At 38.2% G+C, this 72,089-nt stretch overlaps 2 protein-coding genes and 1 long non-coding RNA gene across 3 annotated transcripts; 1 reads left to right on the top strand and 2 right to left on the bottom strand.

Annotated features, from left to right (window-relative positions):
- The first annotated feature begins 29,705 nt into the window (after positions 1–29,705).
- LOC140237338 (transmembrane protein 59-like) lies at positions 29,706–54,359 on the top strand. The gene is made up of 6 exons (XM_072317274.1): positions 29,706–29,869; positions 33,088–33,202; positions 46,918–47,018; positions 47,956–48,163; positions 48,954–49,201; positions 51,493–54,359. The coding sequence occupies exons 1-6, from the start codon at positions 29,711–29,713 to the stop codon at positions 51,682–51,684; spliced, it is 1,023 nt and encodes a 340-aa protein (XP_072173375.1). The 5' UTR covers positions 29,706–29,710; the 3' UTR covers positions 51,685–54,359.
- On the bottom strand, positions 39,300–40,909 carry LOC140237339 (uncharacterized). Its single transcript, XR_011901834.1, has 3 exons — positions 40,555–40,909; positions 39,971–40,124; positions 39,300–39,378 (listed from the first exon to the last, which is right to left on the bottom strand). It is a non-coding gene; the product is annotated as an uncharacterized lncRNA (long non-coding RNA).
- A 7,816-nt stretch (positions 54,360–62,175) lies between the features above and the next one.
- Positions 62,176–66,295, bottom strand: LOC140236767 (uncharacterized). Its single transcript, XM_072316697.1, has 2 exons — positions 65,867–66,295; positions 62,176–63,849 (listed from the first exon to the last, which is right to left on the bottom strand). Exons 1-2 carry the CDS (start codon positions 66,286–66,288, stop codon positions 63,597–63,599), a joined length of 675 nt encoding a protein of 224 aa, XP_072172798.1. The 5' UTR covers positions 66,289–66,295; the 3' UTR covers positions 62,176–63,596.
- Positions 66,296–72,089: the final 5,794 nt, after the last annotated feature.

The raw sequence follows: 72,089 nt of genomic DNA, 5'->3' as shown, positions 1-72,089 counted from the left end.
AAGCAAGCTAAACTTCATAAATATGGTATTTTTCTGTTCTATGATGTCAATATACTCTAAGCACGCACTACAAAATGAACTTTTCTTACAGAAAATACCAATACTCAAATTGACAGCAAGTTCTAAAATGGTCACAACCAAATGTAATGATACAGAATATGATGATGTGTAATAGAATGAAAGAACATATCAATAATAACATTGGGCAGAAAGGTTTATCACTCAAAATAGATCCATTTTTAAAAGCAAATGAACTCTCAGCTGTCTCACCTACACTGTATATGTACAATGTCATACTATTTCTATCAAGTAAAGGAAATTATTCAAAAGCTCTAGCCTCCTGGGCTCATATCACTGGTAGCTGGGCTGACCAACAATCACTGTTCAATGAAACGGGGGAGAGAAAAGAGAACCCAGGGCGTTGGAGAGTGTCCATGCCCAATTTATGAATCTTTTATGCAAACATGACTCATGCTTATTAATATACGCCCTGGGGCAGATGGCACGGCAACCATCCATTGATGGGACCAGTGATGCTGTATCGGAGGATGGGCGGGGATGGGCAGGGGTGGGGTGGGGGATGTTGGTTACCTCAACTCCACCGCTGTCCGAAATCAGTGGAGCATTCCAGCAGATGGAGCCAACACATTCTCTTCTCCCCAAAACCCAGGCGTCACCACGATGCTCTGATACCTCTCATTAATGTCCGTATCATCAGCAGCAAACGTGCCCTGAATTTCTAATGATGTTGCTAATGAGCTTTTTTTTTTTCTGTAATCACTTAAAAACAATTTTTGTCAGATGAAAGCAAGCGGCAATCATTCAGATGAATCCTGGGGGACCTAGCAACCATACCAAGGAATGTACGCTGACTGAATACACACTAAAATGTTAGCTGCAAAGTTGTGGAAATGATGGTTTAGGGTATCCCTTTATAGAAAAATCAAAGAGGACATGTAATTTTCATTGATGAATTCTATGAATGTTAATCAAGAGGTTAGTAACAATGTATTGGAAATGACAGCTGTTCAGAGAATAAAAAGCAAAACAAAGCAAACACACACACACACACATACACATACAAGCAATTTATGAATAAGGATGATGCATAAATCTCTCCTTCCAGAACATAATTCCTGCCGTGATGCCTTACCAAAGTCTTTACCTTCTTTCTTTTTTTTAGGGAGGGGGGAGGAAGGCAAATGCATTAAACTGTAACTTTAAATTGATACACTATACTTCCTCAGAAATGCATACATAGTGATTTTTTTTTTCCTTTTTACCTGATAGGTTGTTATCTCTTCTTTTATATTAAATACTAATTTCCTCACTTACATCTCCCTTCCTTTCTCACCGTCTCTACAATACCCAAATGCACATTGAAGGTACATAACCTTTTCAGCTAACAACAACAACAACAACAACAACAACAACAACAACAACAAAAAAGTCATTTTTGGAAAACTTAATGTCCATCTAAGATTTTTAACAGCTTGGAAATATAGTTGAAAAGGTAGAAACATACAACTTCTTGACATCATCATGTGATGTTTGTGTCAACTTTGGCTATTTTTCCCTTTATACCAATCAACATTAGCACTAAAGACTACTCTATATGGTTTGATTGCCACAATTAAAAAGGCACAATCAAATTACAAAGACAGAGTTATCAGACATACTCAGCAGAAAATTGATACAATCATTCCAAAGCCATCCAATCTCTTAACATATCTAGCAATGAACTCTGGAAAAGCTTGAAAATTTGTTTGTAAAAAGAGACTGAAAATACATAACTCCTCTTCTGAAATCATAACTATCTGACAACAAGTTCAATGTGCCACATTTACCAATTCTTTCAGCAATATCATAAGGCAAACTTTACAATTCGAAAACATGTTTTATAAATCTCCTCTGTGATTTAAAAAGACCTAGCTATTGAACAAATGACAGCAGAAATTTTGAAGCCATAGTGAAGTTGTCAGGATTGACCAACCAAGCTCCTCTTAAATCTTCTTGAGAAACACTTTCTTTGAATTACTGTATACGCTGTTATTTTCACATACAGATGTTTTCGCGAATGACGAGGTCAGACATTTTCGTGAGATTTTATCGCGAATCGATGCCGACACATACGTTAATGCTCTATTAACGCAGTGTATGGAGTCATTTTGGCGTGTTGTTAAATTCGCGATCAAACTGTGATTTGCAAAATTTGTGATCAAACTGTGATTCGCAAAATTCGTGAAAATTAAACCCTTGCGAAAATAACAGCTTATACAATACTGTCATATGACAATCTTGTCTTCATGTATCATAAGTTCAGCCATTCTTTCATTGTTATTGAGTGCCTTTTTCATTGTATAGACCATGTAATGGATGAAACTATTACTTCACTTTATAAGATGCAAGCAAAGGCAAAATTCACCACAGAACTGACTTACACCAATTGTAACGAAAGATAATCTTATCCATTGATCTAAAGTAACATGAATGTTTCTCTCCATCTATAACAGATTTAAAATAGGCAAGTTTCATATCTTTTTATTCTCACTTATTGAATATCTGTTAATATTATCCCTGCCAACATCCTTGCATACCATGTCAAAAGGTATTTTGTGATGGTCATCCAAATATAGTTCAAGGAATTTAAAGACATCCCAAGACAAGAAAAATCATCAAAGTCACAGTGAAGGCCTTTATTCTATGAATCTGGTTTAATGTGTCATAATCTCAGGTAAAAGTTAGCCTATTTAGTTTGACTGACGGCATCAACCTATGCAATGACAAATGAATTAGGAAAATAATTTAATGTCACTCACCTTAAAATGCTCAGCAAGCAGAGTTTGTGAGATTAAGTTTATCCACAGGAAGTTCCATATTATGAGTAGGACCACAAACCTTGGGGAAAATCAACAAAACATTACTCTATTTGACAGTATTCCAAGACAAGCACACCTCATCTGTAATGTTCTTTAAATCAATCTGCAGAATATAGACAGGTATATCCAATGTGTCTGTAACTTGTGGTTCTCTTTGTTCTGCAAGATTTGAGTAGAATCTCATGTAGATCTATGCAAACAAGCACTTATATGTCCCCAAAGTTGCAATTCTGTAAGCACAAAATCACCGCACATAAAAATCCAGGAGCGTGCACATTTGATGTGAAATCAAATATTTGTCTTCTCACACGACAACCTGTTCCAATATATTCAAAGCAACGTTTCCTCACTTAATCTCCAGAAGCGCTACAAATCCACGCGAGATGTGATGTCAAAGTAAGATGAGGAGGAAAATTGAAGCCCCTCAGCTTCCTCCAACAAAGGCATCGACTGAGCGAGATGCGAGTCGTACGAGATGAGGAGAGTGAGTGGAAAATAGGAGAATGGGGACCACATGTCTACCAATCCCTCGTCACCAGGATGCGATCCGGGGGTTACAATCTAATGCGGGTGATGTTGGCCAGGCCACCGCATCCCCAGCAAGCCAGGCACGCTATTAAGCAATCCAGGCAATCTTCGATGAATGAAGGGATGAATGGAGAGCACCGGAGACAGAGTACGCTTTCATCCATGTGGATGTTGGAGGAAAAGATGCCTGCCTCCTGGACATTGTGTCCCCCTACTCCTTTTCAATCAGTGCAAGCATCATTGTTTGGCTCATGGAGAGACACATTTGATGGTATCTTGACTCCATGAATGGAGGTTGATCACACGCACTGATATGAATCATTAGAGAGGGGGAGGGGGGGAGATGCTGGCAAGAAGAGATATTGATTGATGACAGCGGATGGTTAATGTGGAAATTATGATATGATGATCATATAATGATGATGATAATGATGATGATGATAATTGTGATGACAATGATAATGATGATGATGATGGAATGATGATGGTGATAATTATGATAATGATAATGATGGTAATGATGGTGATAATCCTGATATAGTGATGTAAATGACGTTGCTATGATGAAAAATACATGTATGATGCTGCTCCTGATGATGGTGACAACGATGAAAATGATGGATGGTGATGATGTAATGCCGATAATGATAGTCATGACATAGTTATAATGCCAATGATGATAGTCATGATATAGTGATAATGGCCATGGTGATATTATGATGATAATGATGCTATGAGCAACAATATGATGATAACCATGGCAATAAAAAGACTTTTGTCTCTAAGAAGGGATGTTAACATTCATTGTACTGGCCTACACTGACTGATCCAGGGCAGAGCTCTCAAGTCATGTTTTCAGCTTAGTGCAAGTCTGCATGAAATCCCGCTGGCTTACATATCATGCATACTATCTATATAAAAATACTGCAATGCAATGTGCAACTCTTTATACAGTGATACATGATGGTATTCAAGCTCATTTATAATGAAGAAAGGTGAAATAGATAGACTCTAGTAAATGCTTTATGGTAAGAAAAAAACAACAGCAACAACAAAGTGAAAAAGAGTTGATTCTTGAAAGTCTGAATATTGATCTTACAGAACATGAGGAAATATTGTAAAACACCCAAAAGTCTTTAATTCTTTACAAGCAGTCTGTCAATAAGACGGAGTAATCCTATAACTGTACCTTGGACAATCTCCTAAAGATAAATCATTTGCAAATAAAAAGTAAATTCTATTAGTTCCACAAAATCATATTTATATCTACTTTCATTTTCTGTCAATGTTTGGTTTCAAAGAGTTTATCATTTTCCTAATTTGCCAGTCCACATGGTGATTATTAACTGAAAATGTTATAGTTGATAATGGAGGATAGATTCAGTGAACATATCACATGGAAGTAATCATTACTTCCAATGTTACATGCACTTCCCAATGTCCCTACCAGACGAGGCGTTCCGGGAGACAGTGTTGCTTTTGAAGAGGAAACTTTGTTTCTTGACTGCTCCAGCCTAGACTTGAATGACTGGCTACTAGCTTGTCAAGTGGGACAGCATCTTATGAATTATTCACCAAACTGTTTCCCACTTTTATGTCACTAAGATATGACAACAGGGGTTGAAATGGAGTTAAATTTCTCATTCCTTTATTCAAGCTTCCTGTTTAAAGATAATATAAAGTTTTGGTACCTCAAAAGTTTCCCTGAATTTCCTTGTCTTAGTTTGTGTTTCAGGTTAAAGTACCTTTCATATAACTAACACTGTGAGACTTACATGCCCCAAAGTGCTCTCATGTCTTAGTAATCATGCAATTAACTGCGACCAGCAGCCCCATACGCATAGCGTAATGGGGCTTCGCATTGTAGCATTCAGGATCATGACAGATTTAGTATCGTGGGTAAATATCAACTTAAAATCCAAAAATTTCTTCAATTTGAAGACTTACTAGTTAAGTTGAAGTATTGAAAACAGGCTTCGGGCAACGTTTGGTTCTGCCAATAGTCCCTTTCTGTTCGAATTGATGACTGAATGTGACTCAGTCGAGAGGACCTTGGGAGAGCTACATACACTGAATACTACGGCCAGCGCATTCACATCACATGCGCACAAATTTCAAATCCATGAACGGATAAGATGTTTGTGTGCGCATGCGCCAGCAGTAGTATGGGGCTGCTGGTCGCAGTTAGCTATGCGTATGGGGCTGCACGCTGCTGGTCGCAGTTATCATGCAATAATGGTTTCGTACAATATGTGTACTACCTCGCCGCCGTATGGCGGCGGCTCTGGTACGAAACCATTATTGCATGATTACTCAGACATGAGAGCACTTTGGGGCGAGTAAGTCTCACAGTGTTAGTTATATGAAAGGTACTTTAACCTGAAACACAAACTAAGACAAGGAAATTCAGGGAAACTTTTGAGGTACCAAAACTTTATATTATATTTAATTGCATCAACCACTGTTCCTCCTTTTCTCATTCTTTATCTCTGTTGTCATGGTGATATGATTTAAAGATGCTCTTCTCCCACTCTTCTCTTCTATTCTCCCATATTTTACTACCTCCACTAAAATGGAGTTACATTTCTCTTTTCATCATTCAAACTTCCTGTTGCTTGCATTCACCTTTGTCACTCTTCCTTTTCTTTTTTCCCTTCTGTTGTCATGGTGATATGATAATGGATCAAACATGCTCTTCTTCCATTTTCCTTTTATTCTCCTGTATCTACTTACTCCACTGAAGTGACATTAAGTTTTTTCTTTCCTCAATTCAAGCTTCCTTCTGCTTGCATCCATCTGCTACTCCTCCTTTTCTCTGTCTTTCTCCCTGTTGTCATGGTGAGATGATAGTGATTTAAAGATACTCTTCTTATAATTCATTTTATTCCCCTGCATTACCATCTCTCCTTTGTTTTCTCAAATGTGTTATTTTTCTTTCCTTCTTCATTTCTCACTCTTCATACATCATTGATGTGTACCTTTCTTATGTCATTCTGCTTACACTTCACCGTTTCCATCATGATGAGAATCTTTGTAATCTAGTCCTCATGAATCTCTCTTCTCCCTTCATGCCCTCAGCCACGCTTGTGCTCTTTTGCAATTTTAAGTCATCTTTCTGCTTTAGCACCATCCAATAAGTAGGCTCAATTATCTTTTCTATATGGAATCAACAATTTCCTCCTGTAAACCTTTCATGAAGGCACTGACTTTCCCCATCCCCCTGCTACAGTGACATCACACTACTCTTACTCCATCTAATTTTGATCTTCTTAAGATGTTCTTTCCTAGCTGGAAATTTTATAACTGCCATATTTTTTTGAATGAAGAGACAACAAAGAACATCCACTTTCTATTTCCTATTGCAACCACTGACTATTGCCCCTAGTATAGAAGATGGAATGTGTGCCAAACAAACATTCTACTACATAAATATTTAACACATGAAACATGACTTGTGTTCAAGTAGCCCCACATGATTTACACACACACACACACACACACACACACACACACACACACACACACACACACACACAAACCCTCCAGTGTTCAGAATGCCTTACTTGTTCTCGAGACTGACCAACACAACTATTTCATGCTCATTAGTCCCTGCCTTCCTCAAGCTCTTTAAGACAAATCGTTTCTAGGATAGCATCATCCTCGAAATCACTTCCTTCCCCCCTCTTCAGCCGATACCACCAACATTCAATCACATCTCGTTAATAAGACCTGCCAGTGTGGGAGAGCTGGGCAAACACATTGATCAAATACTCATCACTATTCTCCTAATCCCTCGACTGGGATCGCATCAGGTATGAACACTGCGTGGACCCATCTTATTCTAAAATCTGATTTAGGTCATAAGATTCAATCTCATTAACTGCTAGTAATGCACACTATGAAGGATATTTAAAAAAGAAATTAACAGTTTGACTACTACACGTATAATGTCAATATGTCTAATGAGGTTTGTCATTCCAACTAACTTGAACTAATTAATTACGCATGATGTTGGCAAATGACATGCATTTTACTACGATGTCATTCTTCATCAACCAGAGCTTTGTTTAAAAGAAATGAAAGCAACACTTAAAGGGACAGAAAAAGAAAGAAAACAGCAAATAAACTGTGTTTGAAAACTGCTCAAGCATTTCCAACAAATATGCTATCACTGTTACATATGCTGCTGATAGACTTCAAATTCAAATCAAATTTCATTTCCAGTATCATGAATTCTTTCAGATACAATTACATCAATTCATTTATTGATTCATTCATTCAGTCAGTCAGTCATTTTATTTATTCATTCATTCATTCATTCATTTCCATTTCGAAACATGACAACTAAATCATATACATAATATACATCAAAGCAGAAGACAAAATGAGCTATATAGTCACCCAAGCACAGCCTATTATTCATGCAATGAAAGGCAAACTGAATTGGAGTTAGAAACTTTTAAAAAAAACTTAGTTGACACATACTTGGCATGTCTCATAATCAGCTATTGATGTGAAGTATTTCTTGTGATTTTGAATTAATTTTGTGTCAGTGTATCATGTTATCACATATCACAATTTTATGCAGAAGTCCAAAATCCTCTACTTAGCCCAGGAGATAGAGGACAAAGAGACACATTTCATAGAATGTACTTAAAATCACTAATGTTTCCTATGCAAATGGTAGCTAGTAATCAATAAACATTCCATGACATCAGTACAATCTACTCTGTTACTTGTGAATTATTCCGACTTTAGTACATATGAAGTTCCATAACTGATTTCACAGTCAGCTCTCTCATCATCATTTTACACTTGCTACCATAATTATCATTCATCAATCTTATCATCATTTCTACCACTGCTGATATGATTTTTCGTCATATAGGCCTATGTATAATATTCAGCATCGTCCCAAGCAGTTGTGTCTAGTGCACTCATCGTGCATGCATACAGCATTATTTCCAGTACCCATTGGTATCTCCTTATGACCATCACTATCATCATCACTGATCTAAATTAAATTAGATGAGACTTTTACCTGCCTAGGAAGAAAGCGGTCATGATGAATGATACGACAAGGGGGATGAGGAGGCGGAGGGTTGACTCCAGTGGCCGGTGGGAGGATGACCAGGATGATGACGAATGGAACCAATCATTCACAAAACCCATCTTCTCAGATGCGCCACCCATTGATTGGCGGACACCAGCTGATACAATCCTAGAGTTGCCTTGGCAAGGACCGAGATGTTGCTAACTGTGAGAGGTGGAGAATGATGGAGGGAAGAAAAAGAGATAGAGGGAAGAGGAGGGAGAGGAGGGAAATAGAAACAAGAAAGGAGACATTCAGATCCATAGGCAGATGAATATGAAAGCAGGAGGGGGGATGAGAGTATGGAAGAAAAATAATAGGGAAGTTGAAAAGTGAAGGGATTGCTGAGAAAAAAAAAATAACAATGCTTTATATTCAAACACATGATTTTTTTTAAGAGGAAACAAGTGAATTTTAGCATATGTGACCCTGCACCTCAAAACAAACAAAAAGTCGCCAGACATGAATTTCTAGTTAAGACCATATTCTGAAAGAGCAGACTTTAAGCTTTAAAATGATGTATAACTCATATCAAATGGACTCTCCTAACCTATTTAAATATTGGAAAGAAAGCACAAACTCAGAAAAAGTGTGAACTGAGAAAAGAGGCTCTGAAGTACAGTGTCTATTCAAGCGCTTAATCTTTACCAAACCGTGCTGGCTGTGCGATGAATGGGACAAAAAACAGGAAGTAAACCACCAGAGTAACAACAGTGATAGATTATCAGATTAAACTGGAATTAAGCATGCCTCATTAACACATTCTGTCCATAATTGATGCCAACTTTCAAAGCAGTAGCATTATCCTTTCAAAAGTTATTGGAGTTGAAAGTGAAGAGTGTGGACAAGGTTTTTCAGAAATGAAAAAAGGATTCTAAAGACACACCTAATCACACTATTCTACCAAAAATGTTCGAGATAAACTGCTAAAAAGACACACTTTCCTGCCCGTTTTATGATACCAAATTTTAGCATAATGTAAAAGAAGACCCGCTCTTTCAGAAAATATGAAAAAGTCAAGTTTGGCTAGGTTGACCCATTTCACTTATTTTCAGTCCTCACGCAAAATCAGTGTGTGCGACTTTATGTTCGTTTTGAGGTGCACGGTCACATATAGTGATGAGATACATGGGAAAAAAGGAGAAGAAGAGAGAGGCGCATTGCTATCTCTGAAACTTCATGTGAAAGAATGAGATGCAGGTTTAAAAAAAAAAAAGCATAGGAATGTAGTGAAATAAGAAATGTGAGGGAAAGATAAAGCAGTAGTGGTAACTACCCAACCTGTAGGTAAGATAGATGAAGGGTAAGAGAGATAGATTGCATTTAGTGGAAAGAGAGGGAAAGAGATAAGAAGAAGAAGAAGAAGAAGAAGAAGAAGAAGAAGAAGAAGAAGAAGAAGAAGAAGAAGAAGAAGAAAGAGATATTTACATTTGGTGGAATACTGACTGGAATTTCTGCTAATGTGGGGCAGTTCATTTCTAGGCAAAAACATAAATGCATTCTACTGACTACTTCATATTCTAGCGGTCTAATGATCCCATGTCAGTTTAGAGTAAATTAAGGGTTGCTACTGTCTTTTACTTCTCATGCTAGTTTCACAGTACGCATTTTATTAAGATTTTCAACATTTTGTAATTCAATAAATTTATGCAGAATGAATGTATGTATACCTACCAGTACATATTTTCCTTACAAAGATAATTTACATGTATTATATTTGTACATGACGTGTAGCATTATCTTCAGTAAGTTATGAAAAGAATAACTTTTGTGATTGATAAAACAGACATGATTTCAATATTGAGACAGAGATCTCAAATCTAGACAATATTTGGGTGTGCCATATCCTCTGAGGAGCGTGCTCGGATCAGCCGTTTCAGTTTGATACTGGTTCGTATTTGATCTACATCTACTGTGGAACCGAGTGCGGCTTAACCTAATTATTTCCCAGCTCATCTGAAGATCTTGGAGCCTAATCCTGCGGGGCAGACTGAAGTCTCTATGAAGGCATGTGTGCTGCAGCTGCCTTCTGTCCCAAATTCTTTTCTCCTCCTCTCCATTTCTTGACCTAGAAAAATGATACCCAGCCCCTGCATCAATAACAACTCCCACAATCAGCTCCCGACATAAGAACAGATATGACGAGCAAAAGGAAAATTAGAATGAATTTGATCTCACTCACACCGTTAACGTGCACATTACCTGCATTAAAGCTTCTAAACAGACAATTTTTGCCTGTGTTCCTTTTCTACAGGATGCAAATTAACAACAATCCACCGGCAATATATGGTCCTAAGAATTGTCTTTGATATGGGAAACGATTCTAATCACATTTGATTTTATTCATGCCAATGAACCAGCAAAAAATTGTTTGAAGACAAAGTGGACATGCAGTGATCAACATTTATGCAACTTGACTCTTGACTTGAAGTGGCAGTAGTGGGGAGTAGAACTGTAATGTATGATGGCATTTCCTAGCAGAAATGTCTGATACAATTCATTTGTCAGTGTTTGTCTCTCAAAACAGTGTTTTTCCTACGATACTTTCATTAGAATGTTTCACCTGTCTTAACTTTCCTATAATAAAACACAGAGAGAATGTCTTACAATGTAGCAGAGTATAAGAGGGTTTTCATTAATTGTCTATAAATGTCTACCATGGTAGATATCATGTTTTAGACATTGGTATACTATGTATAATCAATATGAGAACCAAATAAAAAAAAAAAAAAGTCATAGCTATCAAATCATAACACACGACATCACGGCACATTCCTCTCTCTGTTTTCCAGGACAGTGCAGGATTACAATCAATACGGAGAAATCATCTTTCCCCTCTTCCATCCATTCTTGGATTTTCCCTTGCTTGTGTGGCTGTCGTGAGCTCATCCATTATCTAATTCAGCATCTGCCTTGGACCCTAATCAGCTCAACACATCAGTTTATTGGATCATAAACCTTGTGAGTCACCCTCTAAAGACTGCCAGATACAGCGCGATGCTGCAGCTAGCTGCACAGGAAGGGGAAGGGGGGGGGGATGGGGTGACTGAAGTAATGGACGCAGGTCATGCAAGCTATACATCTCACTCACTAATCTGCCTCGGAAAATTTGATATTTGGCTAAGAGTAAGCTGGATCAGTTCCACTTCACTGCCCACTTTCTTGGTTTTAGCTATGAAATATTCACTGTACATATTCATTTCATTTTCTATTCACTCATATTCTCTGGATGCAAATTACAATCCATAGCTTCCAGCAATGAATCTTAACCCATTGAGGACGGTTTGATTTTGCTACAATACGCATTTCCCATAGACACCTGCCCGAGTATACTTGGGACTCGTCCTCAATGGGTTAACAACAGCCCTACATTCATTTGGCATTTCATATCTTCTTCTCAGTTTTTCATTATCATTACAGTCTGAAATTTCTACAAATCCAAAATAGGATTCTTATAAGATTACTTGCATCATCAATAATTCAGTTTCATTGTCTGGTCAACATGTACAATTGTACGTACACACACACTCATACACACATGCACACATGAATATATACATACATTTAAAAACTATGCATACAATGTTGATGTACATATGTTGATGTATGTAATTTATTTCGTATATTACATGAACCTTTTGTAAAAGTTTAGACAATATCATTTCATGATATGTATACTTTGTATTACGTTTTGATTTTCGTTGATTGGAAATAAACTATGATTGAACTTGAATGTGTACCTGGTAGATGTCCTTATAAAACCCATATTTGCTTGACATATAGGCCTATTCAATGTACTGGTAGGATTATAGAATAAATGAGAAAATATTCAAATTATTCAGTCTTTACGTCAGCAGATGTAGAGGAGGGCACGGAGGCCATTGCCCCAATTTATGGCCGAGCTCCAAGGATTTATAGTCCTTCACTCAATTTCAACTGTACATTCCCCTCATCACAAGTTTCCATCAAGTCTTTCTTTCCCCGGCATCAGCCCAGCTATGACTCACACCACAACGGATATGACATCAGTATAGCTGTATGTAAAATATGATGTATTACAGTAACTCGTACCATATCCAAAATTCAATCAAATATGGTACCTAACATGTACGCCACCTTGCCAGCCATTAAAGCAGCCATGCATAAATCATACAGAACAATTAAGATGTCTCCTCAACTCCATTCAAAATTGCCTTGTAAAATAGCAGTGTGTTAGTTCCACTGTAATTATGTCTAGGTATGTTACTTTGCCACCATTATCTCCCCCCCCCCCCCTATGATTTAAAACCTTTTAGCATGAAGGTCTTTCTTCTTCTTCTATCTATCTTTCTATCAATCTATCTCTCCCTCTTTCTGTCTCTCCATCATCTTCTTGATGTATGTACAGCTTTTTCATCAACAATATCTTTTTGTTTTGCTTCACTGTAAAGATGGATTCCATATGAACTCTTAAAGGCTTAAACTATGTGGAAGGCTAACATCCAAAAAGCATAAAGTAACATGGTCTGTTTTATCTTCAAAAGTCATATCATAGATCTAAAACCATTGGTGCCCATTGTTTTTGTTTTTTTTTTATGAATTTCAAACATGCTATAGTCTAATCTTGGACAGTATACGGATCAATTTCATGTCAAAATTGAAATGTGACATATATTAGATTTCACTTATAGAAGAAATATGCAAGGTATGTAGATTTTTAAAAAAATGAATTAGATTGATGCTTTCTCCAAATGAGCTCATGTTTTTGTTTCCTATTCCATTGTCCAGTATCCATCTTCAGTCTTATTCATGTCAAACATTCTTTGCAGCTACCCATGCTCTAATCCCTCCATCCTTCCCTCAATCTCCCCTCCTCTCCTTCTACCCTCCAATGTCCAGCTTTGTCCCATCTCCTCCCCATCCTTTCCCCGCCCCTTCACGTCACTATATCCTCTTCCACTGACTTATCTATACAAGATGTGTTGACCACATATGTTGGTGGGTGCAGTGGCGCCCTGTTTTCTGCTGGGCATTATGAACTTCTTAGTCTGATTCACCCCTCAGGCTTCATGAAATAAATCAGTCAAAGATGACGGGAAAGACAAATAATTCCCCCATGGTAGAAGAACAGCCAATCAATCCAAAGTGTGTTATGCATACTAATGGGAATGATGCACATAAAGGCAGCAAACCCCACAGTTATTAGGTTTTAAGTAGTAACAGTTCTTATACTTCCTCAATAAATTATCAATCTTTGTTGTTTTCGTTGTTGTTGTTGTTGTTGTTTCCAATATATTTTCCCCCCTGTTCCTACACTTTCAGAGGAGGGAGACCTCAAGTGACAAAGGATTGATAAGGGAGGTTAGTGACCTCAGCAGGAGTAACTTTTCCAATACTAGTACTGTATGAAACTCTGTGACCCGACATTTGCTCCTTCACAAGTGCTCCAGTCTTTATTTTCTCCAAAGGACTTAGGGTTAGGTAGGTTTGGTAGGGCTTTAGGTTTGGTTCAAAGTGAGGATTAGGATTAGAGTTAGAATATGTTTGTCAGTAGAATTTATATTCGGCTTAGCAAATTATGTCACGAAACCATGAAACTCTGATATATGATCAGTCTTGCTGTTGGAAGTTTTCCCTGAGGGGTATGAAAAGCTTTCAGTGAATACTTTCTGTGAAAGTGAGAAGCAAAAAGTACAGATGATTGTGTTTATGATAGTTTTCTGCAGATCAATGTAAGTCTGACCTCAATAAGAGGTATGACAATATATTGTGATCATGTCCATGTATTTTCTTATATCACAAGCTTCAAAACTTTGCAAGTTACTTATGTTTCTTCTTTTTTTTTAAAGGAAACAAAAAGAACACTGAAACGTTTTAGTTATGTGATATCATTATACACTCTTGTACAGAAATGAATGCTGAATATATCACATTCAAAAGATTATGGGGAAAAATGTGGGTTTGCGTGCTTATCATTTCTGAGAAATAAATGCTCACAAAGGTACAGTGCTCTTTCAAATCAAAGTCACCTGACCAAATGTCAGTGATTCATTCAAAATGAACATCTGGTGGAAATCAAAGCTGCATATAATGGAACACTAACTGCAACACATTTAGTGATATACATGTGCGCAAATGTACATGTACGCAAAAACCCAATGCAACCCTTTTTCATTAAAAAACCGTTGATTTTTATGATTTTGAGTGGAAAATCTAAATGGTATGGAGCTTTATCTTATGGATAGCAAGATAATAACAATTGCCTGACATCGTCACTGCTCTGATCTTTAACATGTGATTTGGGGTTTGGGACATTAAGTGTGAGTCACCTAGCAATCATGGGCATACATATTCATTTATTCATTCATTCTATAAATTTTTATTTTCAAGAAAGAATATCAGTATACAGAACATCTGGCACGAAGGAAAGCAGAATGCATATCATACATCCATCATCGAATTGACATTTAAAAAAAAAATGAAATAAATGAAATACATCAGCTGAGCTTCAGTTGGTAAAAACACTATATTCAACTACACACCGGAGGGTGTACCACTCATCCAACCTATCACCTTTAATACCCATCTTTCTTACACATGATTTTGCTGTCATGTTCATAAGTTTTTCTCATCCATTTATCCTTCCAAAACATGATGGCCTTTGACAACTCGAACATAATAAATTCAGTACTGTAACCAAAAAATAGTTAAAATAAGGGGAAAAAAAGCAAAACCTTGACAGCTGAGCTTTTTCAACTGCCCTACGCAACAAAAGAATCTGATCCCAAAATAAGTAAGAGTCTACAAGACTGGTGAATTTAAGATACTAGCTACTGATTGTACTACTATTCTAGACATAAGTGAAAATTCCACAAATTGTCAACAAGGTACAATAATAATGAACTGAAAACAAATAGAATTAATGTTTCTTGTATCCTGTTTTCCAGAACATTCAATTTGAACATATGCAAATGTACAAAAGGAAACTGTAAGACCAGAAACATTCATAGCATGAAATTTCGCACATTGGAGCCACATACTGTATACGCTATGTATTTCGCGGGAGTTTTATTTTCGCGAATTTCGCGAGTCGGGAGCTATTTGCGAAATTAACAACACGCGAAATTATTATCTTCCAAAATGAATCCCTTGCCTTGACGATACGAACATTTCAGTACTAGTGTACCATGTCACGGCTTACCGAACAGACCATACTGGCTAAGCTTGTTTACGTACCAGTACATATAGCACGTCCACGTCTACTTACGAATACTGTAGAGAGCCAATCCATTGTGCCACAACGTTACAAACACGCGGCGTGTCACCCTTGATTACATGTACCAGTACTAGCTCTTGCGTTTGCATGCCGCTACGTCTTTACAACTTTAGGGGCCGGGGCTTCGTACGCTCCAGCAGCTGGTTGCCGCTGAATTTACTCGTACCCCTCGTACCACTTGTCAGAAATCTAGCGCGATGGACTTAACCACTTCAAAAATCATAAATGTTGAATTCTAACTTACTAGTTCGCAGAGTTTGGTAAGTTTTTTTCATGCAGTGTATAACTAGTATCATTCTTATTTGCTAGTGACCTAGTAACAAGTTGAAAATTCACACTTTCTCTACCACTTCATATTTTCTCTGGTCCCCCAATCGCGAATTTAACCACTCGCGAAAATGTGTGACAGCGGCAATTCGCGAAAATTTATGTACGCGAAAATTATAGCGTATACAGTAGCCTTTTTCGTGGCATGAAACTGTTGTGAATTGCCACTGACATTCAATGCATTGTATACACAGGAACTTTTGCATGCATTTTATTTTCGCGAATCTTAGCTCCTCGCTAAATATGTGAAAGTTTCATGCAGGCAAAAATTTCTGGTTTTACAGTAACTACACAATGTAGCTATAGTCACCAAGTTGGTGATTGCTTGGGTATAAAATGTGCCTTGTTGATGAAGATTGGGTTAGGCAGTTGGATATATCAGAGATAAAATTAGTCCCTCCAGTAAAGGTTGATTGATATTCTGCCCCAGACATCAGTGATAGATTTATGTCGTTAGAATGTACTGCAAAGCAGCTTTAATAGTAAGCAATTAATTTTCTTCATAGAGATGTGCATAGCACGGAGCATATGCTACATTTACTGCAAATTACAGAAAATTATCATTTTAAATTTTTTAGCTCTTTCTCCCAACTTGCCCCACCCCATCTCAACTCGACTGTATTCATTTTTCCAGTACATTGGAGAATTAGCAGTCACGGTGGCATGACCAACACAAAAATCAAACATAGACTTCTTGACACCATCATACCATGACAGCTCATGTGGAGAGAGGAAAAATTGCAGTATCATGCCAAACAAGGATAAAATCCTGAGCAATGATTTCTTCATGTGACTCTCCGATAAACTGAACCTCTGTGCTAAACAACAGACTTGTTGGGTGGGGGGGGGGGGGATTTTTAGCATTACTCATCAACTTTCTATGCCACACTGAAACTTGGTTCTCTCTATGGCAGAACATAACCAGGGTCCCAATTCATAGAGTAGTTTTTCACCCTGAAATACATTGTTTGTAAAACAATTACAACAGTGACGACTGAAATACTAAATCAAAATGAAGCCATTTCAATTGAAAACTACAATTTAATTACTTTATACTGCTACTGAACTGCTTTAGCATGCTTTATGAAAGGCATCATAAATCAGGACATTTCTTTATGTTTCATTCAGAGCAACAAAAATCAATCTTTGATTCTCCAAATATCCTGTACACTGCTAAAGTTTGTTCCAGTTCAATAAGTGATGATACTTGCCATAAAACTTGCCAAAATTGAATTCATGATGAATGCCTCATGATTTGTGAACTACATTGTGTATAAATTTATGTTTTTGTTTTATGTTTTAAGTGTTTATGTGTAAGAATTGAAACAAATGGAGGGTCTAAATGGACAATAAAGATTGAAATTGAATAATTGAATTGAGTTACATAACTTTACTCTTTAAGTCTTGCTCTAACAAAGTTCAGAGTTCCTAGCATGGAAACTGACGAGAAATCCTAGGATGTAACACAGCCTCAACTGCATCAAAGATGAACTGTATTAGCCTGACTGTCTCGCCAAACATCAACCATCAAAGTTGTTTTCCCAGCAAACCTCATCCTGGGAGACATCAATGCCAGAGAATCTCGATGGATCCAGGGAAAATTTTGGTCGGCAGGAAACAGAGTCTGCCCAACTAGTCACGACAAAAACAAATGAAAACAGTGAAACTGGGGGAAGACCTTAATTTAAAGGCCATAAAATTTTACAACAACATGAAAAATACTGCCGACTTAAACTTTTCTTTGGGAATAAAAAGTATTCACCACATTACTGTGAAGGTAGAATTGACAGGTTTGCTCGAGACCAAAGCCTGAAATGAATCACAAAAAAATAATTCCCACAATGCCTTATCCTATGTGCTCTATGCATAAATTTGGACATTTTTAAGGGTACATGATATCTAGAAAAGTTTGTTTTACCTTACCCTTAGTGATTCACATAATCATGGAATGTGATAGGCCCCTTTACAGAAAATAATATATGCACTGTCTTGATAGGTAGACAATGGGCACCATTGTCACAAAACCTCAATATCCAAGGCCAGTGTGGAGCTTTAAGAGAGCCAACAGCATGTATTATTATCAAGTTGCTATTACCAGAAAGGAAGGGACTTCCCCTGGTTTAGATGGCTTTCACACAGCTTCAGGAAACCCCCAGCCTATCCATGCTGGCAACAACACTATTGCATCCCTGCAGTGTGTATCGCGGTCAAAATTGTGCAATAATTGTCCAAAAGAGGGTTATAGTATACAATGTTGCACAATAGCCCATAACCATTATTCCCCTCCCCCCCCCAAAAAAAAAAAAAAAAAACAGCGGAAGAAAATTTGAAGAGGAATCCTGCTTTGCCGTTGTTGGCGTAGTGTTCTTGGCACATTTCACTGATAACCCTGGCTGTACGAAATCCATAGAGAACTGTACATTTGAATCACTAGCTTCCAAATATTGGTAAACTGTGTAGGCCTCGGAGAAAGACAAAATAAGACTAAAATGTTTAGAAAAAACTCTGCTGGAGTAGAAATAGATAATTACACTCGATCTTTAATGCTCCCTTTAAAGGGCTTGTACAGTTTTGGTTGAGAACTAATTTCAGGTTTCTAACATTTTTTGTGAGATAATGAGAAACCTCTTTATGAAATATGAAAGAGCATGTAATTCTGTGAGGAATTCAACATTTATTTGATGAAAATTGGTTTTGAAATAGCTGAGATATCCAAAAAAGAGCAATTCTAATAAAGTGTGGGACCCACACTTTATTACGATTGCTTTGTTTTACTTTATTTTTGGATGTTTCAGTCATTCCAAACCCGTTTTTCATCAAATAAACTTTGAATTCCTCTTAAAATGGTATGCTCTGTACTATATCATAAGTGCTCTTTTGGTATCTCACAAAAAGTTAAAAGCCCAATTCTCATCTCCACCAATACTGTACCATCCCTTTAATGCTTTTGAGTGCCACTTGGCACAGGAAACCTCATAGCATTGTGTGTGCACTGTTCAAAGTCCCTGGCAGAGAAAGGGTTAACCCGGGCCTATCAAGCAATTAGAGCAAGAGAAACGCATGTCTAATATCTCCACTTAAAATACCTAAAAGCCTCTAATATCCCATAGCTACACTCAAAGGTCATCTCATCACCATTTTGCACATTTAGCATCTCTATGGATTTCATGTACTGTAAAAGTGGATATTTTCATGTGAGTAATTTTTCGTGCTCGACTTGGATAGAAGAATTTCGTGTGTTCTTAATTCCGTGGAATCAGGACATTAATTACAGGAACATACATGTATTGCATGCAAAAAATATTTGCGTACTTTTATTTTCTCATGGGAAGCGTAAAATGCGCAAAAATTTCCACACAGTGAAAATTTGTGAACTCATTACAGTAGTTAATGTAAATCATCAAACTAAATTCAGTATTATCGGTGTATCTTCAGGATTACTTTCTATACTGTGAAAAGTTAGAATATCATTCTGAGCCTTATTTTCGACACTTGAGCACCCAAAAATGTATACATTATCTAATCTGCACAAGGGAGGGGCGGGGTAGGAGGTCACGCATTGTCACTGGCTCAGAGCACGGACCCTAGGGTCCATGCTCAGAGTAAAGTGACAAGTGCGTAGGCCTACTGCATTTGCACACAAGATGGCGCTATTCATATTTGGAGTCTATGACAAGATGCATGCCAGCCAAACTGATAGTATTGGCTACTTTAGAATGCTACTAAAACAGCTATTGACCATTTAATAACTGTTCCTTCCAGCAAACTTCTACTGATCAAAAGATATATATATAAAAAACTCAGATTATAAATTTTATCATACGAGATATTCTTTCTTAGGGATTAAAAAGTCTATGCAGCAAAGAAACTGTCAGAACACTGATTGCTCTAGAGGATGAGTCCCGAGTAGACTCGGGCAAGTGTCTATGTCAAATGCGTGTTGTAGCAAAATCAGCCCTTCCTCAACGGGTAGAGGTCATCATTTTCCAATTAGATTGATTTACCTTCACACCCACATAGCTATTGTCTTTTGAACTCAACTGAGTCCTATACAAATAAAATTGTTGTCTTTACCCAAAAGTCCAAGGTATTCTCAATGATCACTTCACTGCACTTGCAAAGAGCCTATTGAATTGTCATTATACTGGTATGCAGTGACCACTAGACCACTCTATAGAGAGTTTAGAAAAGGCATCGATGATTTAAAGGGCAAACTTGTCAAAATATCAACTGGCAGGAACTTTAATTGATCTTACTTACTGAGGAATAATCAGTATTGTTTGCAACTGATTGACAAATTGCCCTACATCGACGTTGCAAAGAAAACATCTCGACGGAAGAATTTCATGAATTTGAATCAGTATTGTTATTTAGAAATGCATCCAGTAATTAAAGGGATTATATTGTTTTGGTTGAAACTTCAGGTTTCTAACATTTTTAGGCGAGATAATGAGAAACCTCTTAAGAAATATGAAAGAGCATGTAATTCCAAGAGGAATCCAAAGTTTATTTGATGAAGATTGGTTTTGAAATGGCCTAGATATCCAAAACAGAGCAATCATAATAAAAGGTGGTACCCACCTTTTATTTATGATCGCTTTGTTTTACTTTGTTTTTAAATGTCTCAGCCATTCCAAAACCGATTTTCATCAAATAAACTTTGAATACTGCTCTTAGAATAATATGCTCTGTACTATTTCATTTAGTGGTTTCTTGGTATCTCCTAAAAAGTTAAAAGCCCAATCCTCATCTTTACCAATACTGTGCAATCCCTTTAAGAATATGTTGTGATTTTTTTTTATTTTTATTGTTTTTAAGCGGGGGCAAACACCTTTAATGCCTGGTTCACAGTCACTCCCATCCAGTATTAGCAGTGATAACATCTTGGCATCTACAAACTACATCGAGATGTTAAAATCAATGACTATTGATAATGTCACAAATGTACACACAAGTAGTTATGTACATGTATCAAGGTTGTATGCATGGTTGTTTTAATGTGCACATTGTATGTACACAGGGTGACCAGATTAATGGAGAACATTCTATATGATATAGATATAGTACATACAGGCTGACCAGATCAGTGGAGAATTTTCTACATGGTATACAATGTAGCTACAGTACATGTATGCATGTGACAGGAAATACATTATAGTAGAGGTGGGCTATAGAGGGTGACATTTTCAGAACATGCTCATCACACCTTAGTTTGATGACTTTGTGCCTACTGACACCATTTTTGAAAAAAAGAACGAAAAAAATGCGAAATCCAGGGTGCCCCGGCCAAAATCGTTAAAAATCCAAGATGGCCGCCGTTTCGGCTTTAAAAAGACATTTTTGGCTATAACTCAGCTATTTTTTGGTCAATTGTGATAGTTTTGGTGTCTAACCCCATGTTTTAGGGGTCAAGGAAATGGAATATAATGACGATTTTAGTGTAAAACCAGATCTTCCACATGATACTAACTTTTTCCCCATATTTAGGGTTAAATTTTCCTTGTCCTTTAACCCCTACCCCACCCGCCATTTTTGCACTTTTTTCTGTATTTTTTTAAAGTCATGTTATCTACCATACTCTTAATAACAAGTTCTAGCTGTCGATCTGGTATTTTTTACCAACGATACAACAAGAAATATACAAATAACTTACATTATATGTGTATGTGTCATGCAGATACCGGTATGTGGCTGGTACATTCAGGATGCATGGTAACTGTGCAGCCAGTGCTAATACTGTATCTGCTTTATGGTGCCCATTGACATTTGGTCATTAGACTTTAACAATAGTCAAAGTGTACAATTCTACTGTAGGTGTACAATTTTGTAAAATGACTTGAATAAGCCTTCTATGTATATGCCAATTGTCCTGCACAAAGGTACTTGACTGGATGATATACATTGTATCTGCCGTCTTGCCTAGAAAACACATTTTTTACCATTAACTCAGTCATTTTTTCATCTTTTAGCCTAGTTTTTGTGTTTCTCCATCACCACTTGGTCCCTTATTTCTCATGGCTGCTTTTCCCTACCATGTATGGTATATTGCTGTACTTTTATAAAGCAAGAGTCCTCACGTTTCATGGGAAATTTGATAGCATTTGAGTGATTATCCAACCAGTTCTATGACAAACAAATGTTATGTACAATGTATGTTCCTCACATCTATAGCATCATAATGGTAGAGTCATCATCTCACTCTCTGTGACTGAAAGTTACAGTAGAACTGTACAATACAGTGTATGACTACACGTCTAAAGACCAAATGTTAATAAAGCAGATACCATAAAGTTTAGCCAGTGGCTTCACAGTTACCATGCATCCTGAATGCACCAGCCACATACCGGTACCTGCATGACACATACACGTATAACGTAAGTTATTTGTATATCAATTTCTTGCTGTATTATTGGTAGAAAACACCAGATTGATAGCTAGAACTTTATATTGAGAGTATGGTAGTCAACACGACTTGAAAAAAATACAGAAAAAAGTGCAAAAAATGGCGGTTGGGGTAGGGGTAAAGGACAAGGAAAATCTAACCTTAAATATGGGAAAAAGGTTAGTATCATGTGGAAGATCTGGTTTTACACTAAAATTATTATTATAATCCACTTCCTTGACCCCTAAAACATGGGGTTAGACACCAAAACCATCACAATTGACCAAAAAATAGCCGAGTTATAGCAAAAAATGTCTTTTTTAAGCCGAAACGGCGGCCATCTTGGATTTTTAACGATTTTGGCCGGGGCACCCTGGATTTCGCATTTTTTTCGTTCTTTCTTTCAAAAATTGTGTCAGTAGGCACAAAGTCATCAAACTAAGGTGTGATGAGCATATTCTGAAAATGTGACCAAAAATTGACCCTCTATAGCCCACCTCTAATTATAGCTCACTCAATCTAGAATGATTTAACCCATTCCAGAAAATTCTAGGAAGTGCTGGCTGAGTGAGGCACTGCCCTTGTAGCCCAATGTGATTGGTAGTTAATTTTGGCAATTATGTTATGCACATAGTTAGACAGTGAGTCATCAAGGATTCCTGGAATTTGGACTTGCTAGTAAGTTCAGGTATGTGGCCCCAGGTTGGAGAAAATTACAGAATGTACTAGAAAGGGGTGAATGGATAGTATTTCAGCAGGAGAAATTCTGAGGTAGGCAGAGTACCCAACACCTCTGCTCTGAGAGTTACGTCACTTCTGGCTCTGAAGCGACTTGTTATAGTCAGTCCTGTGTTACCTGCTGACCTGCTATACAAACTGTGTTTGTGGAGATAAGGCCTGGGAGACATTTTGCCTGCAGAGAATTAGTTTGCCTACATTGGAGATAGACTCCATATTTTAGTGTCAACGGACATTATTACGGCAAAGCTGTGACGGGCCGGATTCCTTGCTGGACAATAAAAAGTGAATCATCATTCAACGCCGCAACTGGACGTGGTCGTCATAACGTTTGGATTCTACACGTTTTGCTGTGGACATCTAACGTGGATTTTACCCCGGATTTATACTGTGGATTAATGCAACCTGTGCCTTTGGAGTTACGTCGGAGGAATCATTCATCGGTGCATCAAGGATCATTCATCGGTGCATCGAACATCGTATCTGAACATTTTGAAAGGACTACTTGATAACATAATATGTAAGTGATTCTATTACCGATTTGTAATTGTTTCTATTGATCATTATTGTACTGATGTGAAAGCCGATTACGAGTCTGTACCCACAATATCACTGTTAATAAACCGCCTGAACATTAGTTGATTGTTTCTTTTGTGCGATCATTCTCAGAGTGATTTTGGTCGTAACAATAACATATTCCACATAAAAGAGAACTGAAAATGTTGTTTACCCTGATGTGGTACAGTAGTGGAATTTTGGGTGCTGTTCGTTACTATTCCGAAGGTTCGATATTCCGAAGGTTCGTTATTCCAAAGGTTCGTTTATCCGAAACACGCAAATTCCCTATACCTACAGGTTCGTTAATCCGAAAATGAAAAAGGGTCCATTACAAGTAATCCGAACATTTGTGGCGTTATTCCGAAGGTTCGTTATTCCAAAAATTTGTTCATCCAAAAATGAAATTCGGAAAAACGAACCTTCGGAATAAGGAATCTTCGGACTGAAGAGCCTTCGGAATAACGAACCTTCGGAATAACAAGATGTAACCGGAATTTCATGCCTATTCCTTCGACTTCTGTGTCATTTCTCTTGGCTTAAAGACAGCTGGGCCTATCCCATTTGGGTACTGAAGTGTGATTTCAATATCTATGGAAACTGGATCAAACAAACTCACATATCATGAATATCTGTGAACACAATGGTTGCTAACAATAGTCGTAGATTCTACCTGGGATCCAAGCCACAGCCTGAATGAAATTACAGGCTAGGGAATCCTGAGAACACCGAGTGTGCAAGGTGCAAGTGTGTGTTACCGGTCCTGAATCACAACCAGACAATCTACATGTACATCGCACTGCCCTGCGTAGTGTAAACGTTAATCCGTCGCGCTGTCCTACGGAAAAATTGAAGAGAGGTCCAACAGTTAACTCATAGGCCTAGATACAATACTGTAGATGAATGAATTTCATTCAGCCTTTCGGTGTTCATGAGCCATTAGAACGTGGAATCTTGGAGAGACTCACCAGTAAATGGATTGAAGTCCCCAAGCTAGTAACTGTAATGGCTGTCAGATTTAGTCTTGACGAATGATGCTGATAATCAATGGTCGCGATCCGAGCTGCTCAGTTGCTCAGACTCGACTCTGCATCTTCGGAACAGGTGCTCGCGACCGAGTCGCCGGCTCACCTCGATCCCTGGTTGGCCATTGGACGGACGGTGGTGGCTTTGACTTGATAAAAATAATGTACTCTGAGGTTACCCTAGCCCGACCAGACGCTGTTAATACGCTACGTCGCGCTACGTATGTACAGCGGCGACTGGGCTGTGTATAGTTAAGGTTACCCTCGATATACTAAGTAGAAGGAGCTGTGATTAGCGCTTATACTTACAAACACATTTTGATCTTTCAGTACACCTTCTGTATCGATTAGTTTACTAAATGATTCTTATTCTATCTTTTCTTTACGTTTGAGAAGTGCACAACTTTTTCATCTACACAAACTACACATAACTCACTGTACTGTTTCACAGGTGAAGATATTTATAGGCAAACAAAAATTGCATAGCGCCACCTTTTGTCTCGTTGCGAAAACTATTACCCAACTTTGAACCAATCACAGAGAGGTGTTTGTGTAAAAAGTCGATAAACTCTGTTTTTCACTGATAAACTCTGCCTATGTATTCCTATGTACGGGTGCAAAAAAGTGCCCCCCCCCCCCCCCGGTTCCGCTGGCCCTGAGCATGCTTTTGGAGCCCGATATGTCGTGATGTGCATTTTCAAATTTAATTTGGAAAAACTGATAATTCTAACATAGCATTTATGATGAAATCATATTTCTAATTACCGAGGATAGCCTTTTAAGCGGGTGCCATCATATTATAAAGGGTCTCGTCAAGCATGGCATATTATAGAAACCCATTTTCATACCCGACTCAATATCTTGTTCAACGTAGTCCTCCCCAGAGCCGTTCAATGTCCGTAATTTCGCGTCGAGTGCAGATCCGAGTCTCATCATACTAAACTAGACTTCACAGATCATTGTATATCATCCGTTAATCAGGACAATGACATGCTCACCAGCAAGCATCCACAATTAAAGAAGTGCACATACCAACACACAATCGCTCGTGCATGCACCTCTCATCCAACATCATAGCACACACGCACACACACACACACACACTAACAAAGGAGTAAGCATTCAACAGCACACAAGAAAGTAAGCAAACACACAATCATCACCACCGTCTGAAACAAGATTTGAAGAACCAGATCGATGTTCCTTACCTAAAATGAATTATCTCCTCCTATCAAGATATCCCATGTAATGGCAATGTTGTTTATTACAACTTCCTGAATAAATTATATGTATAATTTACAGATCGATCTCCCAAACAATGTTAATGACGCTGTAGTTTTCACAGCGTAACAATAACATTGTCGGGTGCTGTTCTTTATTCCGAACGTTCTTTATTCCGAAGGTTCGTTAATTCGAAACACACGAATTCCCTATACCTAGAGATTCGTTAATCCGAAAATGAAAAGGGATTCGTTAATCCGAACATTTGTGGCGTTATTCCGAAGGTTCGTTATTCCGAAGGTTCGTTAATCCGAAAATGAAATAGGGTTCGCTATTCCGAAGGCTCGTTTATTCTAAAATGAAATAGGGTTCGTTATTCCGAAGGTTCGTTCATCCGAAATGAAATAGGTACCGTAACGAACCTTCGGAATAACGAGGTTTTTTTTTTTTTTCATTTCGGATTAACGAACCTTCGGAATAACGAACCTTATTTCATTTTCGGATTAATGAACCTTCGGAAAAACAAACCTGGCACATTTTCGGATTAACGAACCTTCGGAATAACGAACTGTAACCAACATTGACGTCCCCAGAGATAAGAAGGCTGTAGAACATTCAAAGCGACCAGGCATTTCGAAATGTTTAGTAGACCTTTTGAAAGACCACAATCTATTAAATAATTTTCTGAAAACTCTGATGATGTAAACATTACATGTTCTTGCAAACAAACAATTAATATTTCTAATTGAAATCATCAAAAGATCCGTTTTCAAAATCCACGAACGAGAAAGACGATGCAGAAATGAATAACGACCGAAAGTATAGCACGTCGAGGATAGATGAATTATATAATATTCTCTACTCATCAAGTTAATAAATAACCAAAACTGATGATGTTCGTCAATCCGAAGGTTTGTTAAACCAAAAATGAAACAAAATTCGTAATTCCGAAAACAGACTTGTTCGTTAATCCGAAAATGAGGCATGGTTCCATGATTTCGAAGATTCGATTGTCGTAAAGTAAAATAAGGTTTGTAAGTCCTAAAATGCGAAAAAGGTTTGTAAATCCGAAAGATAATTCTGGTTCGTTATTTCAAAGGTGTGTTATTCCAAAGGTTCTCCAGTCCAAAAATGAAAAGACTTAAGCTGCATACGCTTGGAATTACCAAGTTTATTTCGTTTTTGGATTAACGGACCTTCGGAATAGCGAACCTTATTTCATTTTTGGATTGAGGAACCTTCGGAATAACGAACTGTAAGCGAATGAAACAAGGCTTTTATGCTCGAACATTTATTTTTCATCTGCTCCTAGACAATTCCAGGCTAACTATGTATGCCAGCCTCTTTAATGCCACTAAGAAGGTAGTCAAAATGCATTTTTATTCCTAATAAGCAAGCGATTGGGTTTAAAACCACACTCCAAGCAAAGCAAACAATAGTAGCAATTCATTTAGGGCCTACATGCTCACGTCCTTCTTCCTGATTATTTCACTCGTTGCCATGGTTACAACATCGTCTCTCTCCCTCTGTAACAACAAACTATAGTGTAGATAGGCTCTCATTAGCAACACTGATGTATTGATATCACTGACAACATAATTATTTTTTACTTTACTATCAATATATCGCTTCATTTAACAAATAATGATATTGTAACAACATTATTGAGTTTTATTTTGTTGGATTGAAAATCAACACCAGTCATGTGCTGTAAAGACTGTAAAAAATTGTATTTATGTGGAGTTTGACGTGGGAATTATGTTTCTCATGATACTATTCTGTATTTTGTCATAATAACTAGTTTTGTGACTTTTCAAGTTGACTTTCATGCAGATTATCTTTAACAATGTTTGACGACTCTTCTAAGTTGATTCGTCAGTTAACTTTGCTCTTGGGGAATCACCAAGGGTCCGTGAAAAATGATGCTGGGGCTTTTTAGACAGAGAGACATTTCTTTTTGGACGACCGGCATTATAATGGGGGCATTCCATATGGGGCAAGACTTCGGAAATACCACTACCGATAAGAATGGTTAAAAAAGAAACCCAAGTAGATCATTCAATGATTTTGAAGTGAACTTTCAATAATATCTGAGGTCTTTTATTATTCCTGAGTGACCATTAAGTGAATTTCATGGTCTCCATTGTCTCTACAAATTTTGAAACGGTTCAAAATAGTTATTTGGCAGTCTGTCATGAAATGCTCTTTCATTTGTCTTTCATAAATCTTTCAGCGATCTCTCAATGAGCCCTTAAAGGTCTATAATACATGGCCTTTCTTTTGTATTTTTACTAATAAATTATTTGGAGAAGATTACAGATTAGTCTCTCGATTCATCTCTCGAAGATCTCAGGGAGTATTATGTCAGATGATCTTTCAGTGATCTCTCAATAATCGTATTGGTCTTCCAATGAACGTTCATCTATCATCAAGGTCCCACAGACAGAAATCTCTCGCGAATTTGCTGGAAAATTATTATCATTATTATTATTATTATTATTGGTCTTACAATGATCTCTCAAGGGTTTCAGAGCCATTCCACATGGATTATTTCTATCTGGTCTTGGAGACTGCATTACACTGATTGATCTTGTCAATTTCGGGTCGCCCACCGGTGTTTTCGTTATGTGGAATAAATTATAACCAGTGATCTTACAGTCATTCAATTTTTACACTTGTCAGGGCCGGCGAAGAGCGATGAGCCTTTTTTTTTTTTTTTTTTTTTTTTTTTTTGCGCTGAAGACCTTTATTTTTAGTTTATTTTTATTTCATTTTATTGCTTGTTAGCTGATGAAACCCGGAAGTGGCACCAAAAGTCTGAAGTGGGCCCCAACTTTTGAAAACGTTGCGCCGAGCATGCGTGTTACAATGTTCTACAAAGGTTCAAACCCGTAGATCAAGGAGACAGAGGATCCGGTTGCCTGAGGAGTCTCGTGTATTAGCACGACAACTGAGTCTGCTGCGCAGTTTGATGCGGTGTTTTGTGGAAGGTAATATCAAATTATAAATATTTGCTTTATCTATTCTCTGTACGGCATTAAAGTTGCATTTTTTTTTTTCCGGCGTAACTGTTAATTTTGTACACGAATGATTGTAAATCAGCTGCAGAGAAAATGTATCTACTAGTATTCTGAAATAATATTTATGAAGATGACACATAGTGATCTTTAAAAGGACTTGAAGGGGACGAAACTAAAGTTACCGAGCTGAAGCAAATCGTTGTTTACTTCTTGAGTTGACAAGAACTACATGCGTCTTCAATTAAATCTCCCAGAAAAGAGATTGTGTTTGATTTTAGGAAAATGACCCTATCACAGCCAGGTGCGAAAATTGAGATATGTAAAAGTTACAATTTAGTATCTGACAACTTCTGCAGTGGATAGTAAAAGCTTTCTTCGTCTGAAGAGTACAGACCTGTTATGTATAAAGCCCGGAATGTACTCTCTCAGCAAACTGAGATCATTGTACATTGATAGAACCAATAAATCAGTTATTGAAAGTACTGCACCATACAGGGCATCGGTGAAAACAGGGAGCTGACCTCCCTAGTGAAAAGGAGCGGGTTGCATAACGTACAGCAATGACAGTGCAGCTAGTAGCTAATTTGAGTTTCACTCAAACGTTTTCACCATGCAAACCGTGCATCGCACCTACATAACATTGTGAACTTTCACCTCCCTTCATGATGTAGACTCAGCAATCACAACAATGGCCACTTTTACGCAGTTCGTGATATGTTTGGGTATAGTTTTCAAGTTGTCTCTCGCAATCGACACGTCAAAATCTCCATTTGATGATGTTTTTGAGGACGTAACATCTTGTAGCGCATCATGTCAACAAACATACCCTCTTCACACATATCCAAAGGTATTATTTCTTCTGTATTTTTCGTGAGGTGTTCGTATCATTGGTAAGGACTAAGGTGTCGAGTGTCTTGGCATGTGGATGTTCACAGTGAGTGTTTTGCATTGTGTGTGCACACCCAAGGTTTACGTAAAAAGTGTAGGGCCTATGATAGTGAGTGAACGGTGTCGCAATCGCTATTGCAAGTTAAATTACTATACCTAATACAAAGACTAAGAATCGCCTTGCAAATCAAGTGTGAACGAATACAGGGCTCATAAGTTTTACATTATTTGTTCTTGCTGACTTTCACGCTATGTGCCTCTTAATACACTAAATTATCGTAGAAATCTAATGCCGATGTTTGTATCGTGAAATCGAAATGCATGCCAACACACACTCGCACACTCGCAAAAGAGGGTGCTATAACAGGGACCCCTACAACAGTTAGGCCTAGATCTACTACTAAATAGAAACCTACTTCAAGATAAAGTCCAAATTTACTAGTAATAGTAATTTAATGTGCTTTTGTATCCTTGTAGTTGTATTGTCTGTTACTGTACTCTGTAGATCCTAGTAGCTTAGTTGAGATAGAATTAGAAACTGTCCTATTGCAAATTTAATTGAACCAAATGGGCTGAAATCATAGGATAAACTTAATTTTCATTAATAGCTTATTTTATTATGAATATCAAAGTGAATTTTCATGAATTTTAACCAAATCAGTTGGAAGCGTCAAGTAGTCTCTCAAAGCAAACTTGCTCTTTGCGAGAGAGATCATGGCATGACGATGGCATACGCTGCTTGCGCAGTCTACGTGCATTGTAACTTAGGAATTAAAGTGAACCATTTGTTAACGGGACTCAGCGCGGGTGCTGAATGAAAGATGCATGTGTGTGCATGTCTGTCCGTATATGGTCTTGTGCAATCCAGTTGTAGATTTGTGAGTAGGAACTGCATTTCTCATTTGACATTCAACTTGCCATAAAAACAATGACAAGTAATTTTTTTTTGTTTTTTGTTTTTGTGCTCCTTGCCTAGTTATTTGAAAGATTTGTTGCCTACAATGTAATGTTATGCACTTGTCAATGTAATGACTCACCCCACTACCCCCGGACATAGGTGCGTCATTTCCTCGTTTGGTCCGTCAAATTTGTGACCCAGGTGTTCGTCATTTTACCAGCTTTGTCCGTCAAATTTTTGACCGAGGGGTGCGTCAAAATCCCATCATTGTCGGTCAAAATTTTGACCGAGGGGTGCGTCATGGTACGTCACTTGGCTATGGAAAATAACGCGCATTATTTTGAACCGAGGGGTGCGTCATGGTACGTCACTTGGCTATGGAAAACTGCACGCATTTTTGCACGCTACCAGTACCGGATACACGTACCGCGAGTGAAATTACAGTGAGCGCTTTCCCGCGGCAAGTGAAAATCAAAGTCGGGAAGCGTTTTGGAATAAGAGGGAAAAATGATTTAAAAGCCACCCTTCCTCCTTACATTTTCCCTCCAACAAACCCATGAAATCATGCATACTCAATCTCAAACCAGGGACTGTTCAGCGATGTAACAACTTAGTTCAACCTTTACTGTCGAACACCTAGTGCCTATTGCATATTGCGATGCAACACCAACACACATTGCTATCGAAGAAAGTTCGTTTACATTCCAATACAATGTGCGTCTAAATGATGTTCTGTGGTGACAAAGGCAAATTTTTGACAGTAAAAGAAGCGGCAGCAGAAGAAACTGCCTGCCGCATGCCATTTTCTGCTCGCGGGATAGCCCGACCAGCAGACGTACGCGCGACGCTGTTAGCTGTGCGAATCTCTACGTACAGCGACTGGGCTGTATGTAGTTACTTGTACTCGCGGGAATGCCGTGGCGTGGTGTGTACCTGCGCTGCAGCAGTATGCATCCACCGGACTAGCAATGGCCGCGCACACACAGCGCATCTGCACACTCATGTGATTGTCATGTATGGATTGCATGCACAGAATACATACTACTGTACGGAATATCGTAGAAGCAGCGTGAGTACGGTGAATGACAGTACGGTGCTTACAGGGCCATGGTAAGGGAAACTTGCCGAAACTTTTACAAATTATGTTTACGAACCAAAAGAAAATGAAATTGCTTGAATAAAACGTATACGTGGGTGCGTCAAATGTACCGAGGATGTCCGTCAAAAAAGTGACCGAGGTGTGCGTCACTTTCAACGTGTTGTCCGTCAAAAAAGTGACTGTGGTGTTCGTCACTTGCAGCGTTTTGTCCGTCAAAAAAGTGACTGTGGTGTCCGTCAAAAACCCCGTGTGGTCAGTCAAAAAATGACCATGACGCACCCATGTCCGGGGGTAGTGGGGTGCGTCATTACATTGACAAGTGCATTAGATGGCTAACTTCAGTTTTAGACTTTGCAGGCAGTGTACATGTACACCGCAATTAGATCGCTCGCAAAGAACGAGTTGTTGAGCGACAACATGAAAGTTGATATTGATATTGATACTTTTCGATTACCATTTTAGATCAAATTTACCTGAGTGATCACAAATACATAATGTAAGCTATTCTATACAAATGTATCCTGTGATTTTTGTCTAGAAGTGGGGATACAGTATCTACATGGATAGGAAAGTACACATCCATTAGTACCCAGGAGAGAAATAACTTTTTCTTTTTAATAATTTGTAAAGATGGGGATTGTGGGAGAAACACACCTTATTTTGTTTTTAACCACCTGCCTGCATGTACATGTACGTTGTATACTGTAAATTTACAAAAAAGGTGGAACCAAAACTACAATGTGTAGACCATGCCACAGGAAATTCCACAGAAATGTTCATGGTACAATACCTGGCCATAGCCTGATACTATAGTGATAGGACATACAAAATTTCATAAACTAGTACAACTGTATGTACATTGTTGTACATGTAGCAGGTTCAGTGTAAGATTGACACTGAGATTGTTATTGACTGAACACTTGGCAAATAGTACAGAAATAAAAACAATAAGACAGAAGAGTAAGAAAAAAAGATAAAAGCAAAAAAAAAAAAAAAAGAACTACATAACGTGTACACTGTTAATCTCATTGGCAGCGGTAACAATTGTACAGCTAGTCCTGAAAAATCAACTTGATGGAGGAACATGAGCATTATTTTTTTCATGCCTCCGCCCGAAGGGTGCCGGAGACGTTATTTTCTTCAGTTGTATTACTTTATTTCCTGCTCTTTTGTCACCAAGATGGAAGACCTGAGGGCCTGTCAGAGAGGCTGTCGGCTGTTTTCCATGTTGGAATTTGGAGAGGTGGACTATGAGGAAACGGATTTCAATGCAACAAAACTGGCATGCAAAGGAGGTAATTGGAAACTTTGATGAACTATGCAAATGTACAGTACAAATACTATAAAGATCAAGAGAATGATTTATTTGGAAGATAATGTCGTGGAGTAAAAATCACTAAACTCAAAGTGTACATCGACAACAACAAGAACAACAACAACAACAAAACATAACAAGGAAGAACAATTAGAAAGTTATTACCACTCTGAAAAGTTTGCCTGCAAACTGAAGTGCAATGTAGCATTCATTCTGGATATGGTTGTCTGTAAAAGTGGAAATTTTCGCGGTGTTAAAATTTTCGCACATTTCGCGCAACCAGTAGGCTAGCGCGAAAATAAAAGCACGCGAATATTTTTGTGTGCCATACATGTATGTTCAAGTAGTTGATGTCTTGATTCTGCAGAATTAAAAACATGCAAAACTCGTTTTACCCGGCCAATCGCGAAAAATTTGTCACACGAAAATATCCACTTCTACAGATCAGGTTGTAGGTAAGTATCGTACATGTGTTTGTGTGCACAGAATGATCATTTTCTGACCAACTTTGAAATGAAGTGTACAAATGTAAAGGAGTTGCTGGCTTCCTTCCCTACTAAGTTTCCAAGAAATACCCCTTGATTTGGCAGAATGCTGTTTTGATAGTGGAGACCACCCCTTACATATACAGTGTATGTGCATCAGATAGATGTAAGAATTTGAGACCAAACATCTATCTTTATTGGTAACTAGACATGTACATGTAGTGTACTGGTATTGTGTTCTCTACATGATTTTTGTACAATGTTTTCGAGTGAGCGTGCTGACAGAATGTAAGCTTTATACGCTGTACAAGTACTGTACATACCATCAATTACTCACTGTAACTACCTTGCTCTAGAGCCATTTAAGAACTCGCCCCTTTAATATCATGATTTTCATCATATAGTAGTAATACAGTGTTTGCATATTATTTAGCATTCAGCAGCTGTGTTGATTTGATATTATATTGTGTACCCAGTATTGTGTAACATTTTGTACACATTTGACTACCAGTGATTCCAGCATAATTTCTCATCATTGCCCTGTACAAAATGAACATCCACGTTTGCCGTTGAGCTGAGTTTACCATTTCTGTTTGAAGATGTTTTGCCATGTGTTTGAAGCAGCTCGACTGACCAAGTACCGGTACATTGTACATGTACATGTACTTGATATGTTTCCCCTGCATGTTGGGACTTGAATTATAAAAACTTCTTCATTCACACACTCAGAATTTTGCCACAAAATATTTTGCTTGTTCCTCAATCAAAACACTGCAGCAAGTCTCAGTTACACATGACAACTTTAAAGGACAAGTTCACCTTCATTAATATAAGGATCGAGAGAATGTAGCAATATTAGTAGAACACATCATTGAAAGTTTGAGGAAAATCGGACAATCCGTTCAAAAGCTATGAATATTTGAAGTTTTTGTGCAGTCACCGCTGGATGAGAAGACTACTGCAGTGTATGATGTCACATGCGTACAACAATATAATGATAATATAAAGAGAATTTCACAAAATTTCAACTTTTGAAAAAAGTACACCTTCCCTTGACTCGTTACTGACATATGTTATGGGTAATATTATTCCCATTGCCTTTAGAAAGAGGCAAGTCAAGTGCTCTTTTATTATGCAAAAAAAGTGAAAATATGTTGAATTTTCTTTACAGTTTCTTTATACTGTTGTACTCATATGACATCACGAGCCTTTCGGTAGTCTCCTCATCCAGCGCTTCCAACACAAAAATTTTAAAAATTCATAACTTTTGCATCGATTGTCCAATTTTCCTCAAACATCCACTGATGTGTTCTAGTAATATTGCTGCATTTTCTCAATCCTTATGTTTATGAAGGTGAACTTGTCCTTTAAGAAAGAGAAGGAAACTTTACCCCAAACTTGTGTACTCACAGCGTATAGTTGCATAGTCACTGCACTCAACACTACGCAGCTCTACACAAAGCCCGGTGTGAAACCCCCTTCACGTCTATTGTACTGTGTACATGCATGAGAATAAAATACAGCGCAAAAGTTAATGCACATATTTTTATCAGACCTGAGCTTCAATAATGGAATAGGTTAAAATTGCAAAACAGGAAATGAGATAATTAAGAATGGTATAATGCAAGGTGGAGAAAAATTGGCATGGCAGTAAAGAAGCAAGAGTGTGGGAAAACGGTCCAGTTCACAAAAACATGAAACCTACACGTGTATATACAGTAAAAGCAAAGAACATTGTATCCACGCAATAAAGCAGTAATGAGTACCCAGCATACACGTTAGCCTATCCGATAGGCGTCAGGCTGTATCGATACTAGACTGATCACTATATGGAGACAGACATGTGAGGGCTTCAGCCCGAGCGCCTATCATCACTCGTTTTCGAATCATTAGTTTTCGTAGATATTCTACAAAAAACTGGTACGTATGTACAAATGTATGTTGAATATGCATAACGCGTAAAGGCTATATTAGGCAACTCCAACAGCATAGGTAGAAGATGGTTGATAGCCAAAATAATTATTCTTTCAAATTCCCAATAAAGTGAAATTGTCAAGTAATAGTACAAATTAAAACGAAAAATTTACAAAACACTGAGACTAATGAGAATCAAAATGGCAAAGTAATTATTAAATCACGTACAGTGTAGTAGTTCTTATAAACCTACCCAAACAAACATGGATTCGTCCAAAAAATATGCAGTTGGAGATGATATTTGGTTGGTTTAATCGATGAGGTCGATGACCACATAAGGCCTGTCTTATGAATCATGCATAAAGGCGGACTCACACTGTGCGATTTTTACTGCGATGCGCTGCGCTGCGACAATGTGCGATATCGCAGCCTGTTGCACTCTGTCGCAGGTGCTGCGATGTATACCGCACACTGTGCGATTTGTGGCCTACGATTTACACCATGCGCATGCGTACATCGTACATTACGGCACCTGTTCATCATAAAGAACGGTCACCATGAATGAAGTCACTCGTGACTGTTTTTTTTTTTTCTTTTTTTTGCGACTTTGGTTTGAAAAGTACATGTATGTTCAAGCTTGCTTTTTTTTTTTAAATTCTAAAGTATCAGAAATTACTAGATATGAATCGAATAACACTGTATATTCTAAGAAATTAAGTTAATAATGATAGAAAAAAGAAATGCCATATTTTGGTATTAATTTGGATCACTGCCTGGATCAAAGTCCCCCCCCCCTTTTTTTTTGGGGGGGGGGAGGGGGGTTACGTGGTTGTAGGATTCTTGATCATTGGAAATAGTCATTTACAGCATATTATGCATATTTATGTAATTATTATAATGGGTAGAAATCACAGTAAGGGTGAAAAAGTACTGCTTGGTGGAGGTCTGTATTCTCCGAGTGCTTTTCTAAGGCTTTGATAGTGGAATTCTAGCATTGTGGTTTCTCAAACACATAAAATATTGTGCTGACATATTTTTCTGGTTGGCCCTTGAAAAATTCACTCTTGTTTTGTGTACGGTATGTCATTACCATCCAGATGTAAGGGAATCACACTTATTTACAATATATATTGATTCACGAATAAAAACGTGACAAGAATAAAGATAATGATATATTCAAGTCATTAAATCAAATCTAAAATATAGACACATTGATCACAATTAAAGTCAATTCAATAGTTTATTTATTTCCATCATCAAAAAAGAAAAAGATAAGATGGTACAAAGCAGTTCAAGTTGTCGATTTGTCTTTCTATATCGTGACGACAGCTGTATGCTTCAATTAGTACAATACAATTCTACTGTCAAAAAAATGCAAAAAAAAAAAAGGCAAAACTAGTAGGAAAAGCAATATCATAATTGTGCTGTACAATTCATATATACATACTGCAGTATGGATGTCATAGTTCTTAAAAGTATCACACAAAGTGACAAAAAAACATCAACTTCCATTTCTTTTCCACATAAACAATTAATAGATTCAGTCAACTTGAACATCTACAATAAGTTCAGCACAACGAGTTACCATTACAATTTGCATGAGACAACTACCTATGCCACTACAATTTCCCCCCCCCCCCAAAAAAAATGTTGCAAAAACAAACAAACAAACCTCAGAGAGGAAATTGCTGCAATCTAACATACTTTACAAGCAATGTTTACAGTTAGAGTTTGTGTACAAAGGTACATAAACACTTACTGTAAACATAGTGTATTTTGAAAAATGCCAAATTGAAATGATCATACCAGCATCTGAAGGGGTGCTTTGAGATGCACTAAATGTGCTACTGGTCCTAATCCAGATTAATCAGACACTGCATACACTGCAAAATACTGTGGCAAAGCAGTCATTTGAATTGAAATTCCAACTGTGTGTGAACCTTGTCAATTGTATACCTTAAAAATGTAATATCATTACAGGATATCTCATCTTCAACATTGTCCATTTTCTGTGCATCCCAGATTATGTTGGTGCCTACCTTAGGCATTCTTTACAAGAAGAAGATGTGCTGGTTAAAATGTGCGGAAGAAAAAAAAAAATAAAAGGTTCAAGGCTAGAGTACATGTAATTTGGTTACACATATTACTTTCCAGAATTGACTTATAAGCAAGAAATATACAATTGTGTTACCAATAAATCAGGAACATACAAATGAATGAACACTGAATTGCTTTGACTGATAAGGGTAAGTGGCAAATTGTAGCCTACAATGTAGCAAATACAACTTTAAGAACAATTTGCTGACTCAAACTCTCAGATGTTGATTCCAGTAATAAATGTTATCCATCGATACAGATAGAGGTATGATAAAAAACAAGCAAACAAACAAACATAATTTTGTGCAGAGGGGGGAGATCAGCAGTGATGTATGATTAAAATACCATGCAGCACTTATACGGTAGCATATATACGACTGCTGCATTCACATTGCTCTAAATTCAGAATTGCACATGTAACATGATTTCTTGTTTGCAGCTATAGTACAACTTATTGCAATGATACATGTGCCATTTTCCATTTTTCTAGCTCAAACATTTCTGGCAATACATGTATCATTGTCAGACTCACATTTCAATACGCTTAGACAAGGGCGATGAAAACACACTGTGCAATTCCATCATTGTGCAATGATTATTAAAAGCCTTGTTGATGTAGACTGGCATTATTAGGGTGATTAATAAGTTTACAAAACTAAGTTGTTCAATGGTCAAGTTAAACTAATATTAGACAACTTGCAATAAGCTCTCACTTCCACAAAGGCCTAAGGTGTTTTTACTCTGTGCAGTCCTGTGAGTGACGAAGAAATATGATGTCATGTCACTACCACTTTTGCAACAGTGCAAGTCATATACAACAACTTCAAGGTAAAACATCTCTTGAACTTCTGAAGTTTTCCATCGATTCAAAAGAAGTTTTGCTTACATGTTCAGCTCACTGCAAAGTGTGTTGCCATGGTAACAGCACTAATTGCCCTCAAAGTTATGTAACGGCTTTAAGAACAGCTTTCTTCCCCAGTTTTCGAGCCATTAAAACAATGTTTGGCCCACATGTTGAGTTTAATGTAAAGTTGCACAAAACATACATTTCTAAACAGTAGTGGAAAGAGTGTTGCTATTGTCTCTGAACATTGTAATGGCCCTCACAAATCAAACAAAAGCTTGTGGAATTTTTCCCTCTCTAGTTTTCCAGTGATACAAACAAAACATGGTACATTTGTTGTACATGATTTAAAATTGCAGGATACATTTTAAAGAGAAAGGGAAAGTGCATTGTCGGAGTAACAGTGCATAATCGCCTTAAAATCATGACAAAACCTTGCACATTGAAATTCTTCAGCTGTTTGATGGTATTTCAGAAAAAAAAAAGACTCACGGTGATTGCACGTAAATTTGAGTTTTTCGAGAGTAGCTGTGTTTGTAGTTGGTGGGAAAACAGAAATCAAACCATTGTAAGTTAACATCAAATGCATGTAAAGTTCATGGAAACTTGCACTGGTCCAACATAAATGAAAGAAACAAGTCAATGTGTCAGTTTCTTCAAGTTCCACCTTCACGACTGCCTGCTGTAGTAGCTACCACTTTCCTGCTTTTAAAAGTCACATTTTGTTTCCAGTAAGTCCCAGAGAGACAGCAATGTCATCCCACACTGATCTTGCAGTTACAGGTGTAAGTGTTGAGGTGAACTACATGACAAGGGCTAAACAAACACAACAAAGAGAGCAAAAGGGAGAAAATAGGGGAAATATTAATTGTTACAAAAATGCATAAGGTTCCCTGTGAAGCAAATGTTTGTAGTTTAGGATGCCTCCAACTTTCCGCCCATTTGCTTACAGTGTTTACAGCACTTGAACTACACACATTAGCAACTGACAACCACAGTTGAGTTATCGAGTTGAGTTTTTATGAAGTTCCTCGACCATGGAATTGACTGTGGAATTTCATTTTCTTGAAAAAGTAAAAGAACAATGTGGCATGTTTTTATTTCATACTTAGAGAACTTACGCCTGAATAATCCTTTCGACAGTGATCATAGATCTGAACGCACTGACAAAAAGAAGTATCCCTGGATGATAATTCTTTGAATAAAGTCTACTCAACAATGTTCTTTGAAGTATGTAAATCAAATTTGGGATTCTCAGGTACACCCCAAATACATAAATATGTTGCACTTGTCTGTAGAGAGAGAGGAAAAAAAAAAAACAACAACAAACATGTTTTTGTTTTTCTTTCTCTCTCTATTTTAGAGGTAAAGCAAACATTTTCCATTTGTGCATCAGCAGGGTACCTACTGCTGATAAAATTTTGGTTTCCTTTGCTTCTTGACTCCTCCTTATCTTCTTAGGTTTTGTTTTGACAGGTCCTGCTTCTCCTTCTCCTGCTCCTTATGTGTAGCATTTCAGCCTTTGACGCCTTGCTGGTAGAGTCTTTATCATCTTGTAATTCCTAGTAAATAGGAGAAAAAGAAAAAGAAAAAAAGCACACAAACATTACATATTGTATTGAATTAGAATGATGAAGAGGGATGCACTCCCCCTATGTCTTACAATGGATTCATTCTTTCAAAGAAATGTTTTCATTTATTTCTAGAAATTGCTTACAATGACTGTATTTGAAGTTCTATGAATAAACTATTCATCACTTTTAGGGTAGCATGAATGAAATTTTTATTTTCTTCAAAATACTGTAAAAGACAATTAAATTACACTTTTTGAAATAATATCTTTCTTGCTCTCAACTTAATGTGTATTTCTTAATTGTCAAGCCACCATTATTAAAAAGAAAAAGAAACTGATGTATTCACACATGCAGTCACATAAACATTTTGGAAAGTATGAAATAGTGTTTATTTTATCTTCTAACATATATACTGTACCTCGGTCTCCAAAATTGGTTAGGTATCCTCATGGCATGTTTGTCCTCAGAAATTGCAGGTAAGAGAGGGATTCATGTACTTCTGCAGGACAACCAGTTGCCAGCTGCTCCTTTTCTGCTCTTCCTTTTCAACATTGAGACAAGCCTCCAGTATGAATTCCTTAGAGATTTCATTTTTATTCAGACCTGTTTAGGGTGACACAAAGGGACAACTATTTTCAGGCATTTATGATAATTACAGTAGACTCTAAATTTACCATTTGGGTAAAAAGGACAACATTTGGGAATGAATCTAGAGTTAACAAACACATATAAAATTGTAGTGATAAACAAATTTATTCAACTATTCACCATTGTTGATTATTGGACAGGCCTGTACATAAGTGCTTCATAAATTCATATATCATAATCATAATTATTTCAGTCATTTACTAAGGTCTAAGGGCTTGAAAGCTTAACTAAATTACACTATGCATTACATATAGCAGGGCTGCCAACTCTCACTCATTGAGAGTGAGACTCACTCATTTTGGTCCTTTCTCACTCTAAAACTTTATTTCATTTGCATGCATTTCTATTGATCTCACTCATTTTGACTCCGAAATTATAGCATTGGCCTATGGGAATCTCACTCTCAAGTAGTTTCCAATGTTGGCAGCCCTGATATAGTGTACGTTTAGTACAAGTAGGCTATGTCAATATACATACATGTGTAACGCATGACGCACACAGCATTGTTTCCTACAGTCTGCAATTTTGGATAATTCATTATTGCCCTTGAATGATGTTTTACATTCTGCAATCAAACTGCAGGTACAGTTTGTACACCCTACAGACTGGGGCAGGGTCTTTGATGATTTCAGACTGAGAGTTCATTTTGATATACTTTGTTATGAAATTAAAGGGCAATTAAAGTTAACAGAGAGTATGACATGTACACCGGTACTGTACTGTATGCTATATAGCCTTACCAAGTGCTGTGCACAGCACGTTTGTGACTTGCTGAGGCAGCAACGACAAGGCTGTGTTTATTATCGACACAGATTAACAAATGACGCACTGCCGAATAATCAAATACTTTGTAGCACTAGTCTGCAGACCTGAGCATGAACATGTTACAGCCTCATACAGTAACAACTTTCAGTTTGGAGTGCATGATCAATCATTACATAAAAACTCGGACAAACATGGATAAATTTAATGTTAATCACCTAGTAACCTACATGTAGAGAGGGTCACTTCAGTGCATTGCATTTGTTTTGTGTGTGTGTGTGTTTCTAGACTACAATTTCTGTACAAATCTCCAAGAACAACTGATCAATCTAAGTTACCTCAGCTCCACTTAGGCCTTATTGTTAAAAATCTAGAGTGCTATACTCCTGGCTTAGTTAGGTAATTTCCATGAGACTAGACACTATGTCTACTCTAAAAAAAAAAAAAAAAAAAGTTTGGGAACAGTTTGTTTATTTTTTTGTCTAGGATCTGGATTCATACTGCTTGTAACTATAGCAATGGATCTCAATTACAGTGTAGGTCTAACTCCAACGGTTAGAGTTCTAATTCCTCTAACGTTTAATACAAAATAGGTCTAAGCCTACGGTTCTAGCGTTAGACCACAGCCAAGGGCAGGATAGGCTAGCACAGCTACTGACAATCTAGATCCAGTAGGTGCCTAGGCCTCAGTAATAATTGACACTGTATTTCTGTAGCCATCACTAGCTTAACCAGAGTAGGCCTACCGTACGATTTTGAAATCCATGAGCACATTTTGGCAAAGAAAAAAAAAAGTAGCCTAGACCCATCTAACGTTAGTACTCTTACGTACGTTAGATCACCGTAAGGGACTAACATTACTATCGTTTCATGTTGTAGAACGGGTCTAAAACTGACTGCGAGTAGTGCTAACGTTAGTGCATGCTACAACTGCTAGTGCTAACGGTTAGACTAATTAGGGGCCTAACTGTCTAGTGCTTAGGGTCTAGACAGATTAGTTCGTAGTTTAGTGAATAATCTAAATAAGACTTTGATAAGAAAATGTAGATTTCTAGAGATCTTATCACTAATAATATCAGTTACATCTTGATAGGCTAGACTTTCAATTATCAATATCCTTTCCTATCAACGTGTAAAAAATATCTGGATCTGTTTCTGTTTCTGTTCCGGTTCCGTCGGTATAGAGGTCTACCTGTACTCAGAATTAACTATACTCCACCAACGTTTTGTAACTTTGTGTTAGTACAGTATGGTTGTGAGTGCAGGGCAGGAAGAATGTTTCACATTTGAAGCCTCTAGAACCTAGATCTCTAGCTGTTAACTGTTGGTTATATACTGTTTTTCAACGTTATGTCGTTAGACAGAAACCACGTCTAACGTTATGTGTCTACTAGTGTTACTGTTAGTGTTCACGTCCACGTCAGTCGATCCAGTAGCAGTGCAATACTAAGCCATTATGGTCTAGACTTAGATCTAGGGCCTGTCCAGACCAGGGGCCTAGCCCTAGTTTATACAACGTGTAGGCCCTATTTTTAATTTATTAAAATTCGACTGGAACACGTAGGACCCTATGTACATAGATCTAGGGCAGACTAGGCCTAGAACCACTTCTAGGCCCACACACGTATTTAGGCCTAGCTAGATATGGGTCTAGTTTATAGCATACTCAGTTAAGGGCCTAGGCTTAGTATAATTTAAACATTATAGATCTAACACTTAACAAGTTAGTCCAAGGCTATGCATACAGTACCGGTCCGGCGGTACGCAAACAAAATTTTAACCAACCCACAGACTGTTTAATCTGCCCTCGTTCAAACTCTATACATGGGACTACGTATGGACAAAACGGCTGCAATGGACGCGAGAAGCCCATATTCATGGTAGAATTACTCACGATTGCACTCTAAGTAGTTGTAAAACTCCCTCCCCATCTCATCTTCGTCATCATGTTGAGATAGATCAGTAAGCAATTGTGGAATAAAGGAAGCATATCCAGCCAAATCTTGATTAGTACTTCTTCTACCACCTTGCTTCACTGAAAGTTTTCGATCATCGTCGCAAGCGATTGTCGCAGAATTTTGAACATGTTCAAAGTTCTGCGATGGGGCTGCGATGGCTGCGATAGCACCCAAATCGCCGGTTGTCGTATCGCAGACATCCTCACACTGTGCGATTTCTCGTCGTGCGACATCGCAAAGGGTAAATCGCAGTAAAAATCGCACAGTGTGAGTCCGCCTTAAAAATACGCGTCGTGCATACGATAAGCATATCATGAATAATGATTCGAAAACGAGCGATGATAGGCGCTCGGGCTGAAGCCCTCACGTGTCCGTCTCCATATAGCGATCAGTCTAGTATCGATACAGCCTGACGCCTATGGGATAGGCTACATAGGCCTACACGTACAAGTAGTTACCCCAATATAAAAAGAAACCTAAACCTAAACAAACAAACAAAATTAAAAAGATAGGAGTGGGAGATAAATCCAGATACATTAATGTACTATAAAAAGGTAGGAGAGCAGTATGGTTGATATGAATTTGGGGGGGGGGGGGGGGAAGGAGACTGCCAGTTGGATCATACAAAATTCAATATGTAAAAAACAACAACATACAATTGTATTAAAGTGATGACGTGTGATGTGAGATCTCAAACTGTAGGCACTACTACACATACAATATCTGCTGTACTGAGTGTATAAAGACCTAATCCCACAGTAGATCCATTATTGGTGTACATACAAAATGTTGTATACACTGTACTCTGCATATCTTGTGCATTTATCTTCCTGCTTGTGTATTTAGCTTGCGTGGAAACACTTGACTCATAGTCACTCATACTGTGGTTTTTGGCCTATCAGTGCAGCGTACATGTAAGTTATTGTATTTAAAGGACAAGTTCACCTTCATTAACATAAGGATTGAGAGAATGCAGCAATATTAGTACAAGTCGTGTAGAACACATCAGTGAAAGTTTGAGGAAAATTGGACAATCGATGAAAAAGTTATGAATTTTAAAATTTTTTGTGTTTGAACTGCTGGATGAGGAGACTACCAAGGCTCGTGATGTCATATGAGTACAACAGTATAAAGAAAATGTAATGAAAATTCAACATATTTTCACTTATCTCGCATAATAAAAGAGCACTTGATTTGCCTCTTTCTAAAGGCAATGGGAATAATATTACCCATAACATACATAGTGTATGTCAGTAACGTGTCGAGGGAATGTGTACTTTTTTCAAAAGATGAAATTTTGTGAAATTCTCTTTATATTTTCCATATATTGTTGTACGCATGTGACATCATACACTGCAGTAGTCTTCTCATCCAGCGGTGACTGCACAAAAACTTCAAAAATTCATGACTTTGGAATGGATTGTCCGATTTTCCTCAAACTTTCAATGATGTGTTCTACTAATATTGCTACATTCTCTCAATCCTTATGTTAATGAAGGTGAACTTGTCCTTTAAGGGTTTTGATCTCCTTGACATGGAAGTGTGCCTTGTACATGCTCGTTTGTAGCCCACAGAAATGTGGGCATAATCATGGGACAAATCAAGCGTTGCATCTCAATTTTGATGAACAAATTTAATACCCCATGATGTTTACATGTAATTAAATTGCAAAGTTTTTAAAGGTGTATTCATGCAAAGATAGAGTGAACGCAAGAGCCCTATTTAAAGGAAGTGATATATTAAAGGCACTGTCATAAACAAGAAATTACATGTACAATGTACATGTGGAAGATTGGCTCTGTTGACTCATCCTGATGTACAATTGTACACCTCGTACACTGTGTACAAACAATATTGTAAGCATGAATGGTGTATTACAGTACAGTGTATGTGGGAAGTTGATTACATTATGGACTCATAAGCTGTGTACAGCCCTTGTATTCGATAGGAAGTGTTTCATACCAAAGGTACATGTACATTGTATGCGTTGTACATGTACATGTACACATGTATGGAGGAGCAACAGAAATCCAACCCTCCTTTTCAAGAAACTTTATGTCAGACTTTCTGTCCTGTCTGAGATGTTTATTCATCAATGCACATGTTTTTTTTTTCCCATCGACATGTGACTGTTGTAGTTATACACAACATGTTTATCGAACTTGTTTACAGAACTTGTGGTTGTACAATGTACAGTGTATGTTTGGCATGTACAGTACTTGACTAATTACACGTACTGTACTGTATACAGCTGTAGACTTGTACGCTGCCATTGTTAATGTTCATGCCAAACGTTTTGAATAAAGGCCAAATTGATTTTGTATTTTGTATCACCAACAAGATTGCTACCTCTCAGTGAATACAGGGTATTTTAGTTTGGCCAATTTTGTTAGCAGTGTCCATGCACACACTAGAAAAACACACACACTGTACATGTACATAGTGTACATGGTACATGTACATGTGCCAGTGTACAGTGTTTATTCAGTTTACAGTTCCTTCATACTTTGTCCTCTAATTGAGCAAATTATTTGAGATACAGCTTGTATTTGGTATCAACTTTGTATGATAAACACTTTGTATGATAAACACAAATATCATGATCATACAGTAATGATACAGTGTACAAACTGTATCAGTAATTCTTTTCACAATCACCTTTGTACAGCAAAAATAACAATGCACACACACACACACACATACACACACACACACACACACACACACACACACACACACACACACACACACACACTCACTAAACAGTATGCAACTTATCATCTCTAAAGATGAAACAATCAAGCCATGCCAGTGCCGGATCACACAAAATGTATGTACAATGTGTACATCTGTACATGTAGGCAACACTGCACACTGGCACTGGTCAGACATATAAAAATCACTGTTGACCGGTAACATTTTTCAGGAATGGACCAGTGAAAAATGGGAAAAAACTGGGTATGTGTACCTACTGGTCCGACAGAGCGGTCAAACCAGTAGAAAAAAATGGCTCAGTGTGCAACCCTGATGTGCTGTAGGTCTAGCAGACTACGTGGGCCATGACTTATAAAATATCTGGGACATACACCTACAATGTTTAAAAACACACCAGCACTGTACTTTGAATACAGAACACACTACTTGTTATTAAATACACTGTATGCTGAGAATTACTGATTAAAAACGTTGAGTACATTGAACTAGTATCGTCACTTGCTTCTTATTCTTTCTTATTTTGTGGAAGGTAAAGTACATGTAACAGTTTCTCGACCCTTGCAACTGCAAAGTTAACAACACACAAAAATGTCTCAACCTCTATTTGTGAAAGTGTCATCTCATAATGTATTGAGTGTGTAGTTTGGTGCATAACGAATTGTTCTTTACTAATACTTAATGGTTTTATTCGTCTCCAGCATGTCACGATGCCTACCAGTATGATGGGGAGGACCTCATCTTTGCCTGCTGTCTGGGCTGTGCTGAGCAACTCCCATTTTCCATCCAAATGAGAAAAGAGGTGAGCCCAATGTGTATAAACCAAAGACACAGTACACTGACCCCCCCCCCCCCAAAAAAAAACAAAAACAAACAAACAAACACAAACAAACAAAAAAAACAAACAAAACAAAACAAACAACAAAAACAAAAAACAAAACAACCAAAAACACAGCAACAACAAAAACAACAACAACTGAAGACTGCATATAAAATCTTGATATTTCATAAAACAGAGAAAGCACAAATACATAAAATGAAATTACATGTAGGCAGAGACCAATGTTACTGTAATTTATAATGTGCTTTCCAGTTAGTAGTGCCTGTCCTTCACTTTCTGTGTGGTACAAAGGATATATGTTGGGTCAGCATGGATGATGATAGGGGAAATCGCTGTCATGGTTTTGTGGGATTGTTAGCTGTGCTTTCATTGAGAGGGTATAGGGTTCAATCCCTGCCACCACACCTAAATGTTCAAGCAAGATTCTATATCTATATTTACAGTGTACACTGCTCCTTTCTAATGAGATGCATACCCTCCAGGAAGCTGAACACTATTACATGCATGGTTGTAGTAAAATCTGTGCGAGAAAGTTCCAATGTGGCAGAAATGACCCCCCCCCCCCCCAGGTTTTATTCCAATAATTTACAATAGGTAATGATACCGATGGGTCTGAAAGTGTTTTGAGCACCTCGGCATAGTGGAAAGGTACTATGTGAAATTTTATTATTGATAATTATAATCGTAATAATATCATTACCGTCATTATTATCTTTGTTGGTATTATTTAATAAGAATAGTTTTCATGTATTATTGAACATGATATTATGATTTTCTTCTTTTTCATGTTTTTATTATGAATCATTATTGTTCTAATGGTGGTTGTTGTTATTGTAGCAATTATCATTATTGAATCCACTGACATCTTGTGACCTGACCCCTCTGTGTCTCCCACCAGTACGCCAGCCAGGAGCCCACCCTACACCTCCTGCACCCTCTCTTCTCAGTGCACAGCATCTTCCAGCAGCTGACCAGCAACATCCGGGGTGTGTCCTTCTCTGCCTCCATGTTCTTCTGGCAGGGGGACAACAACCAGGTCTACGTCTTTGAGACCCAGCCGGAGATCGACATCTTCACAGTGGACCCCGACCCTCAAGAACCCTTCAGTAAGAATTCAGCCTTGTTGCTGGAACTCTTATGGATTGTTGTGAATCAATATTGTCATTTGCCAGTTTGTCAGGCAAGATTCCAGAATTGTGTAGTTTGTTGGCAGTGAAATTGATTTGAATGGTATTTGAAAATGAAGCCATGGAAGGTATGCATGGAGAAATAGATTTGTGGTACAGTGGACTCCCGTTATAACAAAGTCTTCGGGACTGACAGTTTCTTTCATTATATCGAATTTCGTTATAACCGAACAAATAAACAATAAAAATACATAGAATGGATAATGTTGAGACCTGAATTTTTGCTTCGTTGTAACCGTAATTTTGTCATAACCATGTTCGTTATAATGGGAGTGCACTGTAATCTAATTTGATATCTGCAGTAAATGTGTCAGAGCTGAATATCAGCAATAACAAAGATTGTTATTTTTCTTATTTTCATAGGCTTCTTTTCTTACAATATCAGGTAGTGGGGTTTGCATGCTCCTCATAATGATGAAAAACGTACATGTATGAACTACACTCCAAATGCCCAAATCTATCATATATTAAATTAAAGATTTGGGCTGTCATCAACACAACTCTCTTACATAAACAAACTTGGTAAGAAACAACTTTATACACACCTAGTAGCAAGCAAAGATACAGGTATCAGCCAAAGGACATCAATTCAACCTATCATTGCACAGTGATTTCCAAAATATGCCTAGACATTTGAGTCTACTCTTTGGTCTATTCATTGATTTTTCTGCTTGAACTAATGATGATGTTTTCCTTCTGGCGTCCTCAGATTTTGGCAAGCCCTTCAGCGGCTTTGAGACCAACCTGGAAGTGCTGAATGACCACGACCCGACCTCTGACCCCAGCCGACCCTACCCCAGTCACCTGGACACCTCCACGTGGCTGGATTGTGTCGCCAAACGCTCAGGGCTCCCTCGCTGGCTTCTCTCTATCACCATCCTCCTCTCCTCCGTGGCCCTCCTCTGGCTCTGCTGTGCTACCATGGTAACCGCACCAGAGAGGCGGATCCATGTACCAGTGAGTAGACTCTTTCTCAGTGGCGTATCTAGGGGGGGGGGGGGCAAGGGGGGCACGTGCCCCGGGCGCCACTCCTCGGGGGCGCAAAAAAAACGAAAAAAAAAAACGAAGAAGAAAAAAAAAAGAAAAAAAAAAAACGAAGAAGAAGAAGAAAAAAAAAAAGAAGAGAAAAGAACAAGAGCAAGAACAAGAACAAGAAAAAAAAAAACTCGCCCGGAAGGGGGGGGGGGGGGGCAGAAAACCAAATCAAACAAGATAAAAACAAAACATGATGATGACGCGGGCAAAATGACAATGTTTATTATCTGTGTTCACACAAGAATTCCATGTTCTGTAAGTAAGTTGAACTACAAAAATTTTCGGCTCGCTCGCTGTACTCGCTCGCCAAAACTTATATAAAAAAGAAGGTAAGAACAAAACGTGATGATGACGCGGGGAAAATGACAATGTCTTTTGTGTTCACACATGTCATTTTATATTTAGCAGGCAAAATGTTTCACAGAGCTGCAATTTCTTTCGTTCTGAAGCGATCGCCAATTGGATCAAAAGAAGGCGCCAACGGTTTTCGAACAAACGGGGGGGGGGGGGGGGGGGGGGGGGGGGGCGCAAAAAAACCCCAAGATAAGAACAAAACGTAATGATAACGCGGAAATATACAAATTTCGGCTCACTCGCTCGTACTAATTTAGAGTATTTTTTTCAAGTCCTCAGTTTGTTGGTATAAATCGTTATCTATATTATAATGTCGTCACCATATCTTGATTAGAATTGTAAGATTTAAGAAGCAAAAAATGACAAGAATTCCATGTTTTGTAAGCTGAAATACAAAATTTTTCGGCTCGCTCACTGCGCTCGCTCGCCACAATTTATCCAAAAAAAAGAGAGATAAGAACAAAACGGGATGATTACGCGGAAATATACAAATTTCAGCTCAGTCCTCAGTTTGTTGGTATAAATCGTTATCGTCGTCACTATATCTTTATTAGAATTGTAAGATTTAATAAGCAAAAAATGACAAGAATTCCATGTTTTGTTGGCTGAAATACAAAATTTTCGGCTCGCTCGCTGCGCTCGCTCGCCAAAAAAAAAAGAAAAAAGAAAAAAGAGAGAGATAAGAACAAAACGTGATGATTACGCGGAAATATACAAATTTCGGCTTACTCGCGCGTACTACTTTAGAGTATTTTTTCTAAGTCCTCAGTTTGTTGGTATAAATCGTTATCTATAAGGCCGTCACTATATCTTTATTAGAATTGAAAGATTTGATAAGCAAAAAATGACAAGAATTCCATGTTTTGTAAGCTAAAATACAAAAATTTTCGGCTCGCTCGCTGCGCTCGCTCGCCAAAATTTATCAACACTCATTACATTTAAATCAATCTCAAAAGACCCCTTTTAAGTGCTTTAAAAAACATATCATGTGGACTTTGTTTAAAGTCCCTACTGGGATGGGGTTGGGATTGAACACTTTTTCAGAAATTAGGGGCGCAATTTTCGCGCTTGCCCCGGGCGCCATTTTCCCTAGATACGCCACTGCTCTTTCTCCAGCCCTCTGAAATAACTTGTTTTGCAAAGTTTGTACAGAATTTAATTGTTTCCTTCATACAGTGCATTCCTGTTAAAATGAACATGGTTATAACGAAATTCCGGTTACAACAAAGTAAAAATTCAGGTGATGACGTTGTCCGCTCTATTTGTTTTTATTGTTTATCTGTTTGGCTATAGCGAAATTTTGATCTAACAAAAGAACACTGCCAGTCCCAAGAACTTCATTGTAACGGGAGTCCACTGTAGTGATGTAATTGTTTAGAACTACGTATGGCATACATCTTTACCTGTGTGTACAAGTCAGTAAATTCTGATAGATTGATAGTAAGCTTCATACGTGATATTTGCGGTAAGAATTTATTTTACAGCAGGCACCTTCTCTTTGAAGTTCTTCCTTCGTATCAATAGGTGTCCTTGGACATGTGTGCCAATTTTAAAGCAGATTTTTGTGATCTCACTTTGTTTTATTCTGAAAGTGAGCATGGCTGTGTTTAGTCAATAGCATTGCCTCTGATGTGTGATAGTGACTTGTGATACTAACTATAGTGCAATGTTCTAGTGCAGAGCAGCCACATGTAACATTTCCCCTGATTTTGACTGTCCTAAGTAGTCAGCTTGGTGACTTCCATATTTGTATTTCAGTATTCCCATTATGGTTGATATGGACATGGTAGGCCTGCAGTTATGACTGATAGACAGCTGACACTGGAAAATACATTATGCCATTTCAATCCATATTCTAGAAACTGAGCATCCATGGAGATTTGGAGTACCTGAAGGAGAGCAAGAAATCCCCCATCGGCTCCCAACCAGTCTACATCACTACCCTCACCTCTGCCCCGCCCACGTCGGACAGCAGAGTGAGCAATGACGATGATGACGTGCCACCCCTAAACCTCAGCATTGATATAATGCCCACCCAGTCAAAGATTTGAGCTGGCTGGCCTCTCCGCATGGCTGGCATATTTTTAATAACTTCATGGTGTAACTAAGAAACAATCAGAGATGTTAAAGAGTCTTTACAGTTGTTTATGTTGTATCACAGCATACAATCATACAAACAAACACCCTCAAACATACTAAACACAGCTATGTTGCTGCTCTGTCAAAAGAGTATTCCTCCTCATAACAAGTCAGTGTTTGATCAATCATTATATTCCAAATATTAATTTATATGAACTTTTCTGTCTGATCTACAGACTTTTTGTTTCTGCTCTAAAGGAGATGTGAGAGATTTGTGCAAGGCACGATTGCTGTCGATATGTAACAATTACCATTGGGTATGCTTTCTGTATATTGGGCAATAGTCTTATCTTTAGGAGGTGTTTTTTGCTTTGTGTAATCATGACATTGTGTCTTTTCTCCTGTTTCTGTGTTAATTGGGAAGGTGTACATGAAGTTCATTGTGAATCATGAAATAACTCAAGCGTGCAAAGACCTACATCACAAAGCCTTCAGTATGAAAAGCAGTCTCTTCACAGATAAAACAGAAACTCGCAATACTCCAAGAATGATATCTTATAGGGTGCTTGTATCACAACTGGTTAAAATTTGGTCCATGCTTCATGCACAGCTCAATTTGCATATTTGCCTGTGCAGTGTACATCCATTTTCTGCTTCAGTTCATGGACTTGGGTTTAAAGCATGGAATTCTCTTGATCAGGAAGATGAGGCAAAGAAGCAAAAATATGAAATTTAGAAACAAAACGGAGAGTGATTTACAAAGGAATGGGTGGAGCATGGACACTGTTGTTGATGGAAATAGAGGCTGCCATTACATTATCTTCCATGTGCACGCTATACCAGACAGCTGCTACAATTATTCTTATTTTGGGGTCAAATAGTTTATGTTGACACTAGGAATTTAGGTATTTTACAGCATTATCATTTATGTCGTTTGTTACCATAGTCCACCAATGTCTTTTTGTATTTAAACAACCAAAGGTACATTGTATGTGTACAAAAGTTTTCTATTTACGAAGTAAACTCATTAATTCACATAGTATAGTAAGTCTACATTTGCGGCTTAGTTTAGACTGCTGTGTTTGTAACTTGATAAAAGAAACCAAATTGTCAAAAAATACAAACAAACGATGTTGGGTAATGCTCTCAACTTGGTCTGTCTGAAGTGAATTGCATCTTCTGATTATTTTCCACTTTGCTCAGTATCATTTAGGTGCTCTTCCATCTAGTAGACCATCTGAAGGTAAAATGTCAAGATCATGCTGTAACTCCAGGTATATCTTAATGATGAGGTGTGGTGTACTCTGGATAACATCTCTATTTAAAAAAAAAACAGTGAACAGAAAATGGTCAGAACACGCTAGAGACATCAAGGATATGTGCCCTGAAGTGCATCAAAGTATCGAGAAAGAAAAAAACTTGTACAATTTAATAGGCATTGCAGTGACTGAACTAGTCTTGGGTATAGTCATTGGTGGCCAGGATGAAACATCAGTTTAAATACATGTACATAATTTGCAATGTTGTAAACACAGGGATATGTTCAAGAACATTTCAGAACCCTGGTACCATCTTTTTCTTTGGGAAGAGGGGTTGTGTAGAATTTTATGAAACACATGGTAATGGATTCCTTGAAAGAAGAGTTTGGGGAGTTTCCATTTCTTTCCCCCCCCCCCCCTTTTTTTTATATTGGTCAACAAGAGTCACACATTATCTAGTGTCTGCAAAGAGAAAGTTCGTTGTGTAGTACAATTGCTGGACCTTACACATATTTTGCCTCTCAATATGGGCAGATTTACCGAATGGATGGCTTTTGATGTTACATAAACATGTCATTGTGATGTTTCTGTGGATATAATAGTTTCTCTGTGAGGTAGATGTGCCTTATTAATTTTTCACCTTGTTTTTGTTTCCTCCATTTTTGACCAATGAATAAGACTTCATGGCATTACTTGAATTACGTTACTGCACTAGTAATCAGTGTGGTGTGAGATTTAAAAAAAAAAAATGAATATTCTAGTTTGAGACAAAAGCACAACATTCCTGCTCCTCTGGAAATTTATAGATTGTGAATGAATCCAAGAGGAAGCTGCTTTTGCTGTGGGTTGGATTTAGTAACTTTTTCTGTCCCGATTTCATTTCTTCCTGTTGCACATCGTCATAGCACATGCGAGATTCCTTTGGAGATATTGTGAAAGAAAAGGAAATGACTTTTCACACTCTTTAAGTTTGGTGTTATGAGGTTGCCCAAGTCTGGGTGGTATTATTTACTGGGAATCTGGCAACAAGATGCTAGATAGTTCTATTCATATACACTGTTGCATGTAGGCATGTTTAATTCCCATCATAATCCATTGTTTCAAACTTGGCATGTACACCTAAGTTTCTCTCTTTGACTTGTTAACTTTCAGGCAGATTACATTGCTTTGCTGCAAACTTTTTTTAATTTTTTTTTTTTAATCATATGTCTGCTGGTAAACATTGCTCTTAGAGGAACAGCTAACACTTGCATGATACATGTACATTCAATTCTTGTTATATATTTTTCTTTATGTGAGCGGTGGTTGAGGGGTTTTCATGTATCTCAAATTCATATAATGTATAGTGTCATAGTTATATGTAATAAACTAAATTACTTTGTAGTGTATCTTTGTGTGACTGATGACGCCTATGTTCTGATCGCTGTTGTTTGAAAAAAAATAATACACACACACACACACACACACACACACACACAAAATCTCACATTTTATGGGCATTTGAACATGTTTGTCAAGAAACATTTCAATTTTCATGACTCGAACTGTTGTCAGACACAAGATGGAAAAAAAAGTTGAATCTGGTGACTTGTCACTATGAGTTACAATGTATATCATAGATACAATGTACATGTTCTTACATTTCATTCAGCAAAATGTGCAGGTGTTGTTAGTGAATCAGTGAAATTGGATGCACACATTAAATTTCATGCTGGTCTGAAACCCACTCATCCATGCCTCCACAATTTATAGGGGAATGATACACAAATTAACATGCATACAGTGTATGTCAATTTAATGAATGCAGCAATATTTAGAGAATTCGTCAGTAAAGTTTTAGGCTAAATGGGCAAGTCATTCAAAAGTTATGAATTTTCAAAGTTTTAGTGCCACCATTTCCTCCACAGTTTAAGTCTCTGCAGGATACAGTGGACTTCAGATATAATGAAGTCCTCGGGACAGGCAGTTCTCTTTCGTTATGTCGAAATTTTGTTATAACTGAACAAATCAGCAATAAAACTAGAAATGTCGCTTTGGCGACTGGTATGCCTCCGCCATAATGCATGATTTTCCCAATAGGTCTAGATAGTACATGTGGACACTGTGTGATTACATTTTCACAAAATTGGCAAAATATTGGAATGACAAGTTTGTCACAAATGTGTTGAATGTTCACCTTCCTTGACGTAGGTTTAATTGGATGAATAGGAGAGCATGTATCTAGGGATTTAAGGACTTTAACTTGACTTTGAACCATTCATACATTTAGGCATTGAGTAATTTTCAAGGTACAGGTGTGGAGAAAAAGTGCAATTTCTGAATTGAATAGTAAATTGTTACCATTTTCATCTGGCCCTTGACCCTAAAATTCATGAGATAATTACTTTCAGGTAGAACATGCATAATATGTACTAAGTTTCAAGGTAACTTGAGCCACTTCCGAGATATGGAGGAAAAAGTTAGTTCAGCACTTTCAATTGATCTTTGACCTTTTGACCTTTGAGGCAAAAAGAGAAAAAAAAAACTTTCCAGAGAATTTCTATTAGGTTACACACGCATACACCAAGTGTAAAAAAATAACTCTGCTGGCATTGCATAAATATGAGGGTAATAGTAAAATTTTGAAGTCTTGCACTTGACCTTTGACCCCTGACCTTTGACCCCATGAACCCTACATTCTCTAGATAATCACTTCCAGTCAGTACATGTATATACTATGTTCCATGAAGATACCTTGAACAATTTTCCAAGGTACAGAGAAAAAAAAGAAGTTTTAATATTTCTACTTGACCTTTTGACCTTTGACCTCATGACCCAAACTTTCACCAGAGAATCTTAATTGGGTAATACATGTATACACTAAGTTCCAAGAAAATATTTTCAGGCATTCAATAGATATGGTGGAAATAGTGAAATTTTATGTATTTGACCATGACCTTTTGACCTTTGACCTTTGACCTCGTGACCCAAACTTTCACCAGAGAATCTTAATTGGATAATACATGTATACACTAAGTTTCAAGAAAATATCTTCAGGCATTCAATAGATATGGTGGAAATAGTGAAATTTTATGTATTTGACCCTGACCTTTTGACCTTTGACCTTTGACCTCATGACCCAAACTTTCACCAGAGAATTTCAATTGGGTAATACATGTATACACTAAGTTTCAAGAAAATATCTTCAGGCATTTAATAGATATGGTGGAAATAGTGAAATTTTATGTATTTGACCTTGACCTTTTGACCTTTGACCTTGAGCATGTGCACCCAAAAGTTGATAGGCACAACTTCACCCCCTAATACACATACATGCCAAGTTTCATTAGGATACCTCAACAGGTTTCGATAGTTACCTTGTCCACAAAATTCATTACGGACGGACAGAAGGACGGACGGACGGACGGACAACCCGAAAACATAATGCCTCCGCCACCACTTCGTGGCGGAGGCATAAAAACAGCTTTTATAGGATCAAAACAGCTAGACAATCAAAATGGCAATACTTGCACCATCAAAATCTTTTCATGTACTACAGGATGAGGAAGGGTTATAGATATTTGCGATAGATATTTGATTCTGCAAAGAATATATATTCAAAACTAGAAATGTCGCTTTGGCGACTGGTATGCCTCCGCCATAATGCATGATTTTCCCAATAGGTCTAGATAGTACATGTGGACACTGTGTGATTACATTTTCACAAAATTGGTAAAATATTGGAATGACAAGTTTGTCACAAATGTGTTGAATGTTCACCTTCCTTGACGTAGGTTTAATTGGATGAATAGGAGAGCATGTATCTAGGGATTTAAGGACTTTAACTTAACTTTGACCCATTCATACATTTAGGCATTGAGTAATTTTCAAGGTACATTGTACAGGTGTGGAGAAAAAGTGCAATTTCTGAATGGAATAGTAAATTGTTACCATTTTCATCTGGCCCTTGACCCTAAAATTCATAAGATAATTACTTTCAGGTAGAACATGCATAATATGTACTAAGTTTCAAGGTAACTTGAGCCACTTCCGAGATATGGAGGAAAAAGTTAGTTCAGCACTTTCACTTGATCTTTGACCTTTTGACCTTTGAGGCAAAAAGAGAAAAAAAAAACTTTCCAGAGAATTTCTATTAGGTTACACACGCATACACCAAGTGTAAAAAAAAATAACCCTGCTGGCATTGCATAAATATGAGGGTAATAGTAAAATTTTTAAGTCTTGCACTTGACCTTTGACCCCTGACCTTTGACCCCATGAACCCTACATTCTCTAGATAATCACTTCCAGTCAGTACATGTATATACTATGTTCCATGAAGATACCTTGAACAATTTTCCAAGGTACGGAGAAAAAAAAGAAGTTTTAATATTTTTACTTTACCTTTTGACCTTTGACCTTTGACCTCATGACTCAAACTTTCACCAGAGAATCTTAATTGGGTAATACATGTATACACTAAGTTTCAAGAAAATCTCTTCAGGCATTCAATAGATATGGTGGAAATAGTGAAATTTTATGTATTTGACCCTGACCTTTTGACCTTTGACCTTTGACCTCATGACCCAAACTTTCACCAGAGAATCTCAATTAGGTAATACATGTATACACTAAGTTTCAAGAAAATATCTTCAGGCATTCACTGGATATGGTGGAAATAGTGAAATTTTATATATTTGACCTTGACCTTTTGACCTTTGACCTTGAGCATGTGCACCCAAAAGTTGATAGGCACAACTTCACCCCCTAATACACATACATGCCAAGTTTCATTGGGATACCTCAACAGGTTTCGATAGTTACCTTGTCCACAAAATTCATTACGGACGGACGGAAGGACGGACGGACGGACGGACGGACGGACGGAAGGACGGACGGACGGACGGACGGACGGACAACCCAAAAACATAATGCCTCCGGCACCACTTCGTGGCGGAGGCATAAAAACAGAGCGGATTTTCTGGATTTTCTTTTCGTCGTAACCAGAATTTCGTTATTACCGTGTTCATTATAACGGGAGTGCACTGTATACAAATGTAATGAGAACATTTTGAAAATTCCACAAAATTTCATTTTTGTAAAGGTACACATTCCATTGAATTGTTACATATGTCAAAGGTAATATTGTCACCCCTGCTTTCTGAAAGAGGTAAGTCAAGTGCTCTTTCATACACTGGAAAATGAAAATGTTACATTCTCCTTATTTTCTTTCTAAATACCGTCCTGCGATGACGTCACAAACTGTTGTAGACTTCTCATTTCATCTTAACCCATTCCTTGCGGCAACCTGGTATACCAGGTTTCCAAGATGAAGATAAGAGTGCCTACTTTTGTGGCCTAAATTCATGTTTCTTGTTGTAATGCCCAGAAAAATGGGTTTGATAAAAAGGTAAGAGTTCATTCTATCACCATATGTTCTCTTTCTACTGGAAAAATGTGTATATCACAGCATTATTACCCTTTTTCTGATTTAGTTCGTGCCTGCTTTGCTATAAAACTCATATGAACATGTACATAGCGATCGAAGCTGAGCTCCAGTAGATTTTTGTGTTCGCCGACCCCAGTTGTCCCATTCAAGTGCCGGGTTTTGTGTAGAACAACAGAGTCTGTGAGCCCATCAGCGCACGCTCTATTCATACCTTGCACTCGATCAATATTTTCATTGTTCAATGGCACATGTAGTTGACCATGGAAAGGGGATAGATACACATGTACATTGTACCACTTGACTGCTTTCGCTCAGGTGGATTACCAACCTGTCCGTTCTCTGTTGACGGGGAAAGAGAATCTCATTTGGGGGCATCTCAGACACTCAAAAAATTGCAGAAGGAACGGGTTAAGTTTGGAATGAGAGGATCTTTTGAATGGGTTGTCCCATTTTCCTCAAACTTCACTCATATGTTCTGCTTGTTATTACTGCATTCACTCAATCCAAATATTTACTTGGGTTTACATCATTCCAATGATTTTTGTCTTTGCGAGCTGAGCTGTGTTATCATGTGTATAATGTCAACTTCAGGTGGATAGAAGGATGATGTATTAAATCACATGAAGTGAAATGCACATGTACATGTGGCTGCTGTTTTTTTTCCCCCTTTTTTTTTTGGGGGGGGGGGGAGGGGGAGGGGTGTGCAACACTTACACCCATAGAAAACTGGCCTATAACAGAGACCTGAAGTGAGGATACTCAAAAAGGATTTTCTACATTAAAAACCTGCACTATTCTCATACTTTATATGATACATAAAATACAAAAACACACACAAACATACACATATCAGCACCCACAGAGACATAAATCCACACATAGAATTACAAATGCTATTGCATCGATTTTCTTTATTACGATATTTAAGAAATATGTTTGCACATTTTAATCCACACATGTACTTTGTACATTTATTTTCCCTTACAGCCGTCCTTCAATAAACATGCCTTCTGCAAATTCTGGACCATAAACTGCCAGACCAGCTGTTACTGCCAATGTTTACATGTCAACAATGGTTCACGGCATCCAATGCAAAGGTTGTGTGCACTGCACAGATCAATATCCTCGCAACAATCACCCCTGGGTGACACCTGCGGGCAATACGGCCTATGATACTATTTTGCTGTGTTTTGCAAAAAATACAGCAGGTTTTGTGGAAAATACTGTTTTTCTCACATCGTACATGTATAACTATACATGGACATGTCCATTTTCATCCCTCGGGAATATGGAATACTGCACTGCTGTTGGTTGCAAGGTTGACATCCCTTGACGTCTGCACAATATTTTGCAAGGGCTGACGGAAAATACTGAAAGCTGATCACCACTACAATGCACAGTATGTCCCCCCCCCCCCCAAAAAAAAAAAAAAAATTACAATCAGATTTTTGCATTGATAATACCCAATATGATTAAACTGTCTAAATGCTACTTCAGGGTCTTAAAATATAACATCTTAGCTGTATTTTGCAGAAAGCCCCATTCAATTTGGTTAAGCAGTCACAGAGAAATATGGATTGTTGTATTAAAGCATGTCACGAGTCTGATTCTTCCAAGTTTAGCACTTGGATGCTCTTGTGTGTGAACACAATAGACAGAACTTGGAGGGAAGAGATTCCTGACATGCTCTACAAAATTCCTAATTTCTATTTGACCACTGAAGCAAATTGAATGGGGTTTTCTGTAAGATGTGGGCAGTGAGTTATAGTTTTGTACCCTGAAATAGTATTTGGATTGATTCACTATTTTTTAAGTTATCATTGCGGAGGGTCCCATTGTAATTTTTTTGGGGGATACATACGGTATTCAGTAGCAACGAAGACCAGGAGATTACAGCATCACACATCCTGTTGCAAAATGTACTGTATACCCCAAAGATTTTGCGAGGATTTTATTTTCATGCATTTCGCGAGTCTGCTGCTATTCGCGAAATCAAAAAAAAAAAATGCATAAAATATGGACTCTGGTCCTGATATGAATGTGACGTACGGATACACATTTCTCCCTTCAGTACAGGACTCCACGATCGCAAATTTAACCATTCACAAACTCGTCAGAAAGTCTTGATTTGTGAAAATTTAGACTCGCAAAAACAGTACTGTATACGTCGAATATTTCGCGAGGTGTCTATTTTCACGAATTTCGTGAGTAAGGTGCAATTCGCAAAATTAAAGACATGCGAAAATATTGACTCTGATCCCGATGTGGATGTGCATTTCTCCGTTCAGTACAAGACTCCTCGATCGCGAATTTAACCACTTGCAAAATATATGGCATATACAGTATTCAATTGCCAATCTAAACAAGAGACCCGCGGGTCTAGCGCTCACCTGAGTATCGCAAGTTCACCTTTCACGCAGTCACTAATCTAAATTATTCACAGCTTTACTAAAATTTGACCAGGCATTCTCAAGTAGAACATGAAAATGTACAATAAGGGCCAAAATTTTTAAAGATTCCTTAATTTGGGGGCATTGGGGGCCCCTGGGGCCCACTGGGTGGGGCATGGTGCCCACTTTGATAAATTGAGATCCTGACCCCCTAGGGATGCTACCTGCCAAGTTTGACGAAAATCCATCATGAGGTTTTCAGGAAGAAGATGAAAATGTACAATTCAGGCCCCCATTTGGACCTTCCCAACCCTCCCCCCCCCCCCCCCCTGCCCCCAAGAGGGGCACCCCTGGATCTGCTATGAACAAACTTGAAACTACAGTCATTAATGTACTCACTCATAGTATTATCTTAGCTTATCTTAGAGAAGATTTTTAAAGATTCCTTCATTTTTTTTATTTTTTTTTTTGGGGGGGGGGGGGTTTGGGCCCCCTGGGGCCCACTGGGTGGGGCATGGTGCCCACTTTGATAAATTGAGATCCTGACCCCCTAGGGATGCTACCTGCCAAGTTTGACGAAAATCCATCATGAGGTTTTCAGGAAGAAGATGAAAATGTACAATTCAGGCCCCCATTTGGACCTTCCCAAACCCCCCCCCCCCCCTCCCCCCCCGCCCCCAAGAGGGGCACCCCTGGATCTGCCATGAACAAACTTGAAACTTCAGTCATTAATGTACTCACTCATAGTATTATCTTAGCTTATCTTAGAGAAGATTTTTAAAGATTCCTTCATTTTTTTTTTTTTTTTTTGGGGGGGGGGTTTGGGCCCCCCTGGGGGCCCCCTGGGTGGGGCATGGTGCCCATTTTAACAAAATGAGATCCTAACCCCCTAGGGATGCTACCTGCCAAGTTTGGTGAAAATGGGTCATGGGGTTCTCAAGAAGAATGAAGATGAAAATGTACAATTTAGGCCCCATTAGGACCCCTCCCGACCCCCTCCCCTGGGTCCCAAGGGGGGCACCCCTGATTCTGCCATGAACAAACTTGAAACTATAGTCATCAATGTACTAACTCATAGTATTAACTTAGCTCTATCACTTCTGGTTCCAGAGAAGAAGATTTTTACAGATTCCTTAATTTTGGGGGTTTGGGTCCCCTTGGGGGCCCCCTGGGTGGGGCATGGTGCCCATTTTAACAAATTGAGTTCCTAACCCCCTAGGGATGCTACCTGCCAAGTTTGATGAAAATCGGTCTTGGGGTTTTCAAGAAGAAGATGAAAATGTAAAAAGTTTACGCACGACGGACGCCGGACGACGCACGATGGACGCCGGACGAAGGGCGATCGCAATAGCTCACTTGAGCCTTTGGCTCAGGTGAGCTAAAAAGGCACATTAGACATTTCAACCACCTGACACTGATAAAAACTCAAAACTGTTTGAATGAATTGATGACTAAGTTTTACTGCTGAGTGACCTTCATTATAGATCTGTATTTTAATTTGAGATAATTTCCCTAAGATTTCACCCACATCAACCCAACAGATGGATGGATGTGCAGGACATCACCGTGTGATAGAAAGAAAAATGGAGATGCCCTCCAGTCAATGAGCCTGGTATGGATAGGACAAGTAATGAGGCAGAGCAGGCCGAGATGGTGTGGGCATGTGGCCAGGAGAGAAAAGACTCTTAGCCTCAGCAGATCCAGACAGGATATCGAGGAGAGCCATTAACCCGTTGAAGACTACTACCGAGTATACTAGGGCAGGTGTCCATGAGAACGCAAGTTACCGCAAAATCAGCTCATCCTCAATGGGTTTCAAAAGGCAATGACCTGTCCTACCTCACTAAATGGGGAAAAAAAGACCTTCACTGATGATGATGATGATTTCTCCAAACAGAATAAAACAAAAATAACTGAATAAGTTGGCATCAACAAGTTCTTACATTGGAGGCTTTTAATACTGTAAGAGTTCAATAAAACCAACAGCATCATCAGCAGTATCATCCTTTTCACATGTAACAGCTTTGGTGGCACTTGTCAGCCATACTGATATTGATATCTGTGACATGCAGCTGCCAAGACATCAATGGTGATGAACTGTCCCCTTCTGGTCTGTTAGTCTCCTATACTGGTCTTCCTTGCACATGTTCATCAGAGTTGTGCTCCCCTAAAACCATTCATATCCTTTGATCTTTCAGACACAGTGAGCCTAATAACCAGATCGTAATCATTACAAGCATTTATTATACAGTGGACTCCCATTATAATGAAGTCCCGGGACCGGCAGTTTTCTTTTGTTATATCGCAATACCATTATAACCGAACAAATAAACAATAAAAAAGCACAGTGTGGATAACGTCGCGCCTGAATTTTTACTTCATTGTAACTGGAATTTCGTTATAACCGTGTTTACTATAACAGGAGTACACTGTACAGTGAAACCTCGTAATAGCAAAGTTAGACATTGTAGCAAGATACCTGATATGAAGAAGTGATTTTGTAGGTCCCATTTCTTTCATATTGTATTACGGTACTTTATCCCTGATATAACGAGATGCCCAATATAACAAGGAAATTTCAGTAGTACCAAGCAGCTTATTATAGCTAGGCTCCCTGTATCTCAATATCCTGAAGCTTTCATGTCCACATCAGAAACCTTGTCCTAGGTCATTGACACACTTCTCATCACTGGGCCCTCGTTGAGGTGGCTTGGGTGGTCCCACATGGCCCTCCAGGTTCAGGTCATGAACGTACGAATCATGTCAACATACGACTGTTGTCCATTTGCCCAGTACTGGAGCGGTCGTCATACTTTAATGCCCCTCTTCTTCAACTCTTTCCTCCGCTTCTTCTCCTCGGCCTCAATCTCCTCCACCATCTGCTTGAAGCGAGGGCTGCGGGGGTCGATGGCGTACCCCAGCTTTTCCTTGGCCATGGCCAGCAGCTTGGCCCGCTTGGCCTGCTGGGCCTCCAGCTGGTCTTTGTGCTCCTGGACCTTCTTGCGGTAATCTGCAATCATCTGGGGCATCTTGGCCATGTTGGCTGCAATCATTTTCTCCCTGTAATAGAGCCAGATTGATGAACATGTTACTGGGATCAACTAAGAGTCACCAAGTTTAGGTAGTCTTCATACAAAAATACAGGAATCTAAAGGTTATATGATCTTATTCAAGAAACTACGGGGGGGGGGGGGGGGGGGCTTTCAATGTTTCTATTTCTTAGCACTGCTTTTCAGAACCTTTTTTTCAACGTCTATTGTGTAATTTCAAAACCACTTTAAAAAGACCACTGAGCTGTGAATAAACCATTAGGCCCTATATCTGATCTAGTTTGATAGAAAACATTTTGCAGCATCAGGATAATATGACATCACATAGCTTTACATGCTACCCCCACACTATCATTCCAAACTACAACATCTTATGGTCTATACTTAAAATAGCAATCACATGTCTGCCTCTGGTTTGTTACAGGCAATGTTGACCGGACATCGCTGTCATCAGCATCACATCCAGACACGACTATTCAGTTGTAGTCTTTTACACTGCACTAGATCTATACGTTTACAACACTGTATTTAATATCCTATAGTGCATCTTTTTGTTACCTTTAAAGCAAGCTGTCCATGATGATTTGACCATTAAACGTCTGCTACATGTGAATCCTATGCATTTGTGTGCGGTTGAATTTTGGCATGGGGAGGTCGAACCTTGGCATTTTTGCTTTATGTTTTCTACTATTCTAGCATTATCAATTCACATCACTTTCAATTATTTGCTGCTTTTACTCACTGTACAAGCTACTCTATTGACACTGATCAAAATCAGGATACACTGTGGTCTGTAGGTAAAACTTTGAATTTGAAAAATTTTAAAGATTTAAGCTGAAATACTGCACTCGACTGAGTACGAATAGACATTGACCGACAAGTATGTCTAAGGTGAAAACACAGTTCCTGTTGTAGACCCTATACAGGCCTATATTTTTTTCCAGATTCGTTCGAAAACCAAGCTGGAAAGAATAATAATAACCATTTTTATGAGGGGGAACTGGGTCGAAGTTGCGTTTCCACCACAACGGTGGAAACCATCGCAATGGCGTATGTATCAATGGTGTCTGTCTAAGAAGCGAACAACTGACCCAGCAAATGTCATTATTATAAATGAGAAGTTTTTCGCCTTAGACATAGGGTAACATCCCCAGTATTCGGTCACTTAAGCTTTTTTGCAATATTTTTCAAACTAAAATAATACATACTTACATCATATCTACAGCAATGTATGTGAAATATATCAAATTTCTTTAATCTCAACTTTCATTTTGTTAAATATCTCACAGAATTGCACAAAATCCCAAAATATTTCACCTTGAAAATTCCCCAGCATACGGTCACTGGCACCAGTATTCGGTCACGCGATGTCCGCGTTCAAAGTCAATGCGTGTTCAAAGCAGCTGAAAAATGTGCGCGCGCGCTACCTTGTTGGCGCAAAATTGCATCGGGGATGTTGCCGCAACCGTTAGTGACCAAATACTGGGGCTTCGGCACTTGCATTCAACCCTTGTACATTGGGACACTGTATCGGCACGTACGGAAATTTTGTTTTTCTTTTGCGTTTTTGAGGATACCATTACACTCGAAGCTTGCGATAGGCGAAAAATCCCGCGAGAGAACGACGTATTTCTTGATTTTTAGCACTTTTTCGGCGACCCGTACTCTTAAAACTGGGCTTTATCCAAGTGCGCTTTCGGAAAGTAACGCCGATTCTGCACTTTTGACAGTAAAATTTGGGATTTTGGATGGATTTTTGGAGGGGGCTAAGCTAAGGGAGTTTCCTGTTGTGAATGAGTGTGCAAGTATGTGAATTAATGTGATTTGCGTGTGTTGTGACAGTTGAACTTACTGGCTGGTGACTAGTGATAAGCATGATCAATGATGCAATGTAAGTGACCGAATAACGGGGGCTGACCGAATACTGGTGCCCTTAACACAATGGGCCTTAGCCTTACTTAGATCTACCCTACTTGTCGGTCAAGAATAGACATTGATCTAGATATGATTAGATTCTATGAACGAACCTCTTAAGTTCTGCCAAATCTGCTTCTCGCTTCTCAGCGGCTAGTTCTGCTTGCATTTCTTGGAGACTCTGGAAGTAGATTGCTTCTTCCTCTTTCAGTTTACATAGCTCCTCTTTGGTCGGCCACATGATGGCCGGATCAACCCCGGACGCCTTCCCGTGAGTAGCATACTGCCTCGCGTACCAGCCCCGAGTTTGTCTCCACGGCGGGTGCTCTGTGGGAAGTCTGGCGAAGGGTTCGTCAAGGAGAGAAATGTCGTACTCTTCCTCTTCCTCGACATATTCCCCCATTCCTTCTAAAACTTTGTCAGAATACAGTCTGCATGATGGAGCTGTTATTTGACTGGGATGACGGCAGACATGCAAACACGACGAGCGACTTGCTTGACGGGACAGCAGTACCAGCGCACGTCGAGCTATCATGGAAGCAGCCATGTTGCCTATTGCTGTGCGCAAATCAAACGCAGGGGGCGTGAATTATGAAAACACCAGTCACTGGGGAAAATCTCTTCGGAAAACACCAAAGAGTTCTCTCACACTGCATTACAGTACCACACTAATGTCTCTAGTACGTTGTAATATCAATATCAGTGACATTGACTGCCACTCATTTTATTCTCTTCGGTTTGGGTAATGTTGCCCCCCCCTCCTGATGTTTATTTCAGACCCAACGGGGGCCGGAAGGGGGAGGAGGAGGAGGAGGAGGATGCACAAATGGACATCAGTTTTGTTAGTTGATCTATGTGTAGACATTTTATAGCAATGCACCTGACTCATTCATACATTTTACTTACCTTGGAAATCATACCTTGGAAGTGGGCTCAAAGTTAATTTTAGGCGTGATATTTACCAAACTTATTTGCCCCCTCTGTGCCAATAAGGATGATTACTTTCAATGTGATAGGCTCTGTGCAGCTGGAGTACATGGACATTTGAAAACTTCATCAGGGTTATAGTCATCGATCTTACAGGTTCTTGCCCAAAATTTCTTTAGGTATAATAATAATAATAATAATAATATGAAATATTTATTTAGCGCTTAATACAACACGTTTCGAAGCGCTTTACAATGCTAAACAACCACACAAACAACCAAACAAACAAACATACAAATCAGCTTAGAATAACAAATGTAAAGCTTGTACAAATGCATACAGGGCCTACATAATCATTGATTCTGCTCTAAAAATAAATGAGTTTTAAGTTTCTTTTTGAAGATGTCAACGGAGGTGGAGGTCTGAATGTGAGTAGGGAGAGTGTTCCAAAGGTATGTTTTGAATGTGTTGCATATTACCTATTGCATCATTTTTTTTTTTCTTTTTATACTAGTATTTGGAAGTTTCTCTCCTCCCCCCTCCCCCGAAAAAAAAAAAAAAATACGGCCAACATAAGTTGTTGGTTTTAAGGCCGAATAGGTCTATTGCCTAGGCCTTATATACCCCCTCAGGTGGTCATCCGTACCGCATGCGCGTTCCCGATTTTTCGGGAAAGGGGTATATTTTCGGGGCTCAGCTCGGAGAGAAAAAAAAAATCCCCTACTTTATTCTTTAAAAAATAGGGAGTCTTTTATCACCCCCCCCCCTGAAATATTTCTAATTAGGGGTAGTTTACAAATCTTTCCCAACATCTTTCAGATATGTCCATGGCATCTGTAGAAATCCCAGTCTGGACCCTGAGTGAAGGAATATAGTGCTGCAGGCAGTGAAATAGGCCCATTACATCTTCTCTGATCATACATTCAGCATGAGAACGTCTCTAAATGTCTTCCTGCCCATTTTAGGGTTTAGGTTTAGGGCTAGAGTTTAGGTTAGGGTTATGATTAGGTTAAAAAAAAAAGAGGGTTAGGGTCAGGGGAAGGTCCGGGGTGTTATGAATAGGCTTATACCCGTGCGTGTATACAATATGGGTTTGTACTCGTGCTGGTGTAGGCCTGTAGGCTGTGACTAATATTGCCGATCAACCCTCATGATTCCTCGGTACGGATTTACTCTCATGGTTTGAATATAATAATGATGTGGTTATTGTTCCATCTAAATCGTGTATAAATCTTGAAGTATTATGATTCTACAATGTCCATGTCTGTTCAGATCTCTGCTGTCTGTATAAATCCGTGAGGTAGGCTATACGCAATTTAGGCATTATTCGCAAGTATAACCTATTTAACTCGTTCAAAAAAAAAAAAAAAAGTCCATCCTCTTATAATCGTCCCGACTTGACTTTGGTAATGCACTCCTATTTCAGCTACCATGAATCTCAACTTTCACGGTTACAAAAAGTGCAAAATTCAGCATCTCGCATTGTTACCCTTACCAGGAGAAATACTCACATTACCCCTGTTTTGTCCTCATTGCATTGGTTACCCGTCGAATCTCGAATTGTATTTAAATCATTATTGTTTGTTTTTCATTGCATACGCGGATCTGCCCCAGAGTACAATGTTAATTTGCTGACATTTTATAATCTTCCCAGATGTAAGATCATCCGATTGTCGATTGCCTGTTGTTCCAAAAATGAAGAAATCATGGGGATCGGTCAGTTGCACATGCTGGACCTCACCTATGGAATCAGTTGCCTCAAGCTATCCGTCACATTTCGAATGTTGACTCCTTTAAAATTGCCCTTAAGACTCATTTTGTTTGTAACCGCTTTCCAGTAGAATTGTATATTATAATTTTTTTCCATCATTATTATTGTTTCATTCATTTTCATGTGCAGGTTTGTGTAAGGATTTTTGTACTTCATAACTCACTTTTTCTATAACTGTATGCGCCGTGATCACTTTAGTTTTATGTGAAATTGGCGCATTATAAGTACCCTGTATATTATTATTATTATAATTATTATTGTTTTGAGTTTGTCGGACTTACTGGGAAAGAACTAATGCTACGTGTTTTTTTTTTTTCATACAAGGACGTTTATATGGTAGTCAATACACGTATACCCAGCAACTACTAGCAATTCACCACTACAATTCTCTGCAACTTTTGATGATCTCCATCCTATACATCTTGCACAGATGTGAAAATGCTGTATTTCATCTAAAACGTCTAGTCCTTGTCTAACATTTTTTTTTTAAGTGAGCTTTGTTATTTTCAATCTTGCCATTAAAATCTTCAATGAAAAACCTCTTCATCTAACACACACAAGCCTTTTCAAAAAGCCTCTTTCGTGATTTTTATCAAACTTAAAATTTTTAACGAGCCCAGAAATCCTCTTTTTTTAAAAAAACTGAATGGAACAGTCGCACACGCTCAAATACTAATGTTCCAGGATGTTTGATTATTAATACAGACACGCATTCTACACGCACGTAACACACATTATCACACAACCAACCACAATACTGTATTCTTGACTGCAAGCGTTATAGAGCCCAGAATTCATATAAAGTCGACAAGCAATATTATTTTGACTCCACAAATGAGTTTGAGATTCAGTGCATGGAGGGATTCTTAGGCCGTCTTGGAGATATTGAACTTTGACTTCAAGTGTAATTCAAGTGTAATTCAAGTGTAATTCCACAGTTTTTCATGTTCATGTTGGCTTCAACAACAAAAACAAAATAAAATAAATCAAAAGTCAAATGATCTGATTAACTATCGAAGTTTCATTCCTAAATAACTTTTGTTTCTTAATATTTTACGGTCCATCTATGCATGGTAAATGATATTTGCCCATAGTATCACCTGCTTTGATATAGGCTTCGGGTGTCGGGGATAATATCCAAAATCCACACAAACGCCACTCATATCCAGACACACACAAAATGAAGTTTCATTATTCGCACAACAGATACAGTGATTGAAATTTTGATAAACGCGTGTTCACATTTCAACGACCAATAGATAACTGTTGATCTTGATGGTTATACACAAACTAAAAAATTGATAAACAGGAAGAAGAAGGACAAAGACCGCTTGGAGCCGTATTGCATTTACTTAACAAAACAGTCCCCGAAGGAGCACAGTCCTTCTCGTACAATAAATTATTTTTCCAGTTATTATTATTGGCAACATTCATGACATACTCCAAAATAACACAAGTAAGAATTAAGAAAGAATGAAATGAGCAAGATTTTGTTTGAAACATTGATATTAAGAGAACCGCATGTGACATGTTTAGACTATAATATACGGGATATTTCCAATTATTTTGAAGGCATTAAAAATTAATGTTTGTGAAATGCCATCATACAAATCAAACGATGTTGCAAAATTGCCATGGTGCTATACACTATATAAGGAGACAAATTTTGGTGGCAGAGAATTCTCACGAAGATTAACTTTAACTTTCTGCAGCCTTGCAAAACCATCACTTCTTTTTTCCTGTTGTGAGGGAGTCAAAGGTGTCCTCATTTATTTTTGAAAGAAAGTCGTTATGTCAAAGAATGCAAATTTATTTATATTACTTTGTATTACTTACGGAAATAAAATCATTTTGAATTGAATTGAACGTGAAATGAATCTTTGGGATCAGCCGTAGAAAGACCAATGTTCTATGTTGATCCCCCCACAAACTGAAATGATTGCTTTATGTTGTGTTTGTCTGTTGTGTAATTGTAATAGGTTCAACATTTCCTCTTTTGTTCCAATGTTATACTGTGTATGTATCGTTCCTAGTATCCTTTGTATTAATGCTTTTTATCAGGATGTGGAAATAAATGAAATGAATGAAAAAAATGAATGAATTTAAAACGACTGCAGTTGGCAAAAACGATGGTCCGAAAACGCGGAAATGAATGTGAGAATGCCATCACGTCATAAAGTGTTATGCTACCAAAGACAATTCTTTATTTTATTTCACTTTTCGAATGGTCCCGCCAGGCGAAAACGCGTTTCAGCAAATTCACATTACATCGTTAATCATTATAATTGATTATGTTCAGTTAACTAAAACACTGTATGCCGTTCGCGGGATGCCGTTACAGAAAAAATAATTGTTTATAATGTTATTCTTTTAAAGTCTTTTTTCGATGAGGGTAGTAATGAAATTGATATTAAAGAGAGAGAGAGAAAAAAAAAACCCACCAAAGACAAACAAACTATAAAGGGTAAGAAATTCACAAAATCCATTCTAAGGCACAAATCATTCTGACTTTTTAGTATTACCGCCCTCAATCGTTTGGATACAAACACAGTCATACACAATGTCGCGACACTACAACCGACCATAATGGCACGTGCATCCTTAGAAAATCATGCGTTGTATCGTCTCATGGACAGTATTTATGTCGTAAGGCGGGCTTTCCCTCTCTCGTTCCCTCTCTCACTCGGGTAATGCTGGTAGCGCGCTACTTGTCAGGATGCTTGCTACACACACAATAGAGATGCTCGTCCACGACTTGAATTTGAGGGTTGAAGGATTTTATTCCCCCGCACTGCGAGAGTCACACAACTTGAAGCATATAAAAGAAGGCGAAGAAGTAGAAATAGAAGAAGGTGTGAAAAACAGAAGAAGAGTATAACTAGAAGAACAAGACACAGTAGAAGACAGTAGAAGAAGAAGACTAACAGAAGAATGACTCGAAACAGAAAAAGACCCCTACACAGGCAATACCAAGAGAACCACTCGACGTTCTCACTCCGCAATGTATACCCTGCGGACGACACCAACGGCTGCTGCACTGCCTGAAATATAGAGCTTGGTTTCTCCTCTCAACGTACCCAGACACTTGGTACTGTCACTGGTTCAACCCGAGAACCCCTCGAACGGAGAAACCAAAGTCTACTTTCAGCTTTCTTGCAGCCACACCCGATTGACTGTCCACCTCACTCAAGGGTCAGCACAGCAATGGAGCACATGGTCAAGTTCTTTATCATATGAGGGACACGCTTGACCGACTCACCCTCATCATCACTCGATATCCTTCCCCTCATCTCGCCCATTATACAACAACCCTTATGTGTACAAGTTCCAATTAATAAGATATACTCATTACACCAAACATGAACATTGAAATTGATTTGATGTAGATTTCCCACACCAGATAGTTATTCCAACATACTGGAACTATTTCTAACACATGAGTATGAAGACATTCATGTTCATTTACGGTAGTTCGGTCCTACCTACCAGCACCTTTTGCCACCTTACAACACAGATTGGTGACTAATCTTTTGTTCTCTACCCCAAGGACAATACATGGTCAGGTGTATAGTGCAACACCTTTGTTCTGGTATCGGCTTGTAGCTGTACTCTTGTGCCTTGGTGTTACACAGGTGTAC

This window comes from Diadema setosum, chromosome 13 (genome assembly GCF_964275005.1).
Source record: "Diadema setosum chromosome 13, eeDiaSeto1, whole genome shotgun sequence".
Classification (NCBI taxonomy): domain Eukaryota; kingdom Metazoa; phylum Echinodermata; class Echinoidea; order Diadematoida; family Diadematidae; genus Diadema; species Diadema setosum.
Note: the sequence above shows the minus strand (reverse complement) of the source record. Positions and strands in the feature narration are given on the sequence as shown.

Bases quoted from the DNA above. Each gene is read 5' to 3' on its own strand.
- LOC140237338 (XM_072317274.1), top strand. From the start codon at position 29,711: ATGGCCACTTTTACGCAGTTCGTGATATGTTTGGGTATAGTTTTCAAG. The intron at 29,870-33,087 runs GTATTATTTCTT...TTTGTCACCAAG, and splicing joins CTCTTCACACATATCCAAAG to ATGGAAGACCTGAGGGCCTG. The intron at 48,164-48,953 runs GTAAGAATTCAG...TGGCGTCCTCAG, and splicing joins CGACCCTCAAGAACCCTTCA to ATTTTGGCAAGCCCTTCAGC.
- LOC140236767 (XM_072316697.1), bottom strand. From the start codon at position 66,288: ATGATAGCTCGACGTGCGCTGGTACTGCTGTCCCGTCAAGCAAGTCGC. The intron at 63,850-65,866 runs GTTCGTTCATAG...GCTCTATTACAG, and splicing joins GATTTGGCAGAACTTAAGAG to GGAGAAAATGATTGCAGCCA.